The sequence below is a fragment of the Talpa europaea genome (assembly GCF_964194135.1).
Source record: "Talpa europaea genome assembly, chromosome: 5".
Classification (NCBI taxonomy): Eukaryota; Metazoa; Chordata; class Mammalia; order Eulipotyphla; family Talpidae; genus Talpa; species Talpa europaea.
The window spans coordinates 138,244,987-138,314,532 of NC_140071.1; the positions used below are offsets into that span (position 1 = coordinate 138,244,987).

The 69,546-nt window shown below is 43.3% G+C and overlaps 1 protein-coding gene across 3 annotated transcripts; it reads right to left on the reverse strand.

Annotated features, from left to right (window-relative positions):
• Positions 1 to 3,799: 3,799 nt before the first annotated feature.
• Positions 3,800 to 60,648, reverse strand: CPEB2 (cytoplasmic polyadenylation element binding protein 2; the record flags this gene model as incomplete). 3 transcript variants are annotated; one of them, XM_084232900.1, is made up of 12 exons in its annotated part: positions 3,800 to 4,118; positions 8,197 to 8,378; positions 11,058 to 11,172; positions 11,514 to 11,632; positions 14,477 to 14,566; positions 15,688 to 15,858; positions 25,946 to 25,969; positions 33,018 to 33,068; positions 47,865 to 47,955; positions 56,403 to 56,492; positions 57,226 to 57,507; positions 59,965 to 60,648. In XM_084232900.1, 12 exons carry the CDS (start codon positions 60,637 to 60,639, stop codon positions 3,891 to 3,893), a joined length of 2,118 nt encoding a protein of 705 aa, XP_084089026.1. In that variant the 3' UTR covers positions 3,800 to 3,890. The 3 variants fall into 3 exon arrangements, with proteins under 3 accessions (XP_084089026.1, XP_084089025.1, XP_084089027.1); XM_084232899.1 differs by lacking the exon at positions 25,946 to 25,969 and having other exon boundaries at positions 57,217 to 57,507; positions 59,965 to 60,639; XM_084232901.1 differs by lacking the exons at positions 25,946 to 25,969; positions 33,018 to 33,068; positions 56,403 to 56,492; positions 57,226 to 57,507; positions 59,965 to 60,648 and having other exon boundaries at positions 47,865 to 48,146.
• Between the last annotated feature and the right edge of the window lie 8,898 nt (positions 60,649 to 69,546).

Below are 69,546 nucleotides of genomic sequence, written 5' to 3' on the forward strand. Positions count from 1 at the left end.
ACCAGGCCCCCGTCCTCACGCTTGCCTGTGGCGTGGCCTGGGCTACCAGTGTATTTACGTCACTCCGCCTCCTTTCAAGGTTTGACTGGTGTCGATGGATATTTTGATAGATTGGAGCTGAAGAATAAGATTCTACAACTATGCCAATAACTTAATAGTTTATTAGTCAGTCAACAATATTACAAATATTTAAAAATTACTTAATATAAATAGTTGGCAGCAAACTATTCCATTACAGAGTTAAATTACCAGTACAACAGACAGACTGGAGATTTAGACACCTGGAAGATAACAATAAAATAAACGAAAATATTTTAACAAAAAAATTTAAGCTGAAGGCGTTTACCTAGTGTCCATAAAAGCATGGGTTCTCTTTTTATTTAGAAAAAAATAAAAAACGGCTTTAACACCCCATTAGGAATATAAAATAAAATCAACTGAAAATATTAATTTGCATATCAAAGAACCATTTGTAATTACAATCCAAACACTCCATAAACCACTTGTGCGATTCTATACAGAAACTGGGAATTAGAAACTAGTTGCTTTAATATTACAAAGATTTCAGCTCCAAAAATAATTCAACATAAAATAAACTTTAGCAATTAGTGTCATAAAATTATATATTTCCACATAAAAATACAAAATAATATTAATGACAAGAATATGAAAAATTATTCCAAGTATTTTACTACTATTAAAATAAAATAAAACCCAAAAAAACAAAATAGAAATATGCATGAAAAAAGTCTCTCCTTTTGTTAGCAAAACACTATCCAAAATAACTACAATCATTTACATCAGTACAAAGATTTCTGGATTTAAAAAATAGTTGCAATGACAAAAGGGGTATCTTTTCTGACAGTAAAAAATGACACTGTGGATAAAATCTGCAAAATATGCAATGAAAAAAATAAATTTGCATTAAAAAGGTTTACACTGTTATTTTTTATACAAACATTAGAAACAGTATTGCACATCACGACACAGGTCGAGGTTATCAGCCTTCCAAAGTGTGTTGTATTCAAGTTTTGTAGCATCTTTGAGGAGAGGCTCTGTGCAGCCAGATGCGACAGGGAGAAAATGTCAAGTGTTTTCCATACACAAATATATAAATGCTAAATGTTTCCTTCTTAACAAAAAGTGTGGATTTTTAAAGTAGTTTTTTTTTTTTTCCTCCACAGTCATACTTTTGGGCAGCAATATGAACATTTAGGGAACACAAGTGAAGAAGCTTTGAAAATACAAAAATACAATCAAAATTAATAATTTTCTACAAAAATAGTAAAATAAATATGATCTGTAAATTAAAAAAAAACTCCAATACAGTGTTCAACAGTTAGAAAAACAAGGATGTAGTACACAAAAGGCCAAAAAAATAAAAGGAAAGGGCAGGGTGGCTGGGGCAGGAGCCAAAGATTAGACTGACAAGCTCTAATTGCAGCCGAAGTGAAGGGAAGACAAACCTGACACTTCTGTCCCTTTCACCCACGGCCCAGATTTCCCTTCAGTCCCAATATTTATTTCTGTTTAAGAAGGGAAAGCGATTTTCAACATCTCCAATTATTTTATCATATAATTTATTTTAGTGCTCATTATTTAATACATGAAAAGGCTCTTCAATTTTAAACATTAAGCAGAAATTATGAAAATAAAGTTAAAAAATCTGCGAAATTAAATATCTAAATAATTAACATTGCAAAACTACTGATTTCTTTTCTAAATTCCAAAAATTGAGGTATAGCAAAGGAGATGTCATCAGTCAAAAAAAGTGTGCCATAAAATAGCTGACTGTTGGAAAAATCTCTCACAGAGATATAAAAATAGTGCATAACAAATGTCAAATGGATCAAGGTTGGCAGGGTTAAGGTTAGAAAAGAATACTCCAAAAATCTGGAGGATCATGGTTAAGTAACAAATAGGGAACATCGACAAATAAATTAGTAAAAAGCTCTTCTGAAAACAGCATCAACTTTAAACATTAAAAACTTGAACCACAACCACAATAAAACAGCAGAGTTAGACATGAACCACATATTTTTACAGTACAAAAAGCACACCATAGACAACCAATATCAAGATCAACACTTTGCTCACGTAAGGATTGTCCCAAGGGGCTGCGATAAGGCGACACCCTTGTAATTTTCTCTCTTTAGAGTCAAGAATCTTATTTCTGCATTTAAAAAAAAAAAAAAAACACATTTACCATTGTTGGGTGCTTTGCTTAGATTGCAGAGTAACTCTTACTTTAAAATATAGGGGCTTAGCTGCGTTAAAAATGCTCTAAAGAGAAAAAATACCACTAACGATACTCTAATAGTGTTCGGTACCAAGAGAAACTCATTAACTAGTGCACGTTTCCATGCCACTTTCTCAAAAAAATAAAATGCAAGCAAAGTTATTACCAAAATTCCTTCATCAAAATTTAAAAAAAGCAATTCTTAACCATTACGAACAACAGTGTCCCATGCAACAGCGAGCCCAGTTTAGACAGAAGACCCCAATGTACACAGGTCAACAAGTGACGCGAGAAGCCAGATCTCACCGTTGTCATTAAGCAACATGGAATTTTATGCAACTAGCCGTCTGTATATTTCCCCATCTCCATTTTGACTTTACTTAGGTTTGCCAAAGTCTTGCGTTCGTCTAAAAAGTTCATTTGTTGAAATAAGGGCTTCTTGTGGGTCTTCCATTTGGTGACTGGTTAGCAGTGTGCTGGCCATCTTTGGTTTATAAAGGATGTCTTAACCATGAATATCAAAGGGGCTAAAAGCAACTTTCTTTAAAATTCTAGTATTTTTCTTGAAGTCAATCTTTTATCTATACTATATCACTGCACATGAATTAGAACCGCACATCACACAATTGCACAGGGATTACAAATATTACATCCAGTCTGCATAAAATCGAATTCCACTACCGACCAGATCACAAAATGGCTGCACTCTCTAATCTAAAACTAATTTGCATATTGTACACATGTAGGACAATTTTTCAACTTGAAGTCACAATAATGCATGCAAGTTTGCTTTTTTAAAAACAAATTTTACAATTTGTTCATGCTACCTAGATTCAAGAGAGCTTTTTTGAACATTTGCAATACCTCACCGCTTGTTAGTAATTCTAGTGCATGCATATGGTGTATACAGGTAAGTAAACATGCATTGTTTTCACATTCTAAAACTATGGCAGTTTAGGCCATATTGTGCTGCCTGCATTTATCTGCAATGCAGTGTGTCTCTAACGTTTTCAGTCCCGTATTAATAGGTGGCATTTACACATAACACCTATATAGCAGCAAAGCTAATACAGCTTGTGATTAAAAATGTTTAAAAATAGCTAATAAATCAGATTATCTTGAGGTATTATTTCTTGCAAGTCAAAATGGAGAGCAAAAAAATCAACCCTAATTTTTAGTTTATGTATACACTGAAAATAGCAACAATAAAAATAAGCATTTGTAGCAGACATATTCCATCTTCACTATTATTTTGCTACCTTTGGTAAATTACTGGGGCAGATCTTGAAGTTAAAAACCCACATTTAGAAATAAGTGCACGCTTCACCCACTATATAGCAGCAGACTGTTTGCCCCTACGCAAAACATTCTCTTATCTAATTTTAACTTTACATATAAAAATAACTTGGAGAAAATACAAAAAAACATTTTATTTTAACATGAAAATATCACAAAAATTAGTAAGCCTGAGATGTAGGGTTTTGGTGAAAACAAGAGGCTTGTAGTGTTTTGGCTGCTGATAGAGATGCATGTATTGAGAGCTGGGTGAGAGCAGAAGAACGCACTTACTCCTTCTGCACGTCTTCAGACACGGCAAGCCACATGCACTCTTCCTTCCTTTCCGTGGCAGAGAGAGGCCGGGGTGCTCCTCTTAGTTCCAACGGAAGTGGATCTGACGCGGGCGATCAGCACCTTCCTTCACCAATGGCTTGTGGAACTCCCGTCCTGCGCGAGAGTGGATATTTGCCCAACAAAACTCACAGTAATACTGCAGGCAAGTGACATTGGCACAGAAAAAGGGAGCAAATTTTCCACCGCAGCGTGCACCCTGGCATTCATCACACATCTGGTCATCTAGCACGTATGGCTTCACCTCCACCTAGGAAAGGAGAAGAAACAAGGTGTCACAGAGGCTGCTCAGCAGTTGCAGTAATGCCAACAGGAACCCAGTGCTCAGAGAAAAGGACCCACTTAAACCCTGACAAAGTCTGAGGAAGTCTGCTGCTGCGCCACATGCAGATAAAACAATGAAACCATTCTGTTCTTACACTGATCATACCTTCTTCTAAGATGTTTCATGTTCATACCTGACTATGTGATTACAGGAGCTCTTAGTTTGGTAGCTATGTTTTCTTCAGAGGGCTATAAACTGTTTTCACTGTCTTTTTCCCAGACAGAAAAAACTTAAAAACAAAATCTACTGATTTGCAAAATATTCTACCCTCACCTTTCTTGAAGTGCCATCTTTAAAACCCCTGTGGGTTAGTATTTTCTGAGGAGGGGGTGTCTATGAGTGAAAAAAATGAAGGGATGTAGGGCAGTCAGGGACGACACCTGGCTTCCGCCACCCCCCTCATTCCGCGCCCTGTGAGAGGCCGTCCTTGATGGCAGAAGCTTCTCTAGGCGGTAGGGGCTGTGGCCACAGGACAGAACAGCACAGCCAGGCCAGGACTGTGACTATCTCCTCCGGGGCCCCACCGAGACATCAGTGCATTTCTAAAAGAGTCAAGTCCACAGTGAAGGCCGACCCAGCAGAAGACCTCAGACTCAGTCAGCTCTGACTGCTCCCCTTCCAAACCTCAGTGTCCACAGGTGTAAAATGACAAAAGCCTCCTTGGTGTGGGGAGGCTCAGCTTTGCAGGTGGAGCATTTAAGGCAGAGTCTGACACCAGCAAGAGTTAAGACTATCCATCAGCCTTGATTTCCTGCGTGTGGCGAGTTCAGGAAGAGAAGGTCACCACCTCTGACTGGACAGCGCAGGCAGTCTAAGCTGCTCCTTGAGCAGAGGCGAGAACACTGAGCATTCCGAGGGTTCGGCCAAGGTGCAAATAATGGCCTGGCCGTCTCTGTCCCGGATGAGCTCACTGTGCTGGAGCGCTGGCGCGTGGGAGAAGCACGGCAGCAGAGAGCCTTCCCGCACTTCCCAAGAGTACAGGTGTTTTCTGCAGCATTATTTGAAACAACAATAACCAACTGGAAATAAACTAAAGGTGGATGACGATGAGACCTGCACAATATATCTCTCACAGGACGACGAAGGGTAAAATCATGTTGTTTATATTTATATTTTACTGACCGGGGTAAGGATAAACATTTTATGTATACCAGACAGACATTTTGCTTTTCTTAATTGTCTGGATCTTTTGCATATTTTCCTGCTAGAGTTTTTAAATTAATGTGTAAGTTCTTCGTCAATGGAGGGCTATTACGCTTTTTTCCCAGTGGCTATTGATTTTGAAAACAAACTGACACAATTTCTAAGTTCTTTTGCTCAATCTCTTAAAAGTTTTCCTATGTGGAGTCTCTCCTGATTTCCAGGCTGCTGTTTCTGATTCACTATCTTCATGATAACTATCATTACGGAAGAGCACTGATATGATCAAAGAACACAGCCAGGGTGAAGAAGGACCACCTTCACTCCTTGAGCTGACCAGCTGTGAGCCCAGGGATGCGGGCTGACCGGCACCCAGCCCTCCCAGACAGCAGCACAAAATGGCAAGGCCTTGGATAAATGTGCGAATGAACATATGCTTTCTGACTTTCTTCTCATGGTTATCACTTGCCTTTACCATAAGTTGTTCACAAATTACTGACAACTTCTGTGCTATTTACTTCACTTCCACAACACTTCATAAAATGATGGGTGCCTGGAGTTAGCTAATGAAAAACTGCTGAAGAAATCTTTGCAAGTGTAATGATTTCATTAATTTTCATTTTAGAATTCTAGATTATTATTTTATAAAGTTAATCTACTTAAACTCAGATTTCAAAGATAAAAAACTGGATGTCAAATTCATGACTTAGTATAATCAGTATCTAATTAACAATTACCTTTAATAATTATGTGTACCTGTGAAAGGGAGTTTCATCAGTTCTTCACCTATACTTATTTTTCATTATGATGTCTTTCCCTTTCCCTTTCAGAGAACCTATCTTAATACATGGTCACCTGGATTAATAACGAATGAAATCATTACACAAATTGAAGTATAGCACACTTCAATAACTACTTCAATAACTACTAGAAGTTACAGAGAATTACATTGTTCACAGAATAAACTACAAAAACTACAATGAATTACACATCTGTGCAGGTTGTTTCCCACTTAATAAGGAGAGAAAATAAACCTCAAAGTGTTCATGAACAAAGTAAGTATAATAAACAATTTTAATCCTTTCCAAATGAGTATCCTATTTATCTTTGGATTATCTGTTATAAATTTAAGTGAATGTTTGTATGCTTTATTAACTATATTGATATTAGAGAGATGAAAAGTATAAAGTTTTAATGGTATAATTTTTTTGTGTGTAAGCAATACTAGTGATGGTTCAAATTCTTTCAAATAAAGCTCAAAAATATACCTTAGTAGCATAATCTTAAAAAATAAACTTTTCTCTCAGGTATTTTGACACCTTTTAATAAGGCACAGGCTCTGCATCTGAATGGCCCTTTAAGGCAAACAATCAATCGCTCCTTCCCTGTCACTGTGAAAACAGGTGTGATGAGGCAAGGATCCTTTCCTTCTGCTTCCACGTATCAAACATCTTCAGTTATATACAAGCCGATGAGCTGGCCCTTCCTGGGGGGTGAAGCCACATCAGTGGTGCAATCAGAATCACTCAGAGCTTTATAAACTCCGGTGCTGGCACATCCGGGACCAATCACAGCAGAGTCTCTGGGGTGGGCCCCGGATGTGAAGGCTTTCTCAGTCCCCAGGTGAATTCCATGTGCAGCTGAGGTTGCAAAACACTGGTTTACGGGAATCCTCAGGTTCAAACCAATTCAGAAAATATGTGCGCTGTCTGAATAAAAGCGAAGCTCCCTTCTCTCAGATACCTCCTTTTTGCAACACTCAAGTAGCGACGAGCACAGAAGTGCCACTCTGCAGGCCGGCACTGGGCCGGTGCGGGCCTCCTTTCCTGAGCTGGAAGGCGTGGTTAAACTGATGACTGCTTCCTGGAGCCCATGCTCTAGACAACTGCTGTTACTTAACCAGCTCCCTTGTCTCCCATAGTTTTTTAATGTACAAACTGTTTCAGAGAGTAAACTTCAAGAAAATGTCATGCTGGGAAAATAAGTCACTCAAGTTGTATCTGCTATTTGGATATAAAAACTCAATTTACCTAATAGTTCTAGTCTATCTCATCCATAAATGTAAAAACGTTTTTTAGGATACTGTTTAGTGATATAGAGAAATACTCACAGATTTCAGCATGAGATAGATTTTTAAATGAGCCATTAAGTTCTGATTATTCCTTCCCCTTATTTTAGTAATCAAGTCCAGGAAATACTCAGTAGAATGGCTTTATCATTCACAGGACTTCCTGAAAGTTCTTAATGGAATGACTTAAGCAATGCTACTAAAGAGTAAATGTTTTGAAGTTTGGGACAATTATTTTATATGTTATTTATCTGTATAGTTACTACTGTGTTTATTTATGGAAATATACAGTGTATTTTTATTTTAGCTTGTAAGACATGAAAAATAACACTTAAAAAGCATTTAACTCAGTGCCAAGCTCTGTTCGCAGTCATTCTACATAGGTGAATTCATTTAACCCTCAAAATGACCATGAGAGAGATACTGTTTTCCATATTATACATGAGGAAAAAAGAGGCATAGAGGGTTAATGTGCCAGGGACTGTAGAGAATATGGTGCAAGTGGCATTCTAGGCAACCTGGCTCTAGAGTACAGGCTGCTAAAACAAGCTGTGCCTCCGAGGTTAGAAGGATATTAAGTCTGTATTGGCTGATAAAACATTTTGACGTGCTTTTATATGGCATTATTTTTACATTATACCTAAAGTTTAAAGCACATTTAAAAATTTTACATTTCAAGGACATTTTGATATACTTTTGAAGGGGTATAAAATAAACACTAGCACTGGGTTCTGTATGAGCCCCACAGAGGTCAGCTGCGGCTCAGCACCTCACTGCAGGCTCCAAGCCACTTACTCGCTTGTCAATGTCGCCGTGCTGAAGCTGAACAAACCGCGCACTGATGGCTGCAATGTAGCTCTGCTGATTGGAGAAAGCAACTCGACCAGCACCTTTTGGGTATTTTAGCTCAGGGTCTGTATCGATTCCTGCATAACAAACTCCACCATATAGACGGTCCATGATCATAGCAAGTTCCACTTCAAAAGAAGAGAAGTTCACATTTTAAAAACTTTTAAATCAACCATTTTAAGAACTTTTAAAAGAAGTGAAAGTGAAAGGGATGGAGTTCCACATTCTTCACTAAATCCAACAAGTGATGCTGCGTGCTCTCACGCCAGGAGGATATGCTCACCGTCAGTTTCCCCTCTACAATTGGGTTACCTGATCAAGTGTCATTTGTCCTACATTATAAAACAAACCTCTTAAGCCTTATTTCTCCCCCTCGGTGACTGCATCCCTTCTCTATTCCCCAAACTGCTAACATTTTTTCAACACTCAATTGTTCTCTTCTCGTTCCGTGTCAACCCTTTATAATCAGACTGTCATCTTCACCCCGTGAGTGACTCCTCTTGAAGTGGTGATGTCAAGGTCACACTTCCCATTGTCAAATACAATGGGCAGCCCACCTGCGAGCAGGACTGAACATAGTTAATCTCTTCCTTCTTGAAATATCTTCTCCACTTGACTTCCAGAACACATAGTCTATTAAGTCTGCTCCTACCTTCCTGTAATTCCTTCTGAATCTTCCTTGCTGTTTCCTCCTCAACTGGAGGTTTCAATGTCAGAATACCTAACGCTTCAGCCCTTGGACTTCTCTTGTCCTCGACGACTTCATACACGGAGTCATAGCTTTAAGAACCATCTATCTGTTTGCCGCTCCTAAATTCTTACGTCCACGCTGGGTTTCTCCTCTGGACTCCAGGCTCATCTCTGCAACTAACCACCAGACAACTTACACTGGTATCTTCCAGACACTGCAAGATGGCCCTCCTGGTCTTCCTGCACCCCATTCGGTCTGCCCAATGAGTGTTTGCTGACTCAGTTAGCAAGCAACGGGAGAGACGCAGCTGCCCAGTCAAGACCCTCGGCTTCATCCTTTCCATTTCCCCACGTTGCAAACCGCAATCCAGTGAGCTTGATTTTCAGGTCATACCCGGAATCCAATCTCCTTACCTCCGCATCGTTGTCATCCTGGTCCACAGTATCATTATTTCTCATCTGGACCATGAAACAGCCTTATTTCTTCGCTTTTGATCCCCCTTCCCCACCCGGCACCATTTATTTTCAAATAGCAGCTAGAGTGATTCTTTTAAAAAACATATTAGGTACCAATGATTGATCAGAAGCTGAATGGTACCGCGAACCCGCTTTCAAAATCAAGAGCACAGTCTTTGCTCCAACCTGCGCCTTCTTCAGTGTTTCTTATCTCAGGAAAAGGGACCTAGTGGCTTCAGACTGACAGCCTCTCGGCTCCTCCCGTAAATACCCGCGATACCTGTTCACCTGGCTCCTTCACCGCTGCCGCCGTCATCCAAGCCACCACTACCTGCCCCTGGCTGTGTGACAGGTTCCTAACCTACTCGGCTCAAATCTACTCTCAGTCCAACTCTCAGCCCTTGCCATGAGGTTTGAGTTAAACTGGTCTTTCAAAAGGGCAAGTGTTATCATCTCCTCCTTAAAAGCTTGCAGGTGATTTTCCCTCTCTGTGAGGATAAACACCAGATGGGCTCGGCAGTCTCGTATGACCTGACTCCCGTGTTTCCCACATGTCCTCCCTCGCTCCTGCACTTCAGGTTGGGTCTCTGGGCTTCTGTCCTTCCCCCACGTACTCTGCTTTCCCTCGGAGTGGCTCTGCATGCACTAGTCCCTTTGTGTGAAGACAGTCCTCACACCCTCCCACCACCTCACCCTCCTCCTCTTATGCCATCTCTGGCACGTCGGCCCAACCCAGTGTCTCGAGTATCAGACTATGTCACGTCCCTTCTCATGTCCCGTGTGCTCCCTCCTGTCTGTCTGGGTAGCAGTTATGTTCTCCAAGTGCTCACGTGTGCTTAATATGCATCTCCCACGCTGGGAGAGCACACCTCAGGGGTGAAGATACTGCACACGTCACAGGCACAAGGGACTGGAGGACTGGCCAGTATGGGCCATTACACTCCATGCTGACACCTGGTGGATCTCTGGTTCCTGGCTATTGATGAATAGTAATTTATCACTGACTTATCTAAAGTGTTATTTTAAAATAATCATCCTATCTTTCTTCTTCAGATATCAGAATCAACCTACTCCAAACAAACAGACCCCCCATTTTATCTTAAGATAGCCACACTTAAGAAGCCAGGAGTGGGCCTCCCCTGGTGGCGCAGCAGTTGAGCACTGGGCTGTGAAGCTGCCTGCAGCCTCTGCAGCACCGCTTCGATCCCCGGCTGCCAGTGAGGGTCCCACATGGCATGCAGACCTCTCCTGCCATGCTCACTGCTCCCCTCAGCAGTGTTATTTTGTCTGTCTGCCTGTTCTGTTCCCTGCTCTGGCTCTGGTGAATTCTCTCACCCTCCCATGCTTCTAACTGTACCCAGTGCTTGTATAAATAAATAATAATAAAAAAAAAAGCCAGGAGTATTGAGTGGCTTCTCAGAGTTTGTGTGCAGTTAGCCAATGACACTGACAGATATGTCCGTTTCTCTACTAGCTTGCAGGTCTCAAGGATGGTTCTCAGACTTCATCTTGGCGTCTATGTTTGGCAGCTACGGGGGCGTGCAGAGCATGCCCCTCACCTGCCCAGTGGTGTGATGGACATAGCAGCCGCTGAATGCTGACTGAATTGAGTCACATTTAAATGCATTTTTTTTTAAAATAAATTTTAATCTTCTACTTACCAGCCCTTAGTGGCCTAGGAACACCTCCAACGAAGATCGTTTTTCGAGGATCCAAAGGCTGAGAACCATCCATCACAAAGTCACTGTCGCTCAAGTTCCAGGGGCGGATCTGCACCTGTGGGGACACATAACTCTGCACGGCCATTCTCCGTGCGCAGCCCTGGCGGCCACAGCGGTCCTTCTGCCATTCAACATTTGCGACCGTCAAATTGAGAAACAATTATTGTCTTTTAAAAGTAGACATTATAAATCATCTGAATCAAAAAACACTGACCTCAAAAGCAGCTTAATTTAAAGTATTATTAAAACAGACACCCTACGGAATGGGAGAAAAATTTTACACATCAGACCTCTCTCTGACAGGGGCTGACATCCAAAACCTGCAAAGTACTCCTCAGGACCAACACTGTGAACTCAATCACAAAATGGGCAGAAGAGCGGATATTATTTACTTACTGGTTTGTCCTTGATGGTAGGACTGGAAACACACAGATAGAGTTTTCCATCTTCTTCAATACAAGCATCAATTAGTGCCTGAACTGAGCTCTCTTCTTGAAAGAGAAGGAATGCATAGCCTGTAAAAACATTAAAAATGAGGCCCCATGTCAGGTAAGTGCTTTAACCCCCGATTCCAGAACTGCTTCGAAAATTCATGCTTTTAGAAAAAAGGAAAGAAAAAAACAATCAACTAGACAAGAATCATTAAGCTTTCTAGGGATGAGCACAATGTCCAATAGAATATACAAACGGACACTCAGTAAATAGCTACTTTACACACACACACACACGGAGAGAGGAAGCACACATACTATCTGGTACGGTGCTAACACTTCCACGTGAAATGTATTCTCACACTTGATTCATTTGATTTTTACAACTTAATTAAACATTATTCCCATTTTACAGAAGGAAAAAATGAGGTATTAAGTGGTTAGATTACTCGCCCAAATCAATGCTGGATGAGAAATTTCAAAGCAAGGTCTCCTGAGTTCCCTCTTTCCCACGGGGCAATATCTTCTTAAAGAATTTGGCAGGACTAATCAGTTAAGCAGATTAAGAGCTGAGATTTTCTCCAAATGCTCCCAGGGTATGACGAATTCTAGGAGCAAGCTTTTGGACTGGAGCACACTGGGAAAAGCCCAGGAATTACCGTACTTGAGGGAAAATTCTGCAGTTAACCCGACAAGTACCCAATGATGCGAAGTGCTACATGAGGGAGACTGGATTGCGAGGGAGTGCTGAAGGAGGAGGGGCAGGAATTTTTAAATCAAGTCAATGTGTGGGAGCAGCGGACTTTCCTGTAGTCTGAGGCTATGTCTGGACTCTTGGTACAGCTCCCACTTGAGTCTCGCCCCTCTGGGAAACAGGCCCTTCCTCCTCTCCAGGTGACAACCAATTGTCAGTGTTTCACCTAAAATCATGCATCCAGCAGCTTAGACTGGACTTCATTATAGAAAGACCTCAAAATCACATTGCAAGTTCACTATTATGTGACTCCTGGGAGGAGCTGGTAACTGTAAAGGACCTACAGCTCGCATTCCTTGACAAGGTCTCTATGCTGACAAACCTAGAGTTCAGCTTTCTGGTCCCAGGCGAGGGCACCGCAGTGCGAGGTCGTGTGTGAGCACAATTCAGAGATCGCTTATTGCCCAAAGTGGCTTTTATTGCCACAGAGGTTTCATGTGTCATAGAAGGACTTCATTTTGCTAAAAATCATAATCTCTGATTGCACAAATAAGCCATCAAACCAGCCTACAGAAACAGAAATTCCAAAGGTATGATTATGCCAGATTACAAAGGTACATCTTAGGCCTTTTATAATTGCTGGAGACAATTTGATTATGCTTGAAAAAATAAAAGATTGGTTTCCCTTAAGCCACGTCTTTAATTTTAATATAAGCTAAAGATTTGAAATAGAACTGTTTTAGAATCATTGAGAAGACAGAAGACCAATTTACTAAAATAAAATGATCAAGTTGGTGTTTTAAATTCACCCCCATTACTCAGCTCATCAAGATGGAGAGTGAATAGATTGCTTAGGCCTGAAGATTCTGACACTAATAAAATCATCACTTCCTTGTAAAGTTGTAAAAACTACAACTTTGGAGAGTGCTGTAGTCTCTTAGACTACAGGAAATTTGACCTCCATAGGTGGGTCCTGAAAGTGTCCTTTGAGGGAAAGATAATTAAGCTGGGATAAATTGGGCATAAAGGAATAGAGAGACTAGGGGAAGAACCTTTAGGCAGAGAGAATTCTACCTAAAGGAGGCCAGGCCGCAGGCAATGCATTTTTGCCTTTTTTCTACCAATCAGAAAAACCACCCTGGGGGTTCAACCAGAAAAGCCAGCAGCAGCAGCAGCAGCATCAGCAGATTCCTTTTCAGAGGATTACTCCAGTGATAGTGAGGACAGAAAAAATGGAGAGCCAGGGACAAGGACAGACCGGTCACACGCCCACCCCCGGAAGCAGTCCAGGCACGGGGGATGGTCGCTGAGCCAGGGGCATCGGAAACGAACAAGCATTTTTAGTGAACACTCAAAATAACCTTTACAAAAGAACACACAGGAAAAGCTGGACAACAGATTAAAAACTAAACTAACAAATGAACATTGGTATCATATGGGGCTGTTTTTCTTTCTTACCAAGGACTTGAGACCTGCAAAGCTGGCAAGCTCCAAAGTCATGTGAACATTTGGAGTCTATAAACAGAGCCAGGGTTTTCACCAGTTTCTGCCTGGCTGGGCTCTCTCCCCTCACCCCCTCTACGCACTGTGGGCACAGGGGCTACTTGCTCTCCCCCCAAAGGCTTTGCTGAACATTAGTACAGCCTGTGACTTTTGCACCCTGGTGGTGAGTCTCTGGAGCATTCCAGCTCACATGACTAATACCACAAGGTACTCTCTTCACACCCTCTTCTTATATAATTGGAATTTTTTATACCAGTTACTTCCTTCTCTATCTAAATTCGCCAACAGAGCATATACTCTGTTATCTACTGTCTGGAACACTAATATGTATCTTGCAATACTAAACTAGTCACAGGTCTGCATTTTAGTCTCACTTCACGTAGATCTTAACTGCACTGTGTAGACATATAAATTTTTAATGTTTTCACAAAAGTTATGAGGAATGATGCTTTAGACAGAGAAAACACTCAAACGTTTCTTGATCTGAGTCTTTGAAATCATCCTCAAATTCTAGAGCATGCAAAGCAAGTGTCTTATGATTCATGAGCGGCTTAACATGAAATCTGACTAGCTCTCTTTCAGCCTCACTCAATGCACACAGCCAGCCTCTGCAGACCACTATTAGTTATGGGATGATATTTAATTCTAAAAGCATACACAAAGTGATGGATATTGTCTCTCTTGCTCTTGTAAAACTAATTCCCTAGCAAGTGTTAACAATAAAAACTTACCTTTTGGTGGAAAATAGGATTTACTTTCTGCTTTATGAGGCCAATCTACTACTAGAGGTCCAAATCTTCTGAAGCTAGCAGTTATTTCATCTTAAAAAATACAATAATGCATATTAGGAATTAGTTTTAATGATTCATTTTAAAAAACCCCATACTTTCTAAGTTAAAGATTTATATTTACAAGTGCAAATAGCCTAATATAAACTAGAATACACACTGGACATGTCCAGTACCCTTATTAAAAGAATACATAAAATACATAACACATAAAACTAATAGCTATTTTAGTAAAAATAATCATTTTAAGGAGCACATTGGCCAGAATAACCAATGCAGTGTGACCATTAAATTTTTATATAAATTTTGCATATATGTAAGTATTGTATGGACACTAACGGACTTATAGTATACGATAATATAGTAATGCTATAAATATCACAGGCATGAAATGCATGCCAACATCCTATCAAGTTAAATAGTCACTACTACTTGGTAAGTGAAATTATGAAGACAAAGTTCTGCTGAAGCCAGTGTGGAAGCTGGGGTATTTCCACTTCGTAGTGGGGGTGCTGCCCCTGCCAGGCAGTCCCACTAAACACATCTAGGTCAGCTGAGCAGTGAACGCCATGGCATTGACCAACACTCAGAAAATGTTGGTGGATATCTGAATCACAACTGAAAACTCCTCCCAATACAGCACCATCTTCTCTGCCAGTTGTAAACAAAGTAGATTGCTCACAAACCTCACAAACATTAGGTATTTTCAGTTTTTTAAAATTTTTATCTTAAACTATTTGTGTTGGTTATACATATTTTTACATGTTTATTAACCTTTGATGACCCGAGTCTCACGTTTATGTTCTGATCCAGTACTCTTTTGGGTCTTACAGCCTCCTCCTTACCTGCTTCTTAAAGACAAAACCTCTGATTGCCATGAGCTGCAGGTGGAGTTTTCTGGCTGATCACGTTTATTTTGTGTGTGTGTGTGTATGTGTGTGACGGTCACAAAAGTTTTAAGTTTTACATTATAAGAGGTTTCTATGAAACAAGGTTTCATATATGCAAATATGTCTTATATTTAAACATACAAGCGGGATTATGAGCAAGGGTATGAAATCTTACTTGCAAAATATGTAATTAAGAATAGAGGTAAGAAATTCATTGCTCCACTCACATAGTATTTATTTTTCAGGTCCAAATCATTACCTTACCTTCGTCTATATCTGGAGGAAGACCACCAACAAAAACTTTTCTCGAGAAGCGTTCTATCCGCTCTCCATTCTGGTGAGCTGAGTAGCAGGCAGGTGAGTTTAAAACACCGACTTGGTCGTTGTGGCCGTCATCCAGCAGGCCGTCGTCTATTGGGAAGAGGGAAGAGCGACCTAAAACATAAGAGAAAATACAACCTGAATCTCGGCTAAGAAATGCTAAAGGCAAGCATGAAAAAGCAATGACAAATTCAAAGGTGTAAATTAATAAAGATGACACAGACATAGAAAAAAAAATAAGGGAAACTCAGAAAAAGTTTTCATTACGTGTACCCAAGAGAGAAATGGCTCCTCAGTCTGAGGAATGACCAAGGAGAAACAGTCACACGGCAATAATGACACCACAAGCACACACGGGCTCACTTCTGTATTTGGATGGCAAGCAGTGAGAACAGGGTGCATGGGGATGTCAGGCTGGATGCAAGACAGAGGATGCCTTGAAGGCCCTGGTTGGTGAAAGAAAGGAAATGGCACAGACTGGATAGAAAAGAGGACGTAATAAAAAAACCAAGAGCAGATCACAGTGAGGCAGGACGAACGCAACAAGCAACTCCGGCATCCAAGGTCTTGAATTCATTTATTCCACACGTGCCAATGACACGACAGGCTTCGGCACACATGCAAAAGGCACTGCCTCGAGGACTCAGTCCCCACTGGAGCCCTCCCTTCAGGGCACACTCTGGAGAGGGCATATTCCCAACAGAGATCCGGAGTTCAAAATATAAGGCACCCTCATAAAATCTAGTTTCAGTTCTCAAGGAATGGGCCTTTAGAGCAGACGAGACCTACACCTGCACCAGGGGCACGTCCCTGAGAAAGCGTCAAGGTGCTTCGCAAGGGTGTGCGACCGAAGGAGCGGTCCGGCTGGTAAACGGGGCATCTCTTAAATCCCCAAGAGAAACCAGATCACACTTGTGTAAAACAGGTCATGGTGTTCACTGAGGCGTTCGTGAGAGTAGGATGGACGTACAAATGCTTGTAAGAACATGGTTTGAAATAAATCGTGTGGTTTTTTTCATGTGGAAGGAGAAACCATAAGAGAAAGAAGGAAAATGCGTTCATTTAAGAGACAGAGAACACTGCAGGGAGGCTGAGACAGGCTGGCGAGGAGGAGGATATGGAAACTGGCTCACGGCTTGCCAGAATACTCACCCTTCAACACCAGGCCAGGACAGACGTGTTATTTAGCAGATCCAGGTTAAGCAAGATTATAGATGTTCTCGGCAACCCTGGTTAGGGTGGTTGGAGATGAGCAGATTATAATGTCTTTAAAAAGCTCAGGGAGGATGGACAATGAATAAAAGGTAGAGGCAGATAAAGACTGGAAAGCAGGAAGCGCAAAAGGTTTTGAACCAAAGACGGGTGAGAAGAATCATTAAATCATTACAAAGACAGTGGAGGTCAGAAACAGCTACAAGAACAGGAACTGGGTCACTGACACGCGACGTTTCACATGCTGATAGGTTGTTCCAAGGAGGTCGAAAATGCACGGAGAAAGGACCTAAGCTTATTTCTGAGAAAATAATTTGGAGTCATTTTACAGAGATCGTGATAGCTTAAGGACTTTTGTAATCATTGACAAAAACTCCACAGAGAAATGACGACGATAACTCTTACTCTAAGGGAGAAACGGAACATTTAAGGAGAAAGTAAGGCGTGGTAAGAGGGAAGCCCAAATATCACTGTGATTGAGCATCAGAGGAAAATAACACAAGGAAAAAACAAAGAGCAGTGAAGTGACAGCGAGAGATGGGAGGCTAATTTTAAATAATGACAACCGTGGGGAGAGACGCTCTCCAAAGGCTGCAGTTTTGGTGAAATTGGTCAGGAGTCAGACTGCGCGGACAGTTTTAGACAGTACAGATTTCAAAAGATGATTCTTCAGAAATTTATTAGAGAGAGAAAAAGAAAATAAGAGACAGTGAAGGTTGTTTTGGGTGAGGCGATGCATATTGTCTTTGGCACAAGCCTCACTATATATAAGTAATAAATTCTCAACATGCATGTCATCAGTGTGTTACCAGCCTGAAGAACAGAACACAGAAGGATGTACATGACATAGACAAGACCATCAGAAATACGTGGGCCTGCACAGAGCTGGGCTAGGACGAGAAGGGGGACTAACGTGACTGGGAATCACAGTCAGCTAGAGGCGGGAAGTTAAGAATTTAAAGTTTACTAGGGAACATGAAAACAGGGGAAAAGGTCATATTTGGTTTTGGAAACAGGAATTATTCTATAGATTTAAATTCAATTTCAGTAAGATATTCTTCAAGATATCTATGATCACCAACTAATTTTATAAACACTAACTTTCCCAATATATTAGGTATCAGAGATAGAGACCAATGAAAAAACAAACGCTAATATTCTTTGCAATCAATGGAAGAAAACACTTTTAAATGCAACTACTATTGTTAATAACACAAACCTAATCAATATTAATTATATTAAATGTTAAATATTAATATCTATTATTTTTATTTATGTTATTACTATCTTAAAAATGAATTGTGAATAACTGGTTTAATTTTCTATATTAAATTTATTATAAATGATTCTATATTTACAAAGGCATAAGATGAGACAGAGAACACAAGCATACTAACTAGTTTTTGACCAAAAAGACATCCAAATTTTAAGTTTATTTCAGGTATGTCAATACTTTGGAAATTATTTCATGCTAAAATGTCCTAGACACAGTACAAATTTAGCGGTCCCATAAAAATGAATTCTTTTTTTTTAAAAAAAGATTTATTTATTTATACAAGAACCGGGGTACAGGTCAGAGGTGCGGGAGGGTGAGAGGATTCACCAAAGACAGACCGGAATATACTGCTGAGGGGAGCAGCGGGCGAGACAAGAGAGGTCTGCTCGCCAAAATAAATTCTTTTAAACAAACTTTCATGTTGAGAAAAAATACAGAGCATAACATACTTAAGGTCTGAAGAGAAATAATGACTTCAGCGACAAAGGATTTCACTACATAAGCAATGTCAGAAAGAGGTGACTCCAAAACTACAACTTTTTATGTTAACTCTAAAGTAGAAGTAAATTCATTGAGCTATATTTTAACTATCATTCTATATTACTAAGCATAATATTCTAATTGTCATAAATAAATTAGTAAAATAAGTATCAACATCTATACTGTATGGCTGTGTAAGCTATTAAAGAAAGCTCAGGTCAGCAAAAGTAGTAACGAGAAGGGCAAGAAGATACCATGAACTGCCATGTCATGAGTCTTCACTGCTGGAGAACAGCGGCCATTTTCTTTCTAGAGGCGTAAAAGCCATAGAACTAAGTACTAATTTAAAGGAGGAGCTGACTGAATGCATATCGTCATCAAGAATACTTCTGTGACCCTGCCTCTCTCATCTTTCCCTGCGATGCCAGTGAGTGTGACTGGCCCATCCAGTACGCTCTCTAACAACACAGTAGATATTCAGGTGTGAAAATAACTGGCAAGAGGTAAAATTATATGTGCTGAGAGAAAGGGAATTTGATTATAAATATGATTTGGACTAATATTTATAATACTTTTCAATGAAAATTTAACTTTGTCCTTTTTCATTCTAAAAGAAGGATTTATTTTCAGATTCTTACACTTCAAAAGGATGAAACTGAGTGATAATGAAAACACAATATAAAATCATGGAATGTGGCAAAAGTTACACACTTAGAGAACGTTCATGGTTAGAGGAAAAAACTACAGTTTTTAAAACTACACTGCAAAATAAATATTTAACATAAATAATCACAGTTTTGCGACAACAGCAAATGAACACCAATAGAACAGGATGAACAAAATAAAAAATTAAAGTCGATGAGAGAATAGCACAAGGGAAAAGCAATGAAGTCAAAGGCTGGTTGACTCTTCGAGCACAAGGGACCGTGGGGATGGACTGTGGGGCTCTGGTGGAGGGTGCAGAACAGTAACAACATCTGGACGGGGAGACCCTTTACCTCTAAACACAAATGATGATGTGAAGCAATAGTAATTCGATACCTAACAAAAGGACATTGATACAATCAAGGTACCTTTAAAAGCCAAGTTCATTAAGAAAAAAAGAAATTCAAATGGCCAACATTTAGAAATGAGAGTCAAGGGCAGGCAGAGGGGACATTATCAGCCTTATACCCATGCACACCACAGGAGGAACAAGCCCTACAAAAAGTAACCTTTGAAAGCTGACACAAGAAGAAATAGATCATACATAGAACCTAAAAGGAATATAACCCAATAATCCCATATCTATTAAAAATGAAACCTACACTTAAAAACATGTTACCTTCCCGCAACCATGACAAAGCCCAGGTGGCTTAATTTTTTCACCAGACTTTTGAAGAATACCAACTTTTACAAATTCCTTTAGAAAATAAAGAGTAAACACTTCCTAACTTGTTTTGCAAGCGGGGGACTAAAACCTGATAACATGACAAGAAAAATTATGTACTAACATCCCTCATGAATACAGAAGCAAAAACCCTAGAGAAGCTAGAAAAAAATATATATAAATGGAAAATACATCATGATTAAGTGGGATACACTCAGGATTGTAAGACTGACATTCGAAAATGGACGAACTATAAATTTACCACATTGACAGAAGGAAAAAGAAATTCCATAAAACCAATTCCAGGAATGCATCCGAAGCAGGAAATGCAGCTGATAAAATTCAACAGTTACTGGCAATAAAAACTCTTAGCTAACTAGGAATATGTGGGGGTTTCCTCAATTTGATAAAGAGCATAAAAATCCAGAATTAACATCTTTAATGATAAATCATGAAAAGTTCCCTTCTGAGAGAAATAAACCCACATACACAATCAACTGATTTGCCCAAAAGTCCTAGGTTACAGCTCAATGTAGAAAGGTTTTTTTTTTTGTTTGTTTTTCAGTATATGATGCGGGACCAATGACCATCCATTTGGAGGGGAAAATGGCTCTGATCCTTCTTCTCACACCATATGCAAAAAATATATTCAATAAGGATCAGAGACTTAAGTGTGAATGTCTATAAATACAGAACTGGATGAACAAATTGTGGCACAGTCAATAATTCCACTCACCAATGAAACAATGACAGTTATTTCTCTTTACAAAGAAAGTCATCTTACAATTTCTCTTCAACTTGAGACTGAAATTTGTAACTATCTAAAAGTGATTACCTATGAAATTTTCAAAAGTTTTCTTTTTAAAGGAAGAGTTGATAGGATTGTTTCTAGGCTCTTACCACAAGAATTAGAAGTTATTTTATTTCTTCAGATAAATAAAACCAACAACAAACTCTTAGGATATTGATAATCAAGTTTTAGAGTCAAAAATGTTTACTGCAATCGGAGTTGCACTGTTTGAAGTGGTAGGTTTTGCTTTTTCTATTTTAGAAATTATCACTTCATCTTGAAACCAAACACCTCATTTATGTTTTCTAGATATTATGAAATAAACCCAACTCAGCATTCCTAACTGTCCTATGAAGGAAAAGAGAAAAACAGTCATTCAAAACTGCTACTTCAGTGATTCTGATTTAAAATGTACATATGTGCACGCTTGCACGCATGTGATGTGAACACACAATATGCACACATATACACACACAAGCTGGTTACAGGCATATATATGCTAAAGCTCTGTAACAGGTAAACATACAAATAGAAAATAAGAGAATATAATGTGAGATTAGTTATAAACAAGATTAGAGAGGATTTCTAAGAGTAAATGGCTGAGTTTTAGACAGGGTAGCGGAGAAGGAGTGGGGAAAAAAGCTTCCTAGCTAGATGGTAATTGCTTGAGCAAAAGCACAGACATATTCCCAAGGTCACTGTCATTGAAAAACATAGAAAACGAGAAGATAATCTTGACTAAGGACTCAAAACCACCACCTACAAATGCAAGTAAAGACGGCTTATGCTCCCCTAGCCACTGAAAAGGCCAAGACTACAGGTAAAGCACTGAGAGATGAAGCGCGAGAAAAGGAATAGGTGAAGCTGCCCAGTCTGCCCATGTGTGAGCCTGAGGAGCTTTCCTGTGGCCGGGGAGCCTCTGGAGTCACCACGACGCTCTAACAGGAAGGCAGCATTGTAGGACGCGGGCGCCAGGAATGGGACTAAAGTGTACCTTCTCCCAAAACAAGAAGCTGACTCTGGTAAGGAACTACAATCTACGAGTGTCATCTGCTGGAGTTTATCGTGACTGAAATAATGCATCCCCAAATACTTTAATGAAAAGGATTGCAGAAGGCAGCAAAGGGCATCTCCCCATTTCCACCAACACTGCTGCTCCACACAATACAGTCAGAAAAACTGTGTCAGGAGCTTCCCAGACTGAAAACTACTGACTGGGCCGGGTGTGGTGGGGAGGCTAACACACCCACTGCTCAGAATTAGCTTTATTCTGGAAGCCCTGACTAGTCATTTTCCACAGTATCAACGGGGGTGGGGGAAGGCTGGAATACAAAACTTGCACAACATTAGTCAATTCATGCCTTGAATCAAAGCACGGTTCTTTGATCTCAACAGATTGTACTGGTCTTTTATTTATGGAATACCGTCCTAAAAACTAAAAACACACACAAAGCAAGTGACACAAAGGGTGACTATCAACGTGGCTCCCCTGGTTCAGGCTCGAGGCAGCCACGCCACTGGAGTGGCCGCTCAGCAGGCGTGTGGCTGTGGCTTTCAGGGACTGTGCAGGGACGCTGAGGTGAGAGGAGGTGAGCCGGTCCTCTTGGGAGGAGGGGTCAGCAACTGCTTTCTGTGAAGACGGCAAATGCTTTAAATCCTGCAGGCGGCTCTTCTGCTTCAACCTCCCCACTCTGCTGTCTGGACAGACGACGTGGCACAGGAATGGGCCTGGCTGCATGCCAGGAAGGCTTGTTTACAAAAACAGGTGGTTTGGCCTGCGGGTCACAGCTTGCTGACCCTTGGCTCAGCCTTACCCTGGCTTTTTCCATGCTTTGGAGATTTTGCGTTTCTCTGACAATTATCAAAAGCATTAATCAAAGATAAAAGATTCCAGTCTTGATGTCATCATAAAAGATCTGTTAGTGACTATATCAGGGGATGTGCACTTACAAGATTTTGCTTCTGAGTCAAATGAATAAAAAGCAAATCTAGTCCCAACAGAAAATCCTGGTCCACTTTAAAAAAATACCCAGGGGACAGTATTATTATTAACCATTTGTACTTACTGATGGCACATGAATCTGATGGCTACACAGTATGAATAAATCCAGCCTCTCTAAATGAATGCTCATAATTTCAATCTCTTTTAAAATTATTTCTGTCTTCTCCTTCCATATAAAGTCTATTAACCTATGCGCTGGGCTTACCTGCCAAAAGAGACTGTGTTGTTTAGTCCATTAACTGAGACAGGCTCTTTATCTTTTACTTCAAATATTCTATATATTTGTATTCTCTGTGGAGTATAGAGGCCCTTTGATCTTTCATTAAAGGGAGAGATTGCAATACAGAAATATTTTAAATTGAGAGTTTAAGTTACACTTTACACGTCCATCCACAGCCCCAGACCAGCCTGCACACTCTGGGTGGAAGAAACACTGAACAGAAAATACAAAAATATTCTTCCATAGGTTAACGCCAGCTTCACATGAGAGGTTTCCTCCTCCCTGGGCTCCACCCCAGGGTCCATGGACACGGGGACACTGAGGAGTGGGAACGGATTCCCACTGAGCAGCAGGGAAAGGCAAGGTGTCTTTGGTAAGTTCTCCCAGTTCACCACAGCTCTATTATTCTAAGGTACACATGTCATACAGCACCATCTAGAGCCATCTTGATTGCAAGTTCTCACTGGCATTATGAAAGAAATTGAAATCCATAGTCATTTTGGTAGTAACTTGGCTGACGGCAAATGGGACACCTTGTCTGAAAGCAGGTACTCTATGCAAAGGCTGAAAGGTGAGTCAGAGGTGGCTGAGTAAGAAGAAAAAGTAGCTCTCCCTAAACTGGGTCACAACATAAAATTCCTTGTGAAAATAGTGCTCACCCATCACTCACTGGGAAAGCTCAGGGTCTTCTCTCTGGCAAGAGTCACAGCAACTCAGTGATACTTCCCACAATGACAGCTCTGATTTGCTTTAAGATATGACTTCTTTTTTGAAAAGAAAAACGACTAAATGAATTAATGCAGTTGCTCTGATGACTATCTTAAACCAGAAGCTGACGCAGAGGGTCTTGGGTGGCTAAAGGGTATCAGTGTGGTATCGAAGGGGTTCGAGTAAGCAGACGAGAGAAAAAAGCCAGCCTACTTGAGTCCCGAGTCATCCCTCTGACATTTTTTAAAAATGTTTTCTTACTGAGTCCAAGTATTTTTAAAAGCAAATAAAATTCCTGAATAGCTATTTCTAATGGGTATACTTTTCATCTGATCATCAAAATTAAACTTTTCCAAGCAGACACTTACAATTCACATGGGACCAACTAAAAATCTACTCTGCCATGTAATTTGAGGAACATGCAGGTGTTACCCCATACTAAGCTGAATGAGTCTGACAACTGCCAGGTTTGCCCTGGGAAGGCTTTAGTGATCCTGCCCCGCCAGGAGGAAGTCTGCTTTCTTCCAGTCTGGGGCAGCTCTGGAGTCATCTCTGTGGTTCCCAGGAGACAGAGATGAGGACTGTAGCAAGTTCTTACCCAAAACAGTTTCACTTTCTCTTCATATTTATAATCAGTCTACAATGACTGGACTGAAATACGGGAGGACACGACGTGACTTCTGATACTGAAGACCAAAGACTTAGTCTTCCTAGATCAGCTATTCACACTGGAGTACAACAAATTCGATTAAATATAAATCACCAAAGTAAGAGATGAAAGGTGTACATTTATAAAGAAAGACATCCTATGTAAAGAAAAGACTCCTAAGCTGCTCTATAATTCCAAAAGTACCTACAATTCAGAGTGTCAAATGTTTTCTCAAGAGAAGTGAAGTCACATGTTAAGAGCAGCACAGGGAAATAAGACAGGTATAAGTCTGACAGATTAAGTTAAATACTATAAAACTAGATCAGTTTACATAATTCCTTATGGAGAAAAGACTACTACAGTTTATTTTTCATAAGAACTACCAGCTACATCCGAAAACAGGCAAAACAGGTACTAAGGTCCTAAACTCTCCCCTCTCCTCAGTGGCTGACAACAATATTTAGAAAATTATTCAGTTTCAGTTTCCTAAGTACTCTTACCTTTTAGTTTCTTTAGAAAACTAGAAAAAAGCCAAGGGATACAGTTAAACATTTGAAGACACTAGATTCCAAAACTGGAAATACTACTTTAAGAACACAATGCCAGTTTTCACCACCAGTGGTGACAAATGGCTTTGCTTGTTACCTGTGCTCACAACTAGAGGGGAAGCAAGGAAGCTCCGGCTGGTCCAGAAAAGGTGTCAAGAGGCCCTATTATCACTGTCTCCTCCACAGCTCAAGGGAGACTTTAGGGGCCAAGGAAAATCCTCTCTATTCAGCGTGGCACTTACGACAACATATAAACACCACAGTTATTGCTCGCTTGGAGGACAATCCACCAGCGCAGTGTCACATCCGCTTCTTTCATCCCATCTACACTTCATCCTCACAATTTCAGCACAGGAAAACAAGAAATTAAGCAACAGAAAATGTTAGCTGCTTCCCTAGGAAGTTTAAAATGGAGCATCTTACAGCCCTACCCTTTTCCTTAGGATAACAAGAACCCTGAGGGGAAAATTATTTTGGGAGGGAGAAGAAGCAACATGATTTCTGTACATCAGTGCCAACAGTAAATCACTTGGTACTCGTTATTTTCAACTGGGACAAACATGAAATCAAGCAGAGTTGTAGATTACAGACGCAGACAAGACGATGAAGATGAGAGGCCTACCACACTGACTTCATAGTATTTACTAACCATTTTCTTATGTAAACAATAAATGGCAGTTCTATTTTAAAAAGTACAAAAATAACTTTGAAAGAGTTAAAATCTGGACAGTTTTAAAAGAAAAATTTATTGAGTAACTATTAGTATGAGAATGCTTTAGATTTAGATGAAAATGAGATTTAGGATTCAAAATTCTGACAAGTGCTCAAATTAAAATACAATTCTTCTGTGAGTTTTAGATTGTGTGAGAAATCTAAGATAATTAATGACAATGATCAGTAAAACCCAATTAGAAACAGTTAAATCACAGCAAACAGAAAGGAATTACCTCGTCTTCGCCCATAACTCCTTGCTGCATGTAAACAAAGGACAAATTGTAAAATGTCAGAACTAAAAATAAGCCCACACATATAAATATTTGTGATATGCAAGTTACGCGGGCATCTGGAACTGGTGCTGCTTTAAGAGCCATGACAATGTGCAACACACTTTACCATTTACAAAGCACTTGCTCTATGAACGGTAAAAGAACTGTGAAATTAACAGGACTTATACAATTGATTCTCATTCATGTTAAAAATTCATGAATAAATATTTGTTTCATCTGATCAGGGCAGGGATATGTAACACACTTCACAGTTAAAAAGGATCCCAAGCAACTTTTCTGTGAATGGACACAACTTGAATTAAATCTTTATTTTTCTACACATTTTTTATAAAAAGTGATATAGCAGATAGGATCCAACCAAGTCCTGAGTGGAAAAACCACTGGATGACACAGAAGAGCAAAAAATATAACACTATTCAACGGATACTCTGCAGCCTATACAGCTTAAACAGAGTGTAAAGAGATCTATGTTCAAACTTGTTTAGTAGAAAATATGATTAGTGGTATACCACAGCTAATAAAGTCTTCTCTCCTGAGGGTACAGTTTCTAGCAGACAGTCAAGCAGCTATGTTTCCATCTTTGGAGTTAAGAGGGACTCAGATACAAAATATTACCATCACTATCAAATAATAACACACATGTGAAATACTATAAAACTAGATCAGTTTACATAATTCCTTCTGGAGAAAAGAATACTACAGTTTATTTTTCATAAGAACTACCAGCTGATAAAATCTGCAACCTGTTTTTAAATAATTCCTCTCTTCAAATCTGAGTATACAAATGAGCATTTTACTGTGGAATTAATAAGGCAATAAACCAAAAATTGAATGTCAAAATTCAGATCTTAATTTATATTCAAAACTTTTTTAGGTCTGGAAAAACTTTGATGATTGAAAAAAACATGAATCTGAAATAGATATTGAAAAGTTGTCAGAAATGCAGTCTTCCCAAAAGAATAAAACTTAAGAGATCAAAAGAAAACACATCATTAAATACAATCTATTATAGAAGTTTTACAAAACACATTGTGCGTCTACAAGGTGAAATATAGCATTAGTCCTTTATAATAACAGGGGAGAAAACAAACGTGAAATCTTAGTCATTTACAATTTAAGAAATCAGTAAGGCTTACATCAGTCTTTCAATATAACTTTATCTACGCCTCTGCCATCCTACTGTCTTTATTTAGTTCTATATAATCAACTTCAGACTTAAGTTGTCTATAAGCTCCAATTACTCACCAACAGATTTACCTGATTTTATATTTTATATTTTATATATATATTTTATGATTTTATATTTTATATATACCTTCTCTATGGTTCATGTGTGTATGTGTACATATATAACTTATCTATAACTTTGCTGATCTAGTTATTTCTTTGGGGTGGGGTAAGAGTGGCAGTGTCATTTAGAATTTTGTTGTCTAGGTCTTTTAAGACTTATGAAGCGCTTAGAAAAGGTGGGGGCGGTCTCAAAGAGATGGGAGATCAACTGTGGAAAATCAGACTGATAACAGGAATTTTAATACAGCTATCAAGACAGGCTAAGGATGACTGAAGTTTAATAGGCCCTAAACACTTCACAGCACCAGTTTCAGGCTGGGTTTCCTGCCCAATTCTTGGCATGTTCTAATATTAATCCAGTATGAGTTTACTTTGGGGAACACTTCCTTCCCAAGTGTAGAGGGCTGAGCACTTATAAAACACATGAAACTATTTTAAAGCTTAAAATAAAATTATGAATTATAGTGATGCTATAACATGGCACATAATTCATGACCTACTGAGAAAATTAATGGCATTATAACCAGTTCGTTTTTGGTTGTTACTCTCTTAGCTGAGATTGCTCGGCATTAAACGGTGAATATAAGTACAAATGTTCACGGGACCTTAGAGTTCATCTCAGTCTCAGACTTAAACACTATTATTCAGAACATTTCTCCAACTGTCTCATACCTGAGGAATTTTAAAATACTGAAAAAGCTACTTCATTTATTTTTTGGATAAAAATCTCTCAGCTTCCAAGTCTCTACATTACCAAAACCAGAACTGGCTGGAGATGAAGCTAAACTATGAAAACATCTCCCACCTCCCGTCATGGAAAGAACCAGGTGCTGCCATGATGCTGAACAATGGTGCAGCCACACACCTCCGCTCTCCCCACCCCCTCACCGTCCTGCCAGGTGTCAGACTTCCTACGCTATGTCCACTGAAACCCTGAAGCAAATGATCAGAAACTCGTTCTGGAGAAAAACGTTACATGACTATTTAGTATGCTGCATAAAAAAGACTTCTTTAAATAACTTCTTCAAATCACTTAGGAAATGATTTAGAAGAAAAAAGTAAATGGTTAATTGTATAAAAACTAGAATACTAACTTCAAGTACACACACATATATATATATACACATATTATGAAACATTATAAAAAATATACCTCATTCAGAAATGAGAAACTGGCTACTTCATATACATGCACAATTGTAAATGTGTGTATATTACAATGTATATTGCACATATGTGTATATACGTGAAAAAGGCTACAGGAACTGCTTGAAGACCTTTCCCATATAAATGACTTTAGGATTTGGTTCCCGAATACCAAAATCATATTTAGGTTCTAAACTATAGTTACAAAAAAGAAATAGGATGATTCTAATGTCCTCTTTATCTCTTAGCTCAGTTGTGGTAGCCAATTACTACAGCAGGAAGTGAGGTGAGTAAACACAGCACATCAGGGGAAACACTTGAAGGTTAAAATTGTCTTGGTATGGAACTCTATTCTCTTTATTCTAAAAAGTCATCACCAAGGAAAGAAATATATTATCCAAGTCATACTCCTCTTCAAGACCCAAAATCTGCTGTCTCCTTCACTCCTACTAGCCTAAGAAAAGAACTAGCTGCATACTCAACTTTCCTATTTTCATGACTTAATTTATTTAGTTATCTGCCTTTGGAAATACAATTTCATTAGTGAGTAAATTTTCTTAATTAAAAGATACACATTAACTTCTTTTTTCCTCCAAAGTACTGAAAGTTCTTGATTACAAACATGACTGTATGTGGTTAATCACGGCAAATTTAAATTTCAAACTAGCTTGTTAGTAATACCACCCCCCATACTTCTACTTGATATGCTGCCCTTTGGAAGGAAATATGTACTAACAAAAACTCAAGGTATTTATTGTAATTCTTTGGGAGAGGGATAAGGGAGTACAACTTAATCCAAATAGAAACCGCCCTTGAATGGGATGTCATTTGTACTGCTCCTTACTACCGTGGAAAATGGTATCTTTCTGTTTGTTTTGTGTTTTGTTTTTCAGCACTGATAACAAAAAGTTGAGGAATGTAAGCCCACAAGCTGTTGTTCTAACTTCAGAGAGGCTTACCCTTTGGGTTTCAACCATCTCCCCATTCTTTTACACACTGTAACTTTCCTAGAGTGCTCTGTTCCTAGAGTTCAATTCCAACTCTTCTACCATATTTGAACTAGTCAACCGTAGTCAGTCTCCATCAGTCAGTTCAACTTGATTTCCACTTGACTAGAAATACATGGTCTGTTCAGAAGTCAGAAACTGTTAGCAGTTATTTTTTCAATCCATACAACTTGACATACAGGTGTAGAACTACACCTCTCTCTCCATCCCAGTTAACAGAGGCTCAGAGTTAAGAATGTGCCAGTTACTCCATAGTCTTACCAAGCTGGACCAACTTCCTGATCCTTTTCTCACCCCTTGTTTATCCCTTACTTAAAGACCTATTTAAAAGTTTAACCATAGTGCTAATTAAGCTGGAATGTAGGATAATGAAGTCTGTATGTCTGTCTTATCTGCATAGCAACTATACTATTTTTCTTAAATGGACTCAATCCTAGCAGTACCATAACATCACAGATTCCTGTCCAATCTATGTTTTCTAAGGCATGTTCCTACATTGCAATCATCCTGTATCTATTTAGTGCTCTGGAAGCACTTGTCTGAGAGAGGCATTCTGCTCTAACTGACCCAAGGTTTGTCCCTGTATAGTTTCCTCCAATTGGTTTTAGTCTGGTTTTCTACAATAACATAAAGCAAGCCTTCTCTGTTCACTATATATAGCATCCTTCAGATAGCTCAAAATATCAGACTATCTACTCAATTTTTAATCCTCCAAAGTAAACAGATACAACTCCTTCATCTTTTCACAGAACTTTTAACTCTTTCAAAGTCAGTTTAGTCACTGTTCATCAATCTCTGCCACATCTCACTTCTACTCTCAGGAATGTTCTAGGTTCTTTCCCTGCATGGACTCACTCCTCACGACAAGCCCCCTGAGGCAGGCAGTACATTGTCTCTTTCAGATGTAAAGAATCTGAGTTAAAGTGAAGTTGGGCAAGCTTTCCAAGGTCACAGAGTGAGAAAACAGCAAACTTGGTTGAAACCTGGATAATGTGGCTCTAGAGTCTGTGGTACCCAACACTATGAACTATTACTGAGCCATCACCGTAAAATACTGATGTACATGTTATTAGCAAGTACTGATTTTCAGAGAAAAAAGTATGAGCTCTCTTCTTCACCACCTAGCAGTTAAAGGTGTGACATTCTAAAAAAAAGTAATAATTTAAAAAGAGGGTTTATGTACTAAGATGCTACTATTTAATCACTCAGTAATATTTAATCATAATTTAGAACAGGCAGAGGCTCAGTATTAACATGGGTTTAATTCCCACATTTCCCAGGGAGACAATATATTAAGAATATAACTGAGTTACAAATAGCTAAAAAGTAGCTCATGAAAAAATTTCCCCTTAGTTCTCTTAGTGCTCACTTCCTACTTCTCTCTTCAATAACCTGCTGTAAAAATTATTTAAATTCTTACAGCTCCTTATGCTGTAAATATACCTTATGCTGTATTCAACTAGCTCCTTACGCTGTAAATATACCCCATTTTCTAATTTTTGCCTCTTCTCTTAACCAATGATCCCCAATAAGCAAAATAAATATTTTCTCCTTGGTTACAATGGTCTCTACCAACCTAAACACATTTTGATATTTTGGTGTCCTAGTTTGTCTTTCTTCTCCCTTAGATCTATGCCAGAAAAAGCTCTGGACTTCCACAGTGGCTTTCTCTGTTGAGTGTCTAAAATGGCAGACCATGGAGTCCTCACATAATAAAGAAGCAGATTTGTCAACAAGATGCAACTGTTGGCCGAAATAAAATATTCTTGTGTCTGCTATGCGATGATATACTTTCAGTCTAACATCTAGATGATTTATAGGGCTTTAGGAAACTGATGAGATCACATAGTTTAATATATGGTGGAACCAAAACTGTAAGTCATAAAAGCAATGTGGTTACTATGTGCTTTGCTACACACAACAGATAGATTGTATTGTGATTACAATAGACTTTGAAGTCATCCAAATATAGTAAGGATTTAGCCACCTGAGAACATTTGTGAATGATTTAACAAATTTAACAGAATACTTTCCTTCAAATGAATTTTTAACAAAGCATAAGAAATTTTTTTTCTTAAATTCTGTTGTGAAATACACACCAATCAAATTTTTCAAATGAGTGTTTTAGATGTTAAAATAAAAATACGATCTTTATTTACCATAAAGACTGCTTTAACAGCATTTAAGGGAGTCAGGAGTAACATAATTTATTATTACTGAAACCTAGCATTTTTTAAATGAAGTCATGAAAATTATAAAAAATGACAATTTTGTCCTTTTCATACAGTCAATTTCAACAATGTAATTTTTTTGCCATAGATTTAGAGTTCAGATGCTACTTACTTAGAGGGTCCCCCCCACCCCCAATTTCACAGTATTAAAAAATGGAACGAAGCACTGGAATGCAATTTCCAACACCTTTCTGGCTAACGTGTCTGTAAGCTGCCCCTAGCTGAGCTCCCACTCGAGGCACCTGGAGCGCTGTGCCATCTGGCCAGGGCGTGGCCTCGCCTGCAGGTGCACAGTCTGGCCCAGGGGGCCCTTTGACACTTCTGCCTCTAACCAGCCAGAAGGATCATCACTGCTAGGTCACCCAGTGCTTCCAGGAGGCTGCCCCATGAAGGGAAACTTGACTCAACAGTCAAATGTCGACTGAGCCCATCAATCACCTCACCCTTTTCTTCAATTTTTTACTCATTAAAAAAAAAAATCTCTGAGGTAGCCTGGACTTAACTCCCACACTACAGTTTTAGTATTAGCTGGTTCACATGGTCGGCCTGCACATTAGCCTTTCCCCCCAGCTGCAGTTCTTTAACTTCGTTGTCATCTTTTTCCAACACAATTTTAGCTGAAATAGAAAAGGCACACTATCGCAATGATAAATTAAGAATATTAAAGTAAATACTCTCTCTGTTATTCCTTCTTCCTACTTCCCCCTCTTCTCACCCTTGGGAAGGATATTTGAATCCTTCCTGTCCACTCCAGCAGACACGGATGGGCTACGTACCGTGGCTCTCTGAACATAATGTATGTACAACAGAAAGAATAACCTTAATGAAAGTTTTCCAGTACTGGGAACTTTACCCTGTAATCTTTGTAGTCACAATACACTGTCAGTGTGACCACCATATTTACAGAGTGGCCAGTATGTTCTTTTCTCAGTTGAACATAAATACAAGAGTAACACTAAGGAGCAAGTTCATGCCCTTTGCAAACATTACCCTCATTTGATTATCATAATAAACTTGCAACTGATAAGAAACTAAAGCTTATCGAATTTACCTCACCAAGGTCATACCATAAACTGTTAAAGCCAATATTCAAACTCAGGACTGTCTCCAAAGTCTATGGTCACCCAACTAAATCGTACTATCACAAGTACACTCAGTGACGGCTTTGTACCCAGAATACATCCAAAATCCTAATTCTGCTTCCTGTACAGAAAAGCTATGACTATTTTTGACTTATAAAATGAGTCACTTGTGTGTATAGGGAAGGTTTAGAGAAAGTATATCCAATCATCTTCATACAGATCAACTAAAAAGAGAAAATGTTTTTATAAAACTTACCATTTAACATCAAAAGATTGTCAGTTCCTGGATGTGGATAGCTCAATCGACCTTTAAAAAAACAGGAAAGAGAAGTTTTAAGATTCTGGTGGTATATGAAAAGCTTTTAAAATGGAGGTAAAAAGATTAAGGAGGAAATTTTTTTAACAGTGTATTTCTTTAAGAACTGAAAAGCTAATGTTTAACTTAGCATATGAACTAAAATTCTCTTTGAAAGTTGAAAACAAAACCAAAAAAACCATGAATCTTAATACCTAGGTCATGAGAGGACAGTGTGATCTGGGAGCAATATCTACAGAATAAACCGTTTTTGTGTTTCGAAACATAAAAACAATGTAGGAATCCTAGTCTTTAAAACTGCATACAGAATGTGAAAATATATTATTTTCAGAGTTGTTTGTAATTACTCTAGAGACATTTTTTCAAAAAATAAAATCTGAGGTCTCCCTGGAGGTGCAGTGGGTTTAGCATAGCGCTGTGAAACTGCCTGCAGCCTCTGCAGCACAGGTTCGATTCCCGGCTGGCCAGAGAGATTCCCACATGGCACCGCAGACCTCTCCTGCCTCGCCCACTGCTCCCCTCAGTAGTGTCTTTGGTCCATCTGCCTGTTCTGCTCCCCTCTCTGTCTCTGGTGCATACTCACTCCCTCCTGCACCTCTGGCCTGTACCCCAGCTATTCCGTAAATTAAAAAAAAAAATCTTAAAAAAAAATATCTGTATGCAAGGAATATTTCAAAAAAAAATCAAAATATAAAAAAACCAAGGAGCAAAAACTCATCACAACGTGCCACTAAATCCAATATGATTTCATGTAATTATATTTAGATACGGATATTTAATGAAATCGATATTGCAAACATTATTGGAAATTAGTTTGCTTTAAGTTTACCAATGATGTAAAAATTTAGAAATATAAAAAAGAAAAAATAAAGATACGAGGACAGCAGCAGTGTTTCCCTTGCCTCTGTCTTCACTCCAGACCCCAAGGAAGGCCCCTCCCGCCATGGACAGGGGTGCTGGCAGCCCAGGGGGTCTGCATGGCCATGCTCATTTGATCAAATGCCAATGACGAGAATGACCAGTTTTTAGTCCAATAAGGTATAGAACTTTGCTTTAATGCCTCAATCTCTGATAGACAATTAGAAAGGGACACTGAAATCCACTTAGAAAACTCAAAGCTAAATTCCTGGGAGATTGCATTTTAGTGCCGTTCAGCACATTTCCCTCTGGAAGACACCGACAGTGTGTGACGAATGCACGTAATCGAAGGGTGAGCAGTGAGGATGGGGACACATCTGGCCTGGTCAGTGAGGACAGATGAGTTAGCTGCCTTTGCCACTTCAAGGACGCTTTCGCCACACTGAAGACCCTTTATTATACCAAATATCCCAGACAAGACTAAGACAACTGCCTATTGACTTTTGTTTTAATAATGAGTTAAAGAATTCGATTTCTGGGCCTCCCTGGTGGCACAGCGGTTGAGTGCAGTGCTGTGAAGCTGTCTGCAGCCTATGCAGTGCCGGTTTGATCCCCATAGGCCACGGAGATATCCACATGGCGTGGCAGACCTCTCCTGTCTCGCCTACTGCTCCCCTCAGCAGTGGCTTTCAGTCGGTCTGCCTGTTCTGTTCCCCACTCTGTCTCGTTAGTCCTCTCACCCTCCCGCACATCTGGCCTATACCCAAGTTCTTGTATAAAAATAAAATCTTTGAAAAAAAAGAATTCAATTTCTATCAATGCAAGAGCAAGTGACAGGAAAAATCCAATTTTGGCATTAAAATGTATGACAGATATGTACATACACCTATATACATACGCACTTCACCTGACCTCTAAGGACAGCACATTTTGTTTTCAGAATCAGCACAGTTAAACAAAATGTTACAATCCTTCAGAGGAGGAGGTACCACCTCTTGTTTTCTCAGCTAACTAGATAAGCTCTTACAGCTGTCAGACTCTAACACCAGGCAGACTACTCCAAGACTCCTCCAAGTCCTTAGGCGGGAGAGACAGGAGTGAGCTCAACAGGCACAGGATCCCAAGAGGCAGGGCACAGAACTTTCCTGAACTGGACTTCAGAAGCATGGGTGTTACTTTGTCTGAAACATCGGCTTATTTGGAAGTGTGGCTATTTCTGAGCATCTCACTGCAGATGACAAAATTTAGGGGACAGATTAAGACCATGAAAAAATTACTGTTATTTCTGCACTGAAATTGTAAATCAAAATTCCTCTGAAAGTGGCATCCCGTACTCCTGTTGGGTACCAAGTCTGGCAGGCTGGCAGCGTGGGAGATGCTGAGGGCAATCAGTGAGAACCAGTCTCACCTCATGACGCGGGACGGGAACAGAAACAAACACACAACTTCAATAAAATCTGAGAGGTGTGAAAAAAGCATGCTATCTAAAAAAAAAAAAAAAACCCACAAATATTTAACAGAGTCCAGAGATTCAAGATTTCTTAGAAAAGTAGACTGAGCAAAGCCTTTAGCCCAGCTCCTCTTCAAAAGACACTCAACTTTCAATTGCCAAGTAGGATCTCTAACAGGCTCACCGCTCACTTCCTTTATTCCAAGACACAGGTAACAAGATGTTTTTCGCTGCAAACAGTCATACTTTGCAAATGGTTATATATTTAATAAATGTTCTAAAGTATAGTTTGCCTAACAGGAAACTCTCACAACAAAATACTCCAAATGATATAGACTAATTCAGATTATTTTTTAATTATCCAATTACTTACGTTGTACCAGACTGAAACTATCAAGACATATTTACAAGTTAACTTTTATAGGTACATAGGATTAAAACTACTTTCACTAAGTACCTGCCAACTGACAGTAATAACTAAAATTGAGGGCTTACTACGTGCCAGGAGCATCTCGAAATTCTCAGCAATTCTTTAACCCTCATAACAACCCTGTGATTCAGGTACCATTATGATCCCATTTGAAGATGGGAGATCTGTGCCATGGAAGGCTTTGTGTTCACACCATGGGCAGGGAACACCGACAGGATTTGGAACCACGCAGTTTGGCTCCCTACTCTTAATCACTGCCTTATACTGGCTTCAGAGTTGATGATACAGAGTAAGGTATATAAGCTTAAAGACAAGGCAAATACACGCGTTAAAAAAAATTCCAGCGTGATTACGTAGCATACGGGAATTTATAGAGAAAAATTCACCCCCCATCCCGACAGTCTATTGTCTAAAAAGCCTGTAAAACCCACTCCTACTTACTGCTTAAAAGGCCCTGGCACAGAGACTGATGGCTAGCTATTCCTGTTGTTACAGGACCTCCAACTTTAGACACAAGGTTGCCCAGAATAAAATACTCAATTTCCCACCTCCTGTGTCATTCACTGTGCGCATGTGTGTAATATCTGGCCAGTCAGATGCAAAACAAAATTGGCATATGCTGTTTTATAAGAAATATCCTTAAAAGGGACATCTCCCCTTTCCTTTACTGTTTTCCTGCCTGCTAGGATGCAGATGTGATGGCTAAACTGAAGCAGCCACATTAGATCATGAGGCAGAAGCTGGATATGAAGGGTAACAGAACAAGACAGAAGGAACTAGATTAATGAGAATCATGATTCTTATCCTATGAAGGTCTTTATTTATTATTACAAATACCTGATATAAAACACTGTATAGGTTCTAGCTGTATGACATGTTATTTTGATATATTTTATGTTGGGATATGATTGCTATGGTAGTGATATTTAGAACCTCTTGTCAGAATACTTAATTATCCTTTCTTCTTAGTGGTTGGGATCATTTGCAATCTTAGTAAGTGATGATTACTACAATATTGTTCTCTATAGTCATTTTACTAGGAATGTCATGTCTATTAAGAGAAATAAACCATCTTGTGTAACTTGAGTTTTCCTTTGTCCTAGAAGAACCTAACTTTAAATGTAAAGTCCTCTAGTGAAAAATTTGGGCAAATGAATTTTAGATGATCGGGCTACTGCTGCTTTGTCACTGTGAAACCATGAAAATCATGGCTATTTCCTGGACCTATAAGCAAAGGGTCTGTGTGCTCTTAGCACCTCTTCTTTCACAGCGAGTCTACCAATTTAAATAATTAAAAAATACATTTATTCCTACGTGTCAGTGAATAATTAGAGGAACTACAGTACCTTAAAAAAGTATCTTTCTAGGCTATTTTGATTTTAATAGCATTTCATACAATACATATATAAAAGGAAATTCATATTGGCCCTTTGAACGTTTATCTGAGCACCAAAAAAACACAGAGATATGACAACTGCACGCCATTTATTTGTACAGATGAGTTACCACTTACTGAAATTCTACAAAGCAATACCGGAAGTTGTGCAATAAGTCAAGTCAACCCTGGAGACTATTTGGAGTTCTTTCTTTAAAATACTTATTTACTACCATTAGAAAGAACTTAAAAATGGTGGTCACTTTTCCTTGGAATTAAAATCTTTTTCAATTGGCAGAAATGTGAAATTAGAAAGGGTAAAAGGAAACAATCACTTAGCTAACATTTCTTAACCTTTGCGTGTGTGGCTGTCAGCTGAAAGCCCCTGGGGCTGAAGATGTGCCTTGGCTGCCATAGCACCTCACCCCTCCCAGGCACCACTCTCCTGGCCCTCCACCACCAGTGTCCCTTACCCTTACGTCTCTCTCAAGAGGAATCCTCCTCTTGAGAACCTTTCAATGTTAAGTCCCAGTGTCCCACCCTTGAGCTGGAGTCTCTTTCTGCAGACTCCTAGGTGACATCATCTGTTACCGAAAGCTTACCCATCTTCTCTAGCAGGCGCCCCATCATTTATGTCTCTAGCTGCAAGCTTTCTGCTCCAGCCCATGCATCGGCAGGTCAGCCAGTATACAACACTGTCTTCCATCTGGATGCTCATCCCAAATCCTTGGCTTGACTTCCCCTGATACTGTCTAATCTATGTAAAAATCCACCAGCGAATCCTGACTGCTCTCTTACCAACAGAAACTCAAATGTGACTGCTTCTATCCAGGTCCTTCACTGTTTCTCTAGCCCAAATTAGCCCCTTTTCTTCACAGTGTAGAAGGAAAACCTAAGTGTTCTCCCTACCACGCAGTCTGGTCTCCATGCAGAGGCAATTTTTAAAACCCACATCAGCTCATGTTGCTTTATTGTGCAAACCCTTCCACAAACAGAATTCTTACCTGGCTCCTAACCTCTGCCACTGTCCCCACTAAGGGCAGCTACTTGGCTACCATAAGCATGCAGGTGTGTTCCCACTTCGGGACCTGCCTATTCCCTCTTCTTTCTAAATGAAGTGCATGTGCCCGGTCAGATCAAACCTTCTACCTCTCATTCTTTTGTGTCCTTAAGAGGTGTCATCACAGATCATCTGTCTAAAGCAGCAACTCTTTTCTTCCTCTTATCCCCTCAACACTACTTTTTATAGCACTGATTCTTTCTGTTTCTGTTCTTCACTAAAACAAGAGATCTGTGAGGGTAGGCTCCATCCTTTTTATATCTCTTGCATCTAAAAAAAAAAGGGTGGCATGTGTGGATGAATGAGATTTCCCATTTTATTATGTGAACCATGACCTTAATCAAAAAGCCCAGTACCAAATCATGTCCATCTTGTGCACAGGAAGAACATTCTTCTAAATGAAGGGCAAATTACAGAAGCAGTTTTTACCAGTTTATTCCAAATCCCTTAAGTTTGGATACGAGAGGGTTGAAAAGAGTCCTGTTTTCTAGTTGCCGAGATCAATTTTTCCCTTCTCCACCATTTTCTTTTAACGAAAATGAGTATGTCCAAAAAAATGATTTCCAAAGTCCCAATAGTCACAATTAAGGATGCCCACTCTTACTAGGGACAAGTAAATTGTGAAGAACAATTCCACACATTCTGCCAATTCCTTTTAATAGAAAAATATTAACATATTAGAATCTAAAGGGGCTAGAATAGAGTTAGCCTTAGACCAATCAGTAAGACAGGCACTATGGTGCAGTGGTTAACAGCACAAAATCAATAGCTACCACGTTTCACCACTTACACTGAAACTTGGACAAGTATTGTTATATGCAGCCACAGCCCCCTAAGTGTAAGGTAAGGGTGCATACTATCTCCTGGTTGCAAGAACTAAGTATGTTAATGCATACATGTAAAGTCCTCGAACAGTATGTGGCATGTATCAAGTGTTCAACAGGTCATGATAGGACATGCTGCATACTGCAGGTGAATAATAAACACACACGTTACAGACCCTTAAATGAAAAGAGCTAACACTTCCTTCTTATGTACTTTAAATAAATCATTGCACCCACTGTTGTGATAAACTCATTTTTTTCACAATCTACATATCATTTATTTCCAAATCCAATAATTAAAAAAAAAAATGGTTCATAGGAAGTCTGGTAAAATCCACTGAGAATGCGGTCGTTACCAACCTGGAATAACGCCAATCTCTGCTCAGCTCCCAGGGGCAGGACAGTCATTCCTGACCTCACTCCCAAATCTCAATGCATGCCTCATAAAAGCCTAAGAATAAGATCATACAAATGCAGAAAAGACCCTTAGATCCAAAGCACCAGATCTCACGAGAGCAAATGAATCATTCCTTACCTACATCTAATAAAAACCATCAATCTACTTTAGTTTCCAGGAAAATTAATCCAGTTAACTCACTCTTCAGTCAGGATCCCGCCACAAACTTTCCCACCTAATATTTGTTTACAATGGTTAAAAGTTTAATCAATATTAGAAAATATACTAAGAAACACCAAGGAACATAGACTATCAAAAAGTTTGGTTCAAGTAAAGCATAATCACAAAAGAAAGACAATAGTAAGAGTGAACTGAGAGTCACCAATCCCTGCTAAGACTGTCTTTCTTGGTAATAATCTGATGGTAATACACTAAGATACACACAGGTAGCATTAAAATCGGTTTGACGTAGTGAATGCAAAACTTTGAATTATGAAGGGTTTAAATAAAAATATTAACAACGAATGTGTAAACATTGCCAGCGGCAGCATAAACTGGCATAAAACCTAAGAAGCTGGCAGAATATGCCTAGATCTAGAGCCTCAAAAACAAACGTGTGAAGTCTATAACCACAGAACACTCTGAATTTTATTTTAAAATCTGAAATAACATAAATATCCAACTGTAGGGGGATGTCAGAAAACTTTCACATTACATGTAAATAATTTTTAAAGTTCTTAATATTGATTTGAAAAGATGAACTACAGCGAGCTGTTTACAGACGCTGCCTGTCACCTCCAGAGAGCCACCGACGAGCTGGCACCCCCCCCCCCTGAGATCCAGCTGCAAAGGGGCCTTCCTTGACACAGAATTGTGGGAAAGATAAATGGGCTGAAAAAGAAATTCTGCTGAATCCGAAATAAGTGAGATGGTGAGCCCATGAAAAAGGAGTATGATTCTCTAACCACCTTCAACAACTGACCTGCTACTGACCAGGAGCGTAGGGGGCTTCCCCATGGAGATACCAGATTAGGGGTCACGGAAACCTGTGACTGAGGGTTATCTGCTGCTTCCTGAGACTTCTAAAGTGACAGTATGAAATTTTAAAAAGGTCTAACCACATCAGGACAAAGAGAATCGGACAGGATAACAGGAGACCCCTTAACAGAATCCGTAAGCTGTGGGCAGGGACAGGTTAGGGTGACAGAGCAGGCACAGCAGAGGCGCCGGTGACACAGAGCCCCACGCTCCTGCCATGCATAGGGAAGACCATCAAGAAACAAGGCATTTGCTGCAGCAGACACCGGAAAGGCTCGAAATAAGCAGCTCTGGCCATCACAGAGGGGAGGTGTGAGGTGCACCTGAAAGGCTGACACCTGAGTGTTGGTGTTTAAAGGACCAGAGACACACGCAGGCGCTGCGAGTCCCCCCAGCCTGGCTCACAGCTGTGCTCACTAATTTATGGCCCCAACTGCCTACAGGAGCTTCCGATCACCATTTGTGTGTCTCATCTGTAAAAGTAAATGGACAGCAAAGGATATTTGACAAAAGCCTCAGCATGAGAATAAAAAAAAGAACAAAACCATGCAAAGGGAAAAGAGGAAGTTAGAAGAAGCTACACAGACAACACAAGGAACTGGAAAAATCACCTTCAAATGCTGCAATACAGATCTTAAAGGTAAATTCTCCTAAGGAACAAAATCAAGGAATAATAGGGAAAACTTTGAGAACTTTTTAAAAGAGGGTCTTAAATTTTCTTCAGAGAAATTGTTTAAAATAATCAATCAACAGGAGCTGAAAAATATGAAATGAGCAAATATCTCCAAAAACAAAAACAAAAGATAAAACAATGGAAAGTAGAAAAGCAGCTGATGAGCAGAAGCAGCTTGATATTCCAATAACACAATTCCAGAAAAAGGAAATGCAAAAAGTAGCAGGGAAAATGTTACCAAAGAAGTAACAAAAATTCTCAAGTACTGAAGGAAATTAATCTCCAAATTAAATGGACCCAAGGAAGGTAGGGTGCAGGAAATACAAGAGTTAGATGGACAGGGGGCGGGCTGGCTGGACGGATGGATGGAGGGCAGGCAGGCAGCAGCCCATCCTCCCTCCACACGTGGAAGGCTCTTATTTCATGAAGATGAAGTTTCAGAACCACAGGCATGAACACAATCCTAAAATGTTCCAGAAAGATTAAAAAACAGAACAAGCAATCATTCACACAAATGAACGGGGCTCAGAAGTTACACAAGAGGTAACGAGGCAGTGCTTCCACGGTGCTGAATTACTCATCTACAGCCCACCAGCCCGCCATCTCACACAGGCAGAACAAGCACGTTCCCACACGGTTATGTGCCATCTGAAGGAAGGTGCTGCAAGACGGGCACAATAAACAAAGACCTAAACCATGAAGAAAAGGATGTGGAGGGCAGGACGTGGCTCACAGGAAAAAGGAATTCCCAGGAACATGAAGACCCAAGATGACAGTTATGGAGGGCTTCAAGAAAGAAGCCCTCAAGGCAGGGGGAAAAATAATTCATGTAGAAGACCTGATGCTTTCACAAGCATTGAGAGAAGCTTCAGAAGTTCTCTAAAACAAGAACTTTTCAAACACATTTTCATGATTTCCTGTTTAATCTGCAGCTATACAGACAGGTAAGACAAGGGAACTTTGCAATGACACTTTCTTTAGAAAGTGAAGCACGAAGCATCATCAGGTGTATTCAGCAGCGATCGTCTCTTAAAGTAAGAATACATTCAAGACAACGTAAACGGCATGCAAGTTCATGACTTTTTCCTTTTAATCAAAAGTCAGGACTCCATGGCGGGGCGGGGGGGGGGGACTCAATGAGCAAAAGGGGCAGAATATGCCAATTTTGCTTGCTCCTTTCTAAAACTAGAGGAGACATTTTATTTAAAAACAAAACAATTCCTCAATTATTTTTTTAAAGGCTTATTTATGCATATAAGAGCTTTGGCTCAGGCCGGAGATGCAGGAGGGGTGAGAGGATTCACCAGAGAGAGAGTGGGGAACAGAACAGACAGACCGAAAGAAACACCGCTGAGGGGAGCTATGGGTGAGACAGGAGAGGTCTGCTTCGCCATGTGGGTTGCTCCCTGGCCGGCCGGGGATCAAACCTGTGCTGCAGGCTGTGGACAGCTTCATAGTGCGGTGCTTAACCACTTGCGCCACCAGGGAGGCCCCTCAATTTTATTTTTTGAAAAACATTGTAATAAACGTGATTTTCATCTTCTTTTGTTTTTTCTTTGGTGCTTGTGAAAATACTGACTCCAGGAAATTAAGCGGATGGAGCAAAGTACAATGAGTCCCGAGGAATGCATCCCTCCCTCCACAGAGAGGATGAGCAGAGCGGCCTGCTAAGAGGGACGTGGGTGTCTGACCTCTGACTTGGTGGCGTTAGTTTGATTTCGCACGTTGCTGCATTGTAATAAGTGCCATTAACATCTCAACAGCTCGAGTTGCACAGCGCCCTCTCTGGGAAGGGGGTCCGCTGGATAAACATGCTGTCTCTCAGAGCTTCACAGTCTTGGTTCAGTTTAAAAGCTCTTAAGCTCAAAAACATAAGAATCTTCACCTAACTAGAGACTTTTAGAAAATTATTCAAGCTTTTTTGTAACTGTACTTCAAAGTTAGAGGGAAAAGGAAAGTGAGAGACAGAGGCAGACTTGTTTGGGGCAACCACAATGGCCGAGTGCCTTAGAGAATCCCTGGTTTTCTCAGAGATTATCTGCCTTAAAGATTCTTCAGGAGTCTCAGAAAATAGCAATTAACAAGCAAGTAATAAAAGTGACACAATATATGAACACAGGGCAAAACAGTAAATACAACTCCCGAGAGGCAGCGCGGTGCGGACGTGTGCTGCAACCCCCAGGCCTCTACCTCCTCTCCCCAGGCCCTACACTGGCTCGGGAAAACCGGTAAAGGGCTGGGGCTGACAGAGGCTGCTTCCAAGAACTGTTACAGGAACTGTTTCTCCTACAGTTTTCAAATCAACCTTTAAGAGCTGAAGTTAAATTTTTTTTTCATTTGCCCTTACACTTTGCGGGAGGGGTAAGCAAGCTTTCCGTAAAAATGCTTACACAGTAAGACCTTTCTGCAAATCCTGGGGGTAGGCAGGGAAGAGAGTTTAACAATCGTTGTCTTGTTCTTTTGTTTAAAGGGGAATGAACAGACCCACACATACATAAAATCATCAGATTATTGAACGTAGGTATGCAAATACAAAACTGCAAACAGACAACCACAGCTGACACAGCAGGATTTACTCTGACCATTAAAAGAATCCATATTTGTTTTCCTTTGAAAAGGGAAAAACGGCCATGAATCAAGGCCATCGTTAAGAAAAGGGATGTTAACAGTGAGAAACCTCTGCGGACTAACTCGGCGGGTTGGTCAGGGCCACTGCACACAAGGGCTGCCCAACAAGCCCTGCCAGGATTTGTCTCTGTCAGTTCCTCAGTGGTCACACCCCAGTCCCTGTCTAGCTGCTACTCTCTGGCCCTCTGTGCTGCCCAGGTTTCAGGGCTCACTCCACACCTAAACTAGGGGCACCCTTGGATTCCCACCTAAGTACTTTTTCATCTCCCTACAGAGCAATTCGAACAGGTCATTTGTATACAGGAGTCCTCACTTTAATGCAGGAGGCAGAGGTTGTTGGAAACTTTACTCAAAACCACAAGTAACTAAAGCAAGGTCCTCAAGTAGCACTTTCTTCAATATCACTGGAAGGACTTCTCTTTTTCTCATTAATATTGTAACAAAATGATGCTGATGCTGAGTGACATGAATGTTACTAGGAGACCTGCTACGTAGCATATGTACACATTCTATGTGCCCATTACACACGGGGCCACAGGGTGCCTCTCCCCAGGAGCCCGTTTCACACAACGCGCGCAGCTGAGCTAGGACCAGGACTCGGGTGGAGGAAAGCACATTCAGAGCTTCACCTCTCTCCATCGCTTCTCATCTCACCCCCAAAAGACCAGACTCTTCCCGCCTGCCATGCCAGACTGAAAAAGCCTTCGTGTGGGACAGTGGAGGCTCCCTACTGACTTGCAGACACGAGTGGGGAGGCGAAACAAGCTCTAGAGCACCTGGACCTTGGTGGGAAAAGGGTGGTCCTTCTGCCCTTCACTAACATGCCACTGGTTGTCTGGATTCCAGAGACTCCTTTTTTCTTCCGGACACAACCTCTTTTCCTTTGGAAAAGGGAAAGTGAATGCAAACTTAGCTTCTGCTTTCATGCCAGGGGAAGCCCGTGTCCACACTGGCCTCGAAGGATCCTTGCCTCCTCGCATCCACATCTGAGCAGCAGACCCCTCCCCAGCTGAGCAGCAACGACCCATGCAGCTCTTGGGGTGTCATCACAACTACAGACTCCTGAGGCTAAGACAAGGGAGACATCCACGCAGGGCACTTGCAAGCTTCAAGTGTATCACCCCTTCTCAGGGGATCAGTCACCCTGTGGAGAGGCCCACCTGGGCGTAAATCAAGTTCTTCTGCCAACATACCAGTGAGCCATCTTGGAATAGCGCCCACCAGACCCAGTTAAACCGTCACATGACTGCAGGTCTCTGTCTCGATGCTAGCTCACGTGATCCTCAATCAGAACCAACCAGAAGAACAGCTCTGAATTTATTCAAATCCATGGAAATGGTGTGAGATGATGTGTTTATTATTGTCTCAAGTTGTTACATTTAGGGTAATTTGTTACATAGTAGTAGGTAACTAAAATAACCTCTCTGGGCCTCCCTGGTGGTGCCAGGGGTTATGCACAGCACTGTGAAGCTATCTGCAGCCTCTGCAGCAGGAGTTCCATCCCCAGCTGGCCAGGGAGCTGACCCACATGGTGCAGCAGACCTCTCCTGTCTCGCCTGCTGCTCCCCTCAGCAGTGTATTTCAGTCAATCAGCCTGTTCTGTTCCTCACTCTGCCTCTGGTGAATCCTCTCACCCCCTGCACCTTTGGTCTGTACTCCAGTTCTCATATGCATAAATAAATCTTTTTTAAAAAAACCTCATCATTCAAGTTTCTGCAAAATTTTCTAGAAACTTTCACTATCGATATAAAGGGAAACAGGAAATTCACTTAAAAATTTTGCCCTGCAAATTCCCTTCTCATTTTTCAGTGGATCACATAAGGAAGGTGAAGCTGTTTTTTGGGGAAATATGTTAAAGAATTAAGATTCATTTGATTTTCTATGTTTTGGAGAAAAGAAAAAAATTCCGTTAAACAGAGGATGATTTTCTGAGAGGATGAGATGGTGAGAGAGCAGAGATGGGTAGAGGCTGAAGTGCTGGCCTAGAGATCAGGAGGCAGAGAAGGGGGAGGAACCGGGACAGATTTCTTCTCTTCGTTACCTCCTGGCTTTGGCAGAAGATGTGCAAGGCCAAGTGGAGGTGGAGCGATCTGAGGAGGAGAGTGAGGGTGATACTGCGCCACCCAGCACAGAGGAACTGGTTCCAGTAACCAGAAGAGAAAACTAAATGGCAGCTTGTGGCTTTCTGGATAATGGACACAGGTACATGAGGAAGCTGTGCAAGTGCAATCTCCCCTTATTCTATGTAGAGGTTTCTCCAAAGTGCTTGCATTGTATTTCCTCCCATAATGAATGTGGAACATAAAATACTCCAACTCAAACCAAAGCGCGGTCACCGTGATGACTCCCCAATTTCCATGGCCAAGGATAATCTTTCTAACCAAAGAATTTTGAATTCACTTGAGATTTTTTTCCTATGATCAACTTCCTCTTAGCCTTACGCTGCTTCCATTTTCTTTTCCAGATTCCTCTCTTGGTTTCCCTCCACTTTTACTACAACACAGCTAGGAGAAAAGAAGAGAAAAGAAAAAAGAGAAACAGAGCCAATTAAGACTGCAGCAGAGAAAGTTTTCTATTAACATCTTCAAATGACCTATGCAGAGAAGACTTGGAGAAAGAACAACGGAGAACTGGTCATTACCCTGCTAATAGTTAATGGCAACTTTATCTGCTATTAGAGTGATAAGAGTTTTCTTTTTAGAGATGCCAAACCGAGAGAAACGTTCATTAACCAGAAAGTGCTGGCTTCTGGTCTCAAACAGGGGATCCAAGACAGATGCCACTGGAACTAGCAGCAAGCCGGTGACAGAGAACAAGACCCCAATGTATCGCTACTCAAAAAACTAGGATGCTTTTGGAAATCTCCTCCCCGCTGCCCCCTCTGAAAAGTATAACTTTCTTTATGAGTCTGTGAGAATTACCACAGTCTCACTACATCAATGATCACTAAAGATCCTCGAGCTTCTCGAGCTCCTGAAAAATAAATTAGAAAGACAAAGATGCTCCTCTACAAGCAAAATTCAGAAACAGAACAAAACGTTTAGGTATCGGGTCAGTACTGCCAACTGAACCGTGAGTCACCACCTTGCTGCCAACACTGAGGTTCTAGAAGTTTTTATACTAAATCTGGCCAGGGAGTTCTTATTTGGCTTTCTAGAATTAAACATGTAGAAAGTTTACAGAGCAATCCATAGTTTCAGTTCAGAGAAAGATCCCGAGCCAGCACCCCCCCGCAGAGCTGCTCCTGACTGCTGGCCACAGGGATGACGCAGGGGCGAGCGTGCTGCTGTCCTAAGCTGCCAAGGTCAGGATAACTTATCCTGATGGTGCACAGATAACTACGACCTCTCAGCACTCAAGGTCACAGTCTGCTGGATTTTCACTGCTAATATAAAAGGCAATGATATATATATATATATACTATATATATAGTATAAAGAAATGTAAAACCTTTACTAGCAGGCGTGTCTAAGTGAAAGCAGGTGTGCTAATGGGCTTTCTGCAGACACATTTAACAATAACACTAACATCCTAAGATCTCTGGGGCTGATTCTTGGTTTCATTTTGCCTCAATTTTTAAGACAGGCTATTCTCTACTTCAGAGAAGCTACTATAAAATGTTCTCTCCCAAACTCTAAGACATGACAACAGGAGGCATATAAAGTAGTTAACCTCAGTAAGTGTAGGTTGTTATTACCCCAAGCTGTGAATGCATGGGCTTCAAGGAGTTTTTAAAAATATTTCCACAGTTGGTAAGAGTTCTAGAAAAGTGACTATGTTATACAATTTTAGATACACATTTTTTACCCTTTGGTTATCCGCCGAATGTCTCTAAACAGTGGCTTTTTCTTAAATTACAAGTCAAGAGAGACAGGTCTACATTTCTCTGTGTAAATCTAAATAATAAGCCACAAAGGAAACAGTATGGAATTTCACAAAAGCAACGGTTGTTATTAACAAGGTAACATAGGTGCTCCTTAAAGCTCATTTTCATATAAATGGTAATAAGCAGACAAACTGGTGGATGACAATTTTTTTTTCTAAAATCACCTACCCTTTAGAGGATCATGCTCTGCTCTCATAATATCAATGAGGGAATTTTCCAGAGAGTGCATATTCAAACTGTCATACATTCGACTTCGATCCTGAAAGAGAAGGAAAAAAAGACTCTATAATCTATGCAATATTTTTAAAAAAAAAAACAATAATGTACCATCCAAATCTCTTTACATAAAACAGAACATCTTATTAATACTATTATTAATCAGCTTGTATCCCAACATAATAGCAATAACTAAGGATCTTATGCATTAGAGGACAACACATATAATACAGATATCTCCAAAATCATATTAAACACAATCTTATTTCATTGGCAGTATTAAAGCAAGACAGTAAAAATATTTTTATTATCATTCTTGACTCACAAAGATTCTAAAAATGCTATATACACAGAAAGCATTTTCAGTTATTTAACTTCTAAAATTTTTGTACATATATTTAGGAAGCTAGAAACTGGCAGTTGAATAAGTATGAGGGGAAAAAGGACTTAATTCTGTCATTGCACCATACTTTAAACATCTACCAAACATGTAAATTATTTGACTCATCCAAAATTTCCCCACAACAATGAATGCAAAAACATACAGTAAAGATTAAAAACATGAAACGCTAGTATCGGAACAAAGATGAACACCCTATAGCTCTCCGAATTCCTTACTACTCATCTTCATTTTTAAATTTAAACCCTTCCTCCTTCCAGCCTCCTGCAAAAAAGGCAGGTGGGTGAGGAGAGGGGAAAGCTGTCTGGTCTGGGCCAGTCCCCACCCCAGCATTCTCAGAACAAGGCTGTGTGTAGTCAGCAGGCTTGCTGACTGACTGTGAAGCCCCCAACTTGCTTACTAGGGAGAATCTGACTCTTGGAACACTCATGAAGTAAATCTTTTTCAGCTTAACACACACTCAAGGTACTTGTATACAGGGAACAATCACAGCAAGCTCTGGCCCACGCCAACCAATTCCTCTGGGAGTCTTTTCCAAAAATATGTCAGTACTAACCCCACCCATGAGAGAGCGCATGGGCGTGAGCGAGCACATGCATTTGTACAAGTGTGGGTAGAGGTGGGAGTGGCAGGCAAGCTATTTTTCACTCTCAGAAAATGATTAGCACAAAAAAAAAAAAAAACAAAAAAAAAGGAAAGAATCAGGAAAGTAGGGAAAAAAGTCTCCACGGAAACCACAATTAGACACTTCTTAATCTGGGTCCATGAGCTTCAACAAAGACCAAAAAGGCTCAGATCATACTGACACTCTGTGTGCACAAGTGCACACCCCTGCCACACAGACACTTTTTTCTGAAGAAAGGTTTGATGGCTTTTATCAGTTTCCAAAAGGGCCCACAATGCAGACAAGATCCAGAATCAGTGTTTTAGAAAGAATAAAAACATAAGCAGCTTTCCTGAAAATACACTGATTTCCTCTACTTTGACGTTTAAATTGTGCTTTTTGAGTTTTTTAAGGCTAGGGATCCAGAATCAGTATTGCAGACTAAGCAAGTTGCTGACAAGGAATTAAAAGTATGAAAATACTGGATGATGAAAAGAAGGCTGGGCCCACAGCTCTCACTCCAGCTCCATCACCAGTCGCTTGCTTTGGCACCCCAACTTATTCTGACTTAAAGATCCCTGAGGTCTACACAGCACAACAGTCAGAAAGGGAGGTTCCCTAGAATAGTGACCCTGATTGGCGAGAGTCTCAGATAATCACTGAGCTAGAAAAGGTTCTCAAACTTGAGGTTCAGAACCCTCGGGAAGGCCTGATAAACACACTCAGACTGCTGAGCCCATCGCAGGGTCTGATTCAGCAGGGGTGTGGTGGGCCCTGGGCTTCTCCCTTCCAACAAGTCAGATGTGGAGGCTGCTGGTCCAGAGACCTCACTTAAGGAAGCACTTAAGTGAGATGAGATGCTTCATCCTGAGTAAGTTACTAAACTTCTTTATACTGGTTCCATTTCGCGAAAATAATTATGCCAGACAACTAGAAATCTGCTTTAAAAATAACCCACTTTAAAATCCTAACCAAAATCCACTTCGTAGACAGAATAAAAATCCAAGTACTGCATAAGAAATGTAAGAAAGCTAGAATAGAGACCAGCAAGTCCCTTGAGTAAGAATGACAGCCACTATCCTTGGCTCATAACTAATTTACTGACTTTCCTCTTTCACTAAACGTCCAAGTTCATAAGGGATAGGGATCTTCTAATTATGGAGGATCACTAGCTCTCAAATGTTTGCTGAATGACTAGTACTTTATATCTCTACCATAAAAACTTTGCAAAAATGTTGAGGTTGAGCTCTGTGAGGATAAAGACTATTGTTTAAGCGGGGTAACTACAAAGAATATTAGGCCGGCTCAGAATCCTCCATGCAACAGGTTCTTCAATGCCATCTGACTAGGCTGAGGTAGGTAGCAGGCATTAATGAGGTCCTGCTTGTGACCTGGATTTCCGACTTTCTTTCATACAATAAAAGACTAAGTGTTACTGTATTCAAAGTTTCAAGATGTATTTAAACAGAATTATAAAAAATGTGAACTATCAGGATAAAATCTGTTCACGAAAAAGGCAAAAAACCTCAGCAGATATGCTTTATTATGCATTTCCTAGGAGTGTATTAGATGTACTTACTATCTTACTTCCCCAACGTTACTGCAGAGTAGAATACATATATAAAGCAAGTATATGCATATGGTTATAGTTCAGGGCTATCTTCCTAGGCAGATATTTTCTGAGCTGAATCAGATTTTGTCCCATCTTCAGTCACCCTATGAACTTACTTTGTGGTGACAATTATCACCACTTTATTTTTGGCCACTCTCTATCTCCATTCCAAGGAGTGTCCCCTCCCCTTGAGGGCACAGTAAAGTTAATGGAGTAATTCTACATACACTGCCAATGGGTCACGGATAATATTTACAGGAAGAAGGGGAAAAATACAAGTAAGAGATGCAATAAATAGCAGTGAGCACTCTTAGATCAACTCTGCAGTTGTTATTCAACAAAGCTGCAGGTATTAACTTTGTCTTCATTACCGACCCAACTGAATGAATTTATACATACACATAAGTGAGATGCCCATGCTGAAGCCCCTTGTCCTCCATTCCATAGCAAGTATTTCCTTGTGAAACAAACTGACTTTAGCAAAGATGACAGCAAAGCCATTTAAACATTTAGCTTAGTTCCACTTTGTAATGCATCAGCTGCATCCCACGTGACTTTTAAAGCACGAAACACCAAATAGTTTTCAGCAGGCAAAGAGCTCATGACATCTCAAAAACTACTCTCTATATTTTAATGGCATCTATAGGTCCATGTGCAAAAATACAGAAAATTCCATGAAGTAAAGCACGGGAATTAAAATAGGAGTTCTGAAAATAGAAACAAACCCAATAATGAAACACTCAAACACTCAAACAAAAATAGGGAAATTTGAAAAAAACTGTATTCATGCAACTGCCATGGTTTTAAAACTACAATGGAAATTCTGGAACAATGATAAGTAACCATAAACACAGCACTACTGGTCAGCATCAACAGCCATGGAAAACCACAGTGATGTAACTTACATTTATAACTAGCTCATGGCTATTTCAGAACGGCTAGGATAGCTCACAAAAATTAAGAAATTCTGTTAACAAAAAGCTTACCCCAATCTGCTGTGAATATGAAAACTACCTGGCAAAGAACCAACTAAGTGGGTTGATTACAAAGTCTGACAACAATGAACAGGCCTGTATCTGAACACTTTGGGAGAGAAACGATTATCTCTTACATCCAGACATTTGTCACAAAGACTTGGAGAAGCGACAGTAAGATCCTAGAAAGATTTTAAAAAATACAGAAAAAGCAAAGCAATGCTAATTGGAGAGAGAATAATCTGAAAAAAAGTTCATAAACTCCGAAAAATAAATAGGCAGGTCAACAACAATATTAAAATCAGAACATCAAACGAGGATGTGGAGAAAAAGGAACTCTCCTGCACTGCTGGTGGGAGTGCAAACTGGTCCAACCACTATGGAGAGCTGTGTGGAGATTTCTTGACCTACTAAAGATAGAGCTTCCATATGATCCAACAACTCCACTCCTAGGTATTTACCCAAAGGACACAGAAACATCAATTCCAAAGAACACCTGCACCCCTATGTTGATAGCAGCACTGTTTACAATAGCTAAGCTTTGGAAACAGCCCAAATGCCCAAAAATAGATGACTGGATCAAGAAGATGTGGTACATATACACCATGGAATATTACTCAGCATTCAAAAAAGATAAACTCATGCATTTTGCAGCAACATGGATGGCGCTGGAAGGGATCATGCTCAGCGAAATAAGCCAGAAAGAAAAAGAAAAATACCGGATGGTCTCACTCATAGCAGGAGTTTAGAAAACCTAAATAAGGGACCAGGAAAAAAGACTAATTGCAATAAAGTAAAAATCAAAATCAACCAGCAATTATAGACCAGAGACACACTACAGTGGGGGGTAGGGGGAGGAGAAGAGGGATTAGGGTCAGAAAAAGGGGGTGGGAATTGTATGGGGAATATAACCAAAATGAAAATGCATACATTATGCAAAAATGAAAAACAATGTAAGAATTATATAAAATAATGTATTAAAAAAAGGAACTCAAACTTAATTAAAAAGAAACTTTTAGGGGATGTTTTAATCTTTGATGACAGTTAAGATCCTATCACAGAAAAACTCATCAAAACATAGAAAATGTTCTATTTCAAAAGAAGTAATCAAAGTACACACTTTTCCTCTTGACAATGAAGTATTCTCCGAAAGGAAAAGTTTTGAGCTGAATTATGGTGCCACCTGGTATCTTCATCTTAAAAAACGATGTTTGAACATGTTTCTGCCTAAGCAGAAAGAGGAACTTCTTGTCATTTGTTTGTGGATAGTTCTCTAATTCTTGCTTAAAAACAAAACAAAGTTGCACTAATATAGTCCTCGAGTTCAGATGCTGCCCACAGGCTCCGGGTTACACAGCTGTGGCGGCGCGCCCGAGTGAGCAGCGGGCGCCCCTTGGCCCCCATGCCCCGCTGCCCTCCTGTCCACCTCAGGCCCCTTCACCCCCTGGACTTTCACCTTCTCCATGCAGAGAACAGCGGAGCCCACAACACAGCCCCAGGGGTCATAAAGAAAAGTCCTTTTACGTGATACGGAGCCCTTGAATTCCTTTGGTATTCCGAACCTCGACAGACTACGACCACAGTGATCCTGAAAAACATGTATTTAGTTTGTAAAAGGCCCCGATGGCTAAAGCTATTCTAGTATCCACAAGGAGTAAAGAAAAACGGAAAGGCAAGTAGAAAATGTTTGGTGTGAGAATGTCTCGCACACAATCAGAGAACGAGACAGGACAAGAAGCAGGAAGAAGAGCCCCCGCGTCTCTCAGAGCTCCACTCCCTCCTCCTCGGTAGGTCTAACCGTGTGGTGAGGACAGATGTCCCAGGAGCTCATCTGGTGTCAGAGCCACAGCCGAAGGAATGCTTTATTAAATGAAAAATCGGTCTTGGCCCCTTACTATAGATTAACTTTTGTGTGAGGTGAGTAAAGACTACCAAATTATAATCCTTTTCTGAGACTGATCCCTGTATTATCATGTATTTACATGTAACAGTTATTTTCTGATCTTCAGTATCTTCAAGTAATTCATGGTAGCTTATGTCACATCCACTCAAGAACTGCAGGCAGAAGAAGTTCCTTGAGACAAAAATCTAGTATGTTGACAATCTCTCAGCTCCAAGCCAGGCCGGCACCCAGCATAGTCTTCACAGCTACTGTTTTAAAGGTGTGACGATGCTGTGTTTACAAAACACTGATGCACCATATGTTAACTGGTAATAACCTCAGCTGCTAGCACACTTGCTCTATGATTTAATATATTCACGAATTAATAAGATACTGTAACCTTAAAGTCTAATTGCAGATTCAATTTCAAGTTAATTTAGAATTCACACTCTTAAGTGTGATTTCTTAGAAGGGTAACTAGTTAATAGTGTTTAAAAGAAAAGTACTTCTTAGCCTTAAGCAATTAACACTGACATTAATATTTATTGTAAGTGTCAGAAATATGCATCACAATTTACACTTGTTCTTAAAAAGTTTTAAATTTAAAGTTTTTCCAGAAAGAGTAGCTTATTTAAAATAAGGAAATGCCAACCTAAAAATTTTTACATACAACTGAAAGAAAAACAATCTACAAAACTATTTCTTTCCATAAACTGCATTACAAGTTCAGCTCTTGGTATCCAGACACAAGAATTAAGATTTCAATTCTAGAATTTTGTTTTTCATATCTATAATGTGAAATCAATTTGAGACTAAACAAAATAAAGTTAGATGTTTTAAAATAACATTTTAAATAAAGTTCGTTAAAATACTATGCATGATAAAAGAATCAGAAATGAAAGTAGCATTCCCACGTATTTATGTGCTTGAGTATTTTCTGTACTTTTAACTTGTCCAAATAGCAAGGACCTACCCAAAAGCTTAACATACCAATAGCAGTTTGTAGCTGTTGCTGTATTTTGAAGAACCTTAACTTCAAATACCTCAACCTTTTATGGAAAGTTAGAAACACGGAACGAATTTTGCATAATAAGCACCCTTAGGGTGCTCCAAGGAAACCTCAACACTACTTTCAGTATCAGCTGGGAGGTCATATACTGTACCTGCCCTGCCCCCAGCAGACCTGTGTACTCAGGGGAGGACAGACTGTGACTGACACAGACCAAAGCTGGCTGGGAAGGCCCCGCATGACCAACTTCAAGGTCCTCCTTTTATAAAGAAACTTTTTCCAGAGAGAGGAAAGCTCCCAACTGTGCCATCCAAAGTCACAAAGAGTCGCTGAGGAAGAGGGACATCATGTTTCACATCTTCTAGCTCTTTCTAGTTCACATTACTTTCCTTTCTTTTTTTCCTCTTTACCACTCTCTTTAACTTCATCACATCCCATATCTGGTTCAAAAGTCCTTATGCCAATGTTTCAGCAGTTTACCAAAAAAGATACTTTAAGCACAAAAATTCTTCTCCCCAACCCCCTAGCGTATGCAATGGGCATAAGCCCAGGGGCTCCCACTGGGATCTAAGTGGAGGCGGGGAGGCCTTTGGTGCGGGTGGCCCTGGCACTCTGCAGGCCCAGCCTGAACGTGTCCCTGTGCTCCGTGCCTCTGTGCGCTCCCTGGCCTCCGCCAGCTAACTGCACACATGCTCCCAAGCACAGGCCCTGGAAGGCAGCCAGTCCATCCTGTGTCTTCGCTGCAGGTACCTCCCTCTCCCACAGGCATCCCCCTTGCTTCTTCCTCACATGCTCTCCCATAATTGTCTTTTCCTCCCTAGAAACATGTCCCTTGCCATCTTCAAAACAATTACTGTAAGTTTCCTCTCTCACCACACCCTCTCCGAGGCATGCTCATGTTCAACTTGAGTAACATAAAGGTGCTGGCATAAACGAGCCAGAGTGGAGGAAAGAGTAAGAAAGAGATGCGTAACCAGTTCATATCAACAAGATGATAAATACAAACTGCGCGCGTGAACTACTTATTTCTAAGGGGAGGTCCAGGGCGTCCTTCCTCGATACATAGGGAGGCCTCGTCTCAAACAACTGCTAGTGGGTCACTGCTAACCTCCAGACTAGAAGGAGATTTACAGAGGTATTATTTATTTACCCAGTCCTTACTCCTAACCACCAGGGAAGGGCCACTGCCAAGGTTGAGGAGCCCCAGACGGGCTCCTCTGCCACGCCCAGTGTGGAGGTGCGTTCGACTCTGCTCTGTGCTAAGGAAGCCTCACGTGTGAGGACTAAGTTTGCTATTTGTCCACTAACAATTCTCATCCTCTGGCACTCAGTCTGCATTCGGTATTAGTCTGCAGAGAGGAGGTTTGTAACCACAAAGTGCTTGAAAAACAATTGATTAAGAGACTCCCAGCTTTCTGACTCAGGGTTTTTCCATAGGAAACTAATCACTTAGAAGAAGCTGATATACGAAAGCAGTAACAAAATTTAGAATAAAGAAATAATACTATTACCATAAAGTTTTAGATGAAGGTGAAGAAAACTAAACGAACATAGCGCTTTTTAAGAAATATATCTCAAGACAAATACAGATTTCATGTTAAAAGTTTACTAAAAGATTCTGCAACATATTAGTGAAATATGAAGTCGGATGTTAAGTAAACATAGGATTTTGTACCTAATTGCAAATAATTCTGGAGGAAGATTGAATCTATTCAGTTTGACTGATGTTTAAAGTTAGGTGCTCTTGAATACTTCATTCTTTTTCCACACGCAAATTTATGATGTTTTGGAAAGATAAAATGATTATGAACTACTTTTGAATTTGGAAAGGAAGCATTTCACATTTAAATAGTTTAAGTCAAGTGACACTTAAAAAATAAATTGCTTTAATGCACTGACATATGTTTAAAGAGGTATCAATGAAAAGTGAATCATAAATAAATCCTGTTCATAATATAAATACTAAACTCCTGGTCAAAATCCTGAAGAACAGCCACTGTGCAGCCTACCTGGTCTATTCTGGAGGCTCCGGCTGCAGTGCACCAACTATCTTGGAGTGAATCTGAGCCCCAAGCTGGCAACTGCAAACTAGATCTCACCTTCAATAGCATAGAAGTTTTCATCAGAAATAAGCAGTTCTCTTTCCCATACCCGCCCCCCCCAAAAAGGAAGAAAACAAAAACAATCAAAGGTCTATCTTGCATCTTTGTTCCACCTTCTATAGGTCTTAGAAAAAAATCTAATTCTAAATAGTCATAAGAAACTTCATTAACCTGTAATCTCAACAAAGTATTAAAAGGCCTGAAAAAATGTCTAGTGATCATAACCGTTAGTCCACTTTTAGACAAAAGGTCACTGAACCAGTGAAGATGAATTTTAATTTGACGTAAAAGGCCCAAATATTCGGGGTCATCACCACAGCTGTACCAAGTATATTCTAATATACATACAGTCCATCAGAATCAGATCTATGCATAATTATGAATACTTTAAAATTTTGTTGTACTGTAGGAAAAACTCATTTTGGGGGTCAATCAAAGAGTATTAAGGCATTCCCCAGGAGTTGCCAATTAAAAGCTTCAATGTGTATTTAAGAAAATACAGCCGATTTTCTACCGGTTGTGAAGCTTATTTGCTACTGGTGCTTAGAGGATTCCTTACAGTCTCATTTTTTCCTACGCAGGTATTTTATCCTTTGATAATTAAATTCTATACCTACAAACTACAACTTTTTTTGAATACACTGATTTTACCACATGCTACCACCACCTAAACTCCTCCTCCTCTGAAAGATTAACATTAGAAACAAAGCCACTTACATACCGTTCTTACCTGCAAGGGTAAGAGTGTATTACTATTGTTGTCTGTTCTGAACACATTGTCTTCAATCCACGATTTGGGAGTCAGTGACGGAGTGGAGCGAGTAAATTTCGGCGGTGCTATGACATTACCAGAAAATGGTTTCTTCAATGGCGATATCTGATTCATAGTTCCTGGCATGCCCATGTTCCCAGTTCTGCGATGATCTCTGCCATGCACTGCTCCCCACGACATGCTTCCACTGCCCCAGCCGCTGCTCTGGTGGTTGCTCCAAGGAGACTGTTTCAGAAGAGGCTGGGGAAAACACAGGGATTTACACTGGAGGCATTTAAGGAGTTTCTAATTCCCATCCATGTTTTAGGCCTGAGCTAAAAATTGACATGACCTTAAAAAAATGAAATACACAGGAGCAACAGAATATACTGTGACTAGTTTACAAAAAGCGATAGGCTTGAGATCTTGCTATTTGGAAACATATTCATGTAGTGCTAGGTGAATTTTCATACTCTTGTCTACTACGAACCATAAGGAATCAAGCAGCTATTTCAGGACAATCACTGAACTAGAACCACGCTGTGACGTTTTTCCCCTTCAGATGAAAAAAAAAAAATTTACTTCTAAATTGAAATTAATTTTGAAGATCCTTGAAGATATCACCTAAATCGTGCTCTTAAAGCTACTACACTCTGCTAGGCAGAGAGATAGCCCAGAATATGGTCTTTACCAATTAAATGTCCCACCCATGGGGAAGTACTTAGACTAAGTTTTCTAGATAACCTGTACCACTGCAAACATGGGTCATGATCACATCTGGCAGTATTCTCTTGCACAAATTAAACAACTTTTCTGGGGGGATAGGAACAGTATAGGAAATGTCTTTTTTTTTTTTTTGCATTGTTCACGCATCTAAAATATTTTATTTCCATTGTTGTATAATTTCTTTAAAGGGTTTTGTTTTTATTCCACTCAATCACCCATGAACTATTAAGCAATTATCTGATGTAACCCATAGGTGGATCCACTCAAGATAAACAACTGGATGCTTTGATGAGCCTGGTAGAGATCTTAATATTATAAGTCTCCAATAAGCTGATTCGTTTTCAAAAGTAAATTATATTCTAATCGAGAACCATGGCAAGAAAAGTCAAGTCATCAAAGAATAGAAAACCCACCAAGAGACTATAATTGTAGGTTTTTTAGAAGGACGACCTGTGAGCCATTACGTTCTCAGTAAGTTTCTATACACTTGAATAGTTCTGTGCTGAGAGCTAACCGAAGAAGTGTGGACATTCGGAGACAAGTCAATAACCTCACACTCCCGACAAACCTGCTGCCTACAAGACAATTAAAGAGAAACACCTGATCTGCACCGCCTGTTTTTTTCAGACGTATTTAAGCGCTGGCATCACCACCAACAGGCGCGTCTCCTATGCTCTCCACACAGCTCAAAACACGCAGGGCTAAGGGGTCAGGGACGCAGTTCTCCATTCTCCAGGGCCTGACTTTCCTCGCTGACACTGTGCCCAGTTCTCCAGTGACCCCAAACGCCACATGACAGCCGCGTGGCCTCTCGTGCTCCCCGCTAGACCGTCTTTTCACAAGAAGCCGCGCACAGTCCACGGGGACCTGTGCCGGGTCCCCCACTAACCTAGACCCTGCAACCCCTAGAGATCAAACCCTGCGACACAAAAGACAGTTGTTGCTCAAGGTGATGCAAATCACAGAGGAGCGGGACATTATTTCAAACCCCCCCCCCCCCCCCCCCGCTTGCATCTGTGCGGCCAAGCTCCCTCTCCTTTCTCGGGGAGACGCCGGCGAGCCCCCCAACTGCTGCTCTGGCCCATACGCGGGCGGCTCCCCGGCCCGGGCAGCGCCGCCGCCCCGCAGACCGGCCTCGGGAACTTGAACTGGTCAACGGAAAAGTTACAGGCGGGGCGGGCGCGGCCACGGTCCAGCCCCGGCCTCTCTCCCACCCCGTGGGCCGGGGCCCCGAGGCGCGATCGCCCCCAAAGCTGCCCGCGCCCCAGCAGAACCCGCGGGCGCTCCTCGGGTCCGGGGCCGCCTCGAGGGCCCCGGGGCGCGCCCCCGACAGCGCCCCTCCCCCCCGCCCCGTAATCCAGACCCGGGTCAGGCCGCCCCTACGCCCCTACGCCCCGCTCCCGGGGAGACACCGCTCCCAGCACCGGGGCGGCCTCCGGGACTCCCGCGACGCCGCTCCCGACACCGGGGGACCCGGCCCGGGGCTGGGGCGCGGGCGCCGTCGGGACCCGCTGGGCGGCGGGTGACAGCGGGCTGGGGGGGCACCCCAGGCCCCCGCCCGCGCGCCCCCTGGACGCCGGCGGGGTCCGGGCTCCCCCCCGCCCCGGGCCTCGCCCCGGCCCAAGTTCGCTGCCCACGGCCCCGCTCCTCCGAGGGGCTCATGGGGGGCTCGAGGAGGGGGTGCCGCGGGCTCGAAGGGCGCTCGGGGACGGGGGTTCGAGGAGAGGGTGCCGAGGGCTCGAGGGGCGCCCGGGCTCGAGGATCGGGGGGCTTAAGGGGGAGTGCCGAGGACTCGGGGCTCGAGGGCGCCCGGGCTCGAAGATCGGGGGGCGCCCGAGCTCGAGGATCGGGGGGCGCCCGGGCTCGAGGATCAGGGGGCTCGAGGGTCGGGGGGCGCCCGGGCTCGAGGGTCGGGGGGCTCGAGGGGGCGCCCGGGCTCGGGGGGCCCGGGGGGCCGGGGGGCCGGGGGCTCGCGGCGGGGCCCGCGCCTACCTGGTGGTGGCCGAGCGCGCTGCGCGGCGGCAGGAAGGCGGCGGCCGCGGGGTGCGGCGGCTGCAGCTGCGGGCTGACGGGCGAGCGGCGGCTGGGCGGCGGCGGCGGCGCGGCGGCGGGCGGCGCGGGGAGGCCGAGCGCGGGCGGCGCGGGCCCCGCGGGCGCCGCGAAGGGGCCGCCGGGGCCGCCCGCGCCGCCGAAGCCGCCGCCGCCCGCCGCGCCGCCGAGCCCCGCGCAGCCGTGCGGCGCGACGGGCGCGAAGCCGGGGAAGAAGGCCGGGCCGGCGGGCGCGGGCAGCCCCGCGTAGAAGCCGCCGTCCGCGTCGGGGCTGGGCAGCGCGGGGCTCCCCGCGGCGGCGGCGGCGGCGGGCGGCCCGGGCGGCGGCGGCGGCGGCTGCTGGGGCGGCGGCGGCGGCGGCGGCGGCGGCTGCGGGGGCGGCGGCGACGCGGCGGGCACCGGCCAGGGCGCGCCGAAGCCGGGCAGCGGCGGCGACGCGGAGCCGCCGCCCCCCGCGCCGCCGGGCGGCCCCGCGCCGCCGCCCGCGCCGCCGCCGCCGCCGGCGCCCGGGAGCGGCAGGTCGGGGCTCTGCAGGCTGCCGAAGGCGCCCGCGCCCAGCGCCCCGCCGGGCAGCAGCGGGCCGGGGCTGCCGAGCAGCGGGCGGTTCGCGGGCTCCATGGCGCCCGGCGCGGGGCTCAGCGGCGGCGGCGGCGCGGGGGCCAGGCCCGCATGGGGCGCGGCCGCGCCGGGGCCGGGGCCGGGGCCGGGGCGCGGGGCGGGCGGCCGGGCGTCCGGGGCGCGGGCGCGGCGCGGCTGGCTGCTCGGCGGCGGCGGCGGCCGCGGACTGAGGGCCCGCGGGGAGGCGGCGCGGCGGCGGCGGGGGGCGGGCGCGGGGGCGGGGAGCGGCGGGCCCGGCGGGGCGTCCGGGGCGGGCGGGGGGCGGGTCGCGCTCGCGCCGGGCCGCGGCGGGGGGGGCGGCTCCGCGGCCGCCGGCGGGGTCGGGCCGGGCCGCCGCCGCTCGGCCGGCCGGCTCGGCGGGGGCGCGGCGCGCGCGGCGGGGGCGCCGGCCGGGGGGGCCGCGCCGGGCGGGGCGGGCTCGGGGCGGGGGGCCGGCCACGGCGCGGGCGCGAGCGGCCCGAAGGGCGGGGCGGCGGCGCGCGGGGCGTCGGGCCGGGGCGCCCCGCCGCGGAGCCGGGCGCCGGGGCTGCCGGGGCGGAGCGGGCCGGCCGGCAGCAGCCCCAGGCCGAGGTCCCTCATGGGCGGCGGGCGCGGCGGCGGGCGGGGCGGCGGGACGGCAGCGGGGCCGGACCGCGGCGCCGCCGCCCCTCGCGGCGGTCACCGCCGCCTCCCGAGACCGGCTCGGGCGCCGCCGCCCCGCCGCCCGCCGCTTAAGAAGCCGGAACGTGCGTCAGCGCCACCTCACAATCGCGCCGCCCCCCGCGGGGCGTCCCGGCACGCGCGAGGGCGAGCGCGAGGCCGCCGCGCCCCCGCGCCCCCGCGCGCGCCCCGCCCCCGCCCCGCCCCGCCCCGCCCCTCGCGGCGCGGCCGGCTCGGGCGGGGGCGCGCGGGCGCGAGCGGCGCGTCCCCGGGGCCCGGCCGGCGCCCCTGGCCCCGGGAGGGTGGCGGGGCCGGCGCGCGGCCGACGGGGTGGGAGCCGGGGCGCGCGCACTAGCGCGCACGCGCACGCTCGCGCAGCCGCGCGGGCGGCGCGGACCGTTCCTGGGCAACCGCCCCTCCCGCGCGGGGTGCGCGCCCCGCCCGGCGCGCCGCCGCTCCTCGCCGCCCCGGGAGGCGCCCCCCGGGGACCCGGGCTCACTCCCCGGGCGGGCCGGGGCACGAGGAGCCCCGCGAGCTGGAGGGGGCGCCCCCGGGCCGCGCGCCGCTCCCCGCGCCCCCCGCGCGCCCCGGGCCTGGACGGGCGCCCGCGCGGCTCTGCGGCTCCGCCGACGGCCCGGCCCGGCGCCCCGGACAGCGCCCCGGCCTCGCCCCTCCGCGAGCCGCGCCCCTGCCGCAGCGCGGGGCGTCCCCCCGCGGGCCGAGCCCTGCGCCCCGGCGCGTCGCGGGCGGCCCGGCCCGGGCGCCCCAGGCGCGGCCCCCACGGGGCTCGCGGGCGGTGCGCGCCGGGCTCGGGCCGGTTCCGGGGAGCCCGCGGCCCTCCGGTTCCCCGCGTCCTGCCGGCGCCCACGTGCGGCCGCCGCTGCCGGGGTGTCCCCGCCCGGGCGCCCCGCGGTTCCACTTTCCGAAGCGCCGACTCCCCGGGGAGGGGCTCCGCACCGGGATGCGCGGGCGCCGGCTCGGCACCGACCTGCGGGGGGCGCGGCCTGCGGGTCTCCAAAGACACGTTTTACAGTAAAAAAAACATGTGAGGGTCGGGGGAGAGCAGCGCGGGGAGCCGGGGTCCGCGGGCGGCGCGCGCTCCCTGCTCCTGTCTCATGGTGAGCTTTCCCCGGGTGTAGACGAATCCCCGGGTGTAGACGAATCCCCGCGGCAGTGGAAGGCGAGTCGCGGGGTATTTCCACTCGCGGGTGCGCCACGGGTGTCGTGTTCCAGGGGCGAGCGCTGCTGCTCGTGGAGACTGCGGTTTCCATGAACTTTGATTCTCCACTTAAATTTTATCTCCATTTCTGTTCAGCGTTTCAAATTTTATATAGGTGACATGTGACTATGAATCAAAACATAATCGAGAATAACATCGCAAGGGGGAAATGCTTTCCAGGTAGATGCAGAAGTGGAGAAGGACTTTTATTATTCCAAATTACAATGTCTGGGAAATGACCTGAGCTCCGTAGAATTAAACATAACAAGTGGCTACTTCCCACCATCTGTTGACAGATTCTTTCCTGGTACCCATTCATGTGTTTTTACAAGGGAAAACTAGTTCAGCAGCAGAGGCATAGAAAGTCGTTAGAGTGCGTGAAGTTTTTCTAAGGAAAGTTAGGATCCGCTGGAATCACCTGGAGATCCAACACCACATCTTGAAAGGGGAAGAGATTATGGGCCTAAAGCTTAGCCCAGGCGTCCATTCGAATGGCGGGGAGTGCAGGGTGCACAGCGTGTGTGCATGAAAGCCAGCGAGCTCCATTCCCGACTAAAGTCTGGACACAAGATTTCCTGGTGTTCTCATGATAGTTTTTTGGTAGCGGATTTAGAACCCCCCAGAAGGAGAAAAGCCACCCAGGCTGGTATCCAGCATGAGGTCAACTGGTCACGTATACCCAGTTCTCAGGTCCTGCTGTGGGTGGGCCCTCTCCACCTCTAATCACTGGTGGAGGGGTGTGGGGCCCTGTTTTTCAAGAGAGAAGAAACCGACATCCTGAAATGTAAAACTTTTAAACTGGTGAGCATCCAGTCATGGAAATATTCCCTGAAATATTCATGTTAGGGGGAAAAGGCTGTCCCAAAGCAAATTCCATATAGGCTTTGTGGACTCCACCCCACCCCCAGGTCAAAGCCAAAGACACTGGGAACTCCAAATCCCATCACCACCCAAGGGAAGGTGGCTGGGACCTGAGGGTGGGCTTAAGCAGCCAGGTGGATACAAAAGGCAGACACGTGGGCTTTGGGGGCTCTCCATTTTTGGGCTCTCAGCCAGCTCGGAGCGTCCGGTGAGCTCTGAGGGTGATTTTGGGTTTCCAGGTTGTCGGATCGGGTAGGACGCATGAAAGACTTTATTTCCCTATTTTCTCCCTGAGTTGTACATTTTCCTTATTTCCTTTTCTCTTGTAAATAAACCTTTTATTAACCCTTTTGTGTGTGTCTGTAGTGGAGTATTCATAAGTCCCTTTAAAGCGCGCGGGTGAGGACCCACAGCCAGGAACCCGTTTAATATCGGGGTTGCTCTATAACATTCACACACAAGTTTAGTTTTCCGGGGGAGGCGGGAGGGCGCGGCTGCGGTTGCTGAGCAGGTCTGAGGCCCGGCTCTCAGGAGTCTATCTCAGGAGTCTACGTTCTAATCTTTGGTTTACATAAAAATGTTCCCCATATGACCATTAACTCCAGTCTCTGACTTTATCTGATGAGTCCCCACTTCATTTCCTCCCACTCTCCTGGGCAAATGTTCTATAAAAAATATTTTTTGCAACACCCAGTGCCTACATACACACACCTGCAACTGACATTAAGCTTTTGTTGGGCAATTCTTACTCTTGCAACTAAGTTTAAATCTCATTTACTTTTTGAAGTCACTAAGAGAGTCTCAAAGCACAGTGTTGATCTCAAGACCAAGTCATAAGCTAAGAGGTAAAAACCCTGTCGTGGAAGAGTCTGTCCCCTTTCCCGGTCACTCCCGCTACCAGGAAGGCCTGTCTGGGCCCCAGGTTCCCACCCAGGGCTCACCCCTCCCCTGGCACCAGGCGACCCCAGCCACCTGCTCTGCCAGGGCGCCACCAGTTCTCACCCTTTCCCTTCATCCATCCCTTTTCCTTCTCCAGGGAACGTCTCCCCCTGCACAAAATATGCTTCCCAAGTTCCCATCTTTGAGAAACAACAACAAACCTCTTGAACTCCTCTTTTCCCCTTAGATCCTGCTCCCTTTTTTCTGTTTTTGGCTCTCTCCTGTTTTTTCCTACTGCTTGTTTGAATCTGCAAGTGAATATACTCCCCCCATCATAGAACATGTCCAACACTGAGCTCCCTGCCTCATTCACCTGCACCAAGGGAGTGGCCTGCCATTGCTCTTGCTGCGACCCCAGACCTGAGGCCGCCCTTGACGTCCATGTTCCTGAAGTGTGTCCAGACTGCGTGCCCTACCTTTACATGATGCCCAGAATCCAGCCCATAGTCTCGCCTCCCCCACCGCAGCAGCCTGTTCCTGGGGGCTGTGATCTCTCCTCTGCTCCGGTTGTTACTGTTGCCTGCTCACTTGTCTCCCAGTTTCTGATCTCACCCTGTGATCTATTCCCAGCACAACATCCAGAAGGCTCCTTTGGAAATGGAAGACAGATAGTGTTAGCTCCTGCAGCCAAATACACTTCTTTGAATGAAAATGTGACTTAACCAATCTTCAGGATGGCCTCCTGCCCCCACCCTCCTCTCTGACAATTTACACCCCAGAGGGGAACACTTACTTCTTTAACATAAGGGTCAAGTCAACTTCAGGGCCTTTGTCCTTGCAAATTCTCGCTGCAATCCATGCAGGTCCCCTAAAAAAGCAGTGCTCACTTTATTGCTGTGCGTGTGTCTCACTTCTAGGGCTCAGCTCCAGTTCCTTTCCTCAGTGATGTTTTTCCTTCCAGCTCTTGTGAAAAATAATCCCTGCCCTGCCTCCCTGCCTCCCCATTCCTCACAGGGGCTTGATTTTTCTCCTCCTGGCACACTGCACTGAAATTCCTGACCTGTGCTCCCCTGGTAGAGAGGAAAGCCCCATGAGGGAAGCTGGGTGATTTTGTTCCCCTCTCCCTCCTCTGCCCCCAGGGCGATGCCAGCACCACTGGGCACCCGAGATTGCAAAAAGCAAGCACAGAGTGAAGATGCTGTTGAATCAGTAGCAGTTTTAGGAAGTAATCACTTTAAGGACACTGCAGTAATATGAGAGTCTGTTTATCACTTGCTTATTTGCTGGCAGGAGCTGCCCAAACACCACCAGATGCTCCCAGGAAGTAGAAGCAAGGCAAGATAATTCCAGGCATTGACGGGATAAGTGCGTGAGGACAGCTAGATGGAGCAGCGCGGGATTCTAACACCAGGGAAGGGAGAGACCTGGACTCTGAGCAGCAAGACTTGTGTCTTAGGAGCCAAGCTTCAGGAACAGGAATGTTGAAGAAAGATGTGAATCAAGAGTCTCCTTACAGGAGTTTGAGCAAAGACAGGGAGTCAGGACTCCAGTGGGGAAACAGTCAGGTTAGGGAGCCGGGTAATGAGGCCAGAAAGGTGCTAAGCCCCCAAGCTGCTGCCCCGCCAGTGAGTGAGAAGGGCCCCACAGAAGTGGGAAGGTGTGAGGTAGTGGTCAAGCTTCATTCTTTTGCATGTAGCGACCCAGTTTTCCCAGCACCATTTATTGAACAAACTTTCTTTGCTCCAATGCATATTCTTTGCTCCTTTGTCAAAGATTAGTTGACCATAAATCTGTGGGTTTATTTCTGGATTTTCTATTCGATTCCATTGGTCTGTGTGTCTGTTCTTGTTCCAATACCATGCAGTTTTGATGATTATGGCTTTGTAGTCTATTTTGAAGTCTGGAAGTGTGATGCCTCCATTCCCTTCTTTTTTTTTTTCAGGAGAGCTTTGGCTAGTTGGGGTTTTTCGTGATTCCATATGAATTTCATCAATAATTGTTCTATTTCTTTGAAGAATGACATTGAAATTTTTATAGAGCTTCCATATGATCCAGCAATTCTGTTATAGAGCAGCCCTGATATTGAACAGGTTCCTGGCTGTGGGTCCTCACCCGCGCGCTTAAAAGGGACTTATGAATACTCCACTACAGGCACACACAAAAGGTTCATAAAAGGTTTATTTACAAGGAAAAAGGAAATAAGGAAAATGTACAACTCAGGGAGAAAATAGGGAAATAAAGTCTTTAATGCATCCTACCCGATCCGCCGACCTGGAAACCCAAAGGCACGCTCAGAGCTGGCCGGACGCTGCGAGCTGGCGGAGAGCCAAAATGGGGGACCCCCTCCAAAGTCCACGTGTCTGCCTTTTATATCCACCTGGCTGTTTAACCCCACCTTAGGTCCCAGCTACCTTCCCTTTGGTGGTGATGGGATTTGGAGTTTCCAGTGTCTTTGGCTTTGGCCTGGGGTGGGGGTGGAGTCCACAAAGCCTGTATGAAATTAGCTTTAGGACATCCTGTTCCCCCTAACAATTCCACTCCTAGGTATTTACCCAAAGGACACAGAAACATCAATTCCAAAGAACACCTGCACCCCTATGTTGATAGCAGCACTGTTTACAATAGCTAAGCTTTGGAAACAGCCCAAATGCCCAAAAATAGATGACTGGATCAAGAAGATGTGGTACATATATACCATGGAATATTACTCAGCATTCAAAAAAGATAAACACAGGCAATTTGCAGCAACATGGATGGCGCTGGAAGGGATCCTGCTCAGCGAAATAAGCCAGAAAGAAAAAGAAAAATACCGGATGGTCTCACTCATAGCAGGAATCTAGAAAACTTAAATAAGGGACCAGGAAAAAGAATAACTATAAGAAAGTGAAAATCAAAATCAACAAAAAACTATGAACCAGAGACACTCTAGGGGAGGTAGGGGGCGGGGAGGGGAGGGATTGGGGTCAAAATAAAGGGTTTGCAATTGTATGGGAATATAAAAATAAAATTTATTAAAAAAAAAAAAAAAGGAGTGGGAAGGGCTTATTTTCAGGTGTGAGTTGCAGTCCTGGCTTTGGGTCGAGAGAAAGTAGAAATCAGCCTGTCCTGAGTCCACAGCCCCCAGCATAGCACCAACCTCCGTTTCTCCTGCTTCTCCTCCGCTTTACTAACCTTCCCTTCCTAACCTCCTCCGTCGCCTTTTCCCTTTGCCTTTCCCTGATGTGGGAGTTCCTGAGGGTCTTCTCTAGAACTTACTGTTTCTCAGCAGCCTCCTCCACTACCTGTCCTCAAACATCTATGTGCGGCCTTCCAAATCCATTTCTTTAGCCCAAGGTCAGATCTAGTGCCTAGCGCACGGTTGACCTGCGTGTCCCTGAGACGGTCAGTGCTAGGTCCAGCCCTGAACTGCCCATTGTTCCCCAAACCCCCTCCTCCCCAGGCCACACCGCCACCCACGTCTCAAGCTGGAAACCTGAGTCAGCGTCTTCCTTCTCTCACCCTCCGAAAACAACTGTCCTCCACACTGTCAGTTCTTCCTGCTGCAGAAATGTTGCCTTGATGCTGTCACCCCAGTCCACCCCCCTCCCCATGTCCCAGCGCTTCATCTTCGCGGTGCAGCCAGACTCCACCGCCTCTTGACTGGCTTCCCGACCGGTTCTTCTTCTTTCTCCTTTAATAAGCTCTAACATCAACTCTGATGCTGTCACTCTGTCTTGGCAGTAACTGCCTCTCTAGTCGGGACACGGCACAACTTATTAGCAACTTGACTCCCCCTTCGCCTTTGTCCATCACCCCCTGCTGCCTGAGCTTCTGAATCGGCCTTGCAACTTCCAGTCACCGGGCCTTTGCACATGTTGTTTCTACTTTCCTGAATGCCTCTCGCCTGCTTGCACCAGCTGATCCTTCCTTTCAAAACTTGGTTCAAATGTCTGTAGCCTTTCTCCACCCTCCTCCTCCCCCTGCACAAACCTGAACCCTCTTCTACGCTCTCATGACAAGGTTGTGAAATATCCTTTTATTATAAAATACATCTCAAGTAGACAATAATGATCAGTGCCTTGGCCATCTGCCCTTTCAGACTCCGTTACTAAAGGTCACGGATTTCCTCGCTGTGTGTCTGCAGCCCTCTGTCTGCCGCAGTGCCCGGAACACGGTGCCCAGTAAATCTTTACCCATCAGTCATTGCCCAACCTCCCTCTGGCTACGATGCCTCCGTGGATGAACTCAGTCACGAAGGAAAGTATCTAGAATCTTGCCCTGCTGATGCTGATAAATTCGAGCCACCAAAGCGTCACCAAAAGCATGCACAGAAGGCAAGAAAAATGTCTTCACTTGGGGTGTCGCCCTGTGTGGAGCCTGGGATGTCTGTCCTCTGATCCCAGATGCCCACCATGGACCCTGCAGGCCCTCGTTCACCTCTCCAGGGCTCCCTGCCTCGAGGCTCCTCGGCCTCGGTGGGGGGTTGCTTCAGTTCCTTGACTTCTACCTTCACGGCTAGGCATCTTGACTAGTCTACATCACTGGAGGCAATATTTCTGCCTCATCTAGTCTTCTTTTCCTAGTTCTTCTTGATTCCTTTATGTGTCCAGAAACTATTAATTGAGTGCCAGGCACTGGGGATACAACCATGGCCAAAGGGCAGAGTCAAGCACCGTGATGTTCATGGTCACAGAGGCTGTGGACAAATGTTTGTGCTGGTCCTGTTAGGGGGAAAGGATGTCCTGTGCAAACTCCATACAGGCTTTGGAGTTCCCAGTGTCTTGATGGAGTGGGGGTGGCATCTACAAAGCCTGTACGGAGTTTGCGCAGGACATCCTTTCCCCCTAACAATTCCAGTATGAGACTTCCTGGCCCTCATTTGTCCAGACGAGTAAAAAATGCCAGGATGTTAGACTGAAACTGACCTACTAAATTGGAGCCCTACGAGCTTCAGCTGGGCTTGGCCGGGCGGGTCCTGGGTGGGGCCCCAGACACACAGGGATATTGAGGGAAGCCGGCTCAGCAGGGAGGACAGGCCCCCACGGGCACCCTGGAACACATTAAACCAACCTCTTCGGGAAGGGATTCCCATCTATTATCTCCCTTACTCATCTCAACATACTTTGTGAGTCCAAAAAGCAAATAATATTCCTATTTCGTAGTCAGAAAACTAAAGCCCAGGAACAAGGTAATTTACCTCAGGGGTTTCATTCACATAGCCTGGGTGGAAAGCTCTGGATCTCTCAGCCAGTTGCTCCATTAATTAGCCCTCAGGCTACCCCTGAGGTAAGCAACAAGTCTGAGCCTAATAAAGCCACAGTGTCAGGCCC